At 32.9% G+C, this 68,163-nt stretch overlaps 2 protein-coding genes across 3 annotated transcripts; both read left to right on the top strand.

The window, feature by feature from the left end:
- Positions 1-15,254: 15,254 nt before the first annotated feature.
- On the top strand, positions 15,255-22,393 carry LOC148621563 (organic cation transporter-like protein). The gene is made up of 10 exons (XM_088576070.1): positions 15,255-15,390; positions 16,482-16,699; positions 17,340-17,570; positions 18,436-18,638; positions 19,030-19,461; positions 19,799-19,933; positions 20,298-20,383; positions 21,025-21,145; positions 21,770-21,842; positions 22,115-22,393. The coding sequence occupies exons 1-10, from the start codon at positions 15,255-15,257 to the stop codon at positions 22,268-22,270; spliced, it is 1,791 nt and encodes a 596-aa protein (XP_088432196.1). The 3' UTR covers positions 22,271-22,393.
- Positions 22,394-37,303: 14,910 nt separating this feature from the next.
- LOC148621562 (solute carrier family 22 member 6-A-like) lies at positions 37,304-44,770 on the top strand. 2 transcript variants are annotated; one of them, XM_088576065.1, is made up of 10 exons: positions 37,304-37,439; positions 38,842-39,059; positions 39,660-39,890; positions 40,787-40,989; positions 41,382-41,813; positions 42,151-42,285; positions 42,661-42,746; positions 43,400-43,520; positions 44,146-44,218; positions 44,491-44,770. In XM_088576065.1, exons 1-10 carry the CDS (start codon positions 37,304-37,306, stop codon positions 44,644-44,646), a joined length of 1,791 nt encoding a protein of 596 aa, XP_088432191.1. In that variant the 3' UTR covers positions 44,647-44,770. The 2 variants fall into 2 exon arrangements, with proteins under 2 accessions (XP_088432191.1, XP_088432192.1); XM_088576066.1 differs by lacking the exons at positions 37,304-37,439; positions 38,842-39,059 and adding an exon at positions 39,205-39,336.
- Positions 44,771-68,163: the final 23,393 nt, after the last annotated feature.

Here is a 68,163-nt window from a genome sequence, read left to right as displayed (position 1 = left end):
ACAACCACGGCGAAACGTTGAGAAATATTTTGTAATGTAGAGATTGCAAATGTGATTTATTTACTTCGCTGTTCCGTCTGTGAATTCCAATATGTTGTCGAATCCAGACAACCTGTTCACAAATGTTTAAATCAAAATATTAGGTTACCAAACCAAAAGATTTCAACGGAGTGCAAATCCTAATCGTATAACATAATACGATCTGGAGCGATCCACAGAGGTTGAAGCGGGAAGGTTTTGGAAAAACCCCCGTGCCGTAGTTCTACACGGAATGAAAAAGAAACATTAAGTTATTTAATGCATGTATAGTTCATTTTCTTTACAGTGTTTGCTTATGTCTCTAGTCGAATTTGTTTACAAAGTTCAAGATCATCTCAAATTTGGATTTCAATGTTTCGACAATAATTTCAATCCGTCACAGGTATTCACTTGGTAATGAAGTGAGTTGTGTTCAGGTTATTTACCTCCCTATACACTCAATTTATGCTTATTACTGAAGAAGGATATAAGTTTACACATATCGTAAGTGCACCTAGGTCATAAGTGGAAAAAAATATTTGCAATTACAATGTTAGACATGAATTGTTCAACGTGTTATAGTTTCATTTCCTTTTTCGTCTATCCCAGGCTTGACTTTTTATGAGCAACTCTGCGGGTGTTTCTAGAAAAGCAGAGGAGGCTAACCCTACCGGTGCACCTGGTCCATGCTACCAGTTTTTAGCTGAGTCCGAGTCCGAGCTAATTTGCTTTTTTTACTTTTAATGTATGATTTTAGTTACTTTGTGTTCTTTGTTGTGTTTGTCTGTTTTCCATATCTGGTCTTTGTCCCTGGATTACATTCGTTTGTTTACCGGTATAATCTTGGTTCCTTTGATTACTCTCTAAGCAAAACCAGTTGCAACATTGTAAGTATGTTTATGAGTTTATTTCCGACCAAAACCTTTATATCGGTTATGGAATCGTCATATAAGATAAATAAGAACTCGATCTAGAACATGAGCTATGAACTTGTGCTGTGAAAACATGTACACTACGACAGGTTTTGAGATGGTTAAATGTATTTTATGGTAATACTCTATTATAGCTTTATGAATATTAAATCTCTAAATTCAATTTATCTACAGATATCTGGAGCTGGAAAAACTACCCCCTATTCATATATTTGACTGCAAGAAAATAAGTCTTATTCATACATTTTCTCAGCGCGAAATACATACCATTCATATATTATACTAACTAACATCTTTTTGAATTATGAGAATCTAAATAAAAACAAAGGTCTGCAGGAGGTTGCAGAAAGGGAACATAATTGTTAAATCTTTATATCAAATCCCATACATCTGAAATTTATCAATTCGTCACCTTTTCAACAAAGCTTTTGCCCATGGCAATTAAGTACATAATACACTAATTGAAGATTGACTGGTGATTAATGGAAAGTTTTTTAGTAAGAAAATATACATTGAAAAGTATAGCTCAGAATTGACAGCCCAATGACTCTGTGACCAAATCATATATTTCAACTATAGAAAAGAGAGACCTATTCCAGCGGCACGTGTATGTACTGGTAGATAGAAACTGACCTTTTCCAGCGGCACGTCTATGTACTGGTATATAGAAACTGACCTATTCCAGAGGCACGTCTATGTACTGGTAGATAGAAATTGACCAACCCCGGTGGAAAAATGTTTTCATCTTATTTCTATTGTTTATATTGGTAAATATTTTATAGGAATGTATTATGATATGGCTTTAATGTTTGCTTTGCGACTTGTGAATTGGAATGTAGCTTATTTACTTTTTACTACGCTTTTTCGCAAACCTTTGTCTGAAAAAAGGACAAACATAAGAAAGACATTTTGTAATGGAATTCGTGATCATATTGATTTACTTTCAATTCACTGTAATTGTAGCCTCCACTCCCTTCCCTAATACTGTTGATGATGCTAGCAGAAGAAATTTATTTTAAAAAAAATAGTATATCTCTTTTATAGGATCAGACCCATACAGATGTAGGTATGTATTTTCATTATTTCATACTTTAAACGTTTAGGCATCAGTTGCGATGTGAAACAAAAAGAAACAAACCTTGACCATCACACATCTTATGACTATAGAACGAGATTGCTTTATATCAAATAGCTTCAAAGTTTATATAAGTTCTTTTGGTTTCTGAATTTTAGCATTGTCAGTCACAAATTAAATCTTTTACTTACTGTTATAGACCTCATTACCATTGTTTGTCATTCGGTCGTAATAAAATGATATTGATTGTGTATAAAATTTTGACTTTGCAAGTTTAAATAAAAGACTATGGACTCAAACGTACTAACAAATTAAACCAATTTAGACTATCAAAACAGAATTGAAATAGGTATTGTAAGCAAACATACAACAAATTTACAAATCAGATGGACTTTCACGCATGACAAAACTATTCTGTCGAGTTAAAGGATAGCCCAAACGATAGCCATACGCAAGGTATATAAAATAAATTGATGTTGGTCAACTTGAAAAATTAAGCACAAACCCTTTTTTAAAAAAAAAAAAAAAATTAAAATATGAAACAGGTGTGAAAGTAGGAGGACGAAGTCAATATATTGATATCTTTATGTTTTTTTTACATTTTCAATTTAACTAAGCTGTTTTTTTTCTTTATAATGTAATTGAATTTAATGCAAAAACTATTTTTTTGTTCAAGGTTCAATGTTTATAAAGATCCATACTCGACATAACAAGTTAATTTCCTGTCAGACTAAAATTGGGCTCTTAGTGCTTTTAAGGTCACAGGTCAAATACGTATTGATTACCGCGATGAGGACACCATGTCTCTTATACATTTTAAGAGTAGTGGCCAAAAATGTAAAAACTTTAAGTATTTCATTTTAAATTATATAACTACAGTAAAAACATATCTACAATATTCTATACCACAATGGTCAGACCTGGATTGATTTAAGGAGATACAACATGAACATTTTTGAAATTAAGCATTTTTCTGATGTCCAGACAATAACTTGGCTATAACATGTAAAGAATTGTTCTTTTTGAATGGTAATATTGCCATATCACCAAAGGAAAATTGGAATTGATTTTAGGGGTTACGACGTGAACATTTTAGGAATTAAGGGGATCAAAAACTGTCCAGAAACGCACATTATTTTCTTGTGTCCAGATACTTAACTTGATTATAAGTTATTGGATTAATTTTTGGAGTTATGAATTGAAATCCGAAAGCAAAATAAAACAACACAAGAAACATACAAAAATAAAATCATACAAATCCTAAAATCAATAAATATATAAAATATCACTCAATGATCCATTTACTTAAAAACATGACCATGTTCTACATTTACATTGGTTTGTAGAAATTGTAACATATAGAAGTTTTATAAACCATTTAGAACAGAAATAAAAAAAAGGTTTGGATAAAGAATGAAACGTTTTAAATTTTTACATTGTATGAACATATCTAGTTGTTTCCTTAATAGATTTTTTGCTCTTAAACACGTAAATGATAACATAAAAAGGAAAAGATTGCTTTTTAAATTAAAAGAGAGAAATTTATATTTCTGCATACGGGTATGCAAACAATAGCAACGCCTTTCAAAACAACAATTAAATGATTCCAAACATTTGTCTCCTTTCAGTGGAACCTTATTTGTAGTGGAGCAGAGCGATCGGAATTCGCACAAACATTGATTGTGCTCGGACAAGCGGTCGGGGCACTTATGTTAGGTTTTTAAATGGAACATTCCAAGGAGTAAGTTTAAATAATATTTGACAAAATCTTATAAAATACTGTCCATGTAAAACCAGCAATGTTCCATGATATTGGCGGCACAGAGTAAATTTTAATCAACTTTTATTTTGTCCCGATGCTACGTTTCACTCATTATGATGTCAGAGATATTAGAAATTTTTCTGTATCAATGACGATTCAGACTATATGTTTTACATAACAGACCACCTAAATATCAAAGAATTATTGCACATTAGATTTAAATTTCTATAGCTAGCAATTTCTATGTAATTCATTTGTATCAATAAAGAAAAGAACAAAATCATCTTTAAAAAAAAACATGAGTTTATTTAATTTTTAATCAAACCTGTAACAAGATAAGCAAAACTGTAATGAAAATAGATATCGGCAAAAATAATCAATACTGTGGGGAACTTATGAAATTTTGATCACACATCATATTTGAAAGGTGGATGTTCTTGCATGCTAAAAAAGAGCTTGTGAAATTTGTACAAACATTTCATAGATATTATAATGCGAAAACTAGAACCCGTTTAAATTGAAGACTCGGTCTTCTGATTAAAAATGATTCCTACTAAATTTAACTTTTTCAGATACAATGTACCAAGGAATACAAATCTGCAATAAGCCCTAGACATTCTTATTATAAACCATATGTCACGAATAACTCTATTCCAGGGCAGTGTACTGACAAATGCAATTCTGTATGTTGAACTCGTTCCTAAAGAATTACGTCATAAATGCGAAGCTTTCATTGGTTGTGCATGGAAAGCAGGCCTCATATTTGTTTCCCTGATTGGATACCTTTCCAAGGAATTAGCATGGCGCCTCATGCAGCTTATTCTTGCTCTATTAACCATTCATACACTATTTGATTGGCTGTAAGTATATGAAAGTTGTACCTAATGGAATTCATATATCATTGAGGTAACCATTTCTACAAAAAAACTTTAAATCAAGACAATAATGAAACAGAGTTTTAGAATATGAAAATAAAGATAATTTTTTTGTATAAACGAAATAAAGCGAATAATCTCACAAAATTATAACAGGTAGGGAACCCTTCATCACACTGTCTAACAAGGAATTGAACTGAAACAGATCGAAAGTATAAGTCAAATTCTACAGCTTGGTCCTGAATGATGGATATTAAGGATCGAGAACCACTAATTAGAAAGTTTTTTAGCTCATATTTTCTTTTTTGATAACAATTACAGCAAACCTGCAACTTTTACAAACAAAGCATGGGTATCTGTAAAAATGTTCACCATTTATAAAGGTCATGAAGTAATGTTTCATTGATTTTAATTAACAGTCAGTCAGAAAATGTAAAAGGCAACACTTCACCCTATGCATTTTATCATGCAAGTGAACACAATGTCCTCAATTCTCAGGCAATTAGATGTAAAAATGTATACATTTTATTGAGGAAATAACATTTAAGATGTTGAATCTAACGTATTTTAATGTTTTTATTTTGATGAACTGTATACAAATTACCGAATTATACCAACAATGATCGTAATGGAACTGGAGCTAGGCGGTTGAGATTTTTTAAAATCGTGAACCTTACAACTCGGCGGGTGTTTATAGAAAAGCAGAGGACGCTTACCCTACCGGTGTACCTGGTCCATGCTCCCAGTTTTTAGTGGAGTCCAATTTGCTCATTTCCTTTTGTTACTTTGTACGTATGATTTTAGTTACTTCATGTTCTTTGTTGTGTATGTCTGTTTTCCATATCTGGTCTTTGTCCCTGGATTACATACTTTTGATTACCGCTATAACCTTTGTTCCCTTGATTACTCTTACAATATTACATTGAGTGTGCAACTGCAAAATGTACAAAAGATGCATTAGCTTCTGTCTAATTCAGTTTTTTCAACACAACAGTGGCAGACAATAAGACCTAAAACTCTTTCTTGACTACATAACGTAAATTACGTTACAACATATTATCATAAACATGTGTAAACTTAACAGGTTTATGTTAATGCAAAATTAGTACTTCTTGTGTTGGACAGAGATATTTTCCAGACATACCTACTACCACAGGAGCTCTATAAAATCAGTTTCTACGGCTCCTTGATTCAAAACATAGTTGGTTATTTTTTTCAATTTTCGTCTGGTGGCCATCTTGGGATGAGGCCCATTTTTTGAAAACTTTTGTTGTAGGGCCAATGAGGAGCTCTTATATTGACCTATTTTAAACCAACTATCAAATATTACAAATTTCTTCTATTGTCATGAATATTTGTTCGTATTTAAGCGGCGGTGGCCATCCTGTAGTTCTTAATATGACGCCTGACAATGGTAGATAGTACCAGATTTTTTGCCAAATTCAGTTTCATTCCATTCAATCGTTTCTGAGGTCCTTCGCGAAGAAGGAAAACAATAAAATGTAAAAGAAGACGAAGAAGCTGGCTATGTTCCCCACCTCGTTATGGGACAATAATCATGTAAAATGTTAAGTGAACATATTTATAATAATATTTTGTAATATAATTTACGGTAATATGTGTAGGCCAGAAGAAATTTTATATTTTATTACTTGTGCTTGATCTTAATGCCCAGTTGCGTCGACAATCAGTTATATTTAAACTGGATTAACTTCCATAATAAAACGCATAGGACGAAGCGTTGCCTTTTTCCGACTAACTGTTTTTCAAAGTCAATGAAACATTACTTCAAAGCCTCCGTTAATGGTGATTAATTTGACAAACACCCTTGCTTTGTTTGTAAAAGTTAAAGGTTTGCTGTAATTGTTGAAAAAGCAGAAAATATGAATTATATAGCTCCTTATTAGTGATTTCAATATCCTTCATTCAGGATCAAGCTGAAGAACTTGACTTATACTTTCAATCTGTTCACGTTCAATTCTCACAACAAAACTAAACAACATTCAAGAAGATTAGTAATATTGTCCCTTTTTCCCCTTGCAAATTTTTAGAGGAGTCGCTTAGGTGGCTAATTGCAAACGGAAAGAAACAAAGAGCAAAAAATTGTTAAAAAAGCCTGTAAAATGAACAAAGTGCTCTACCAATTGATAGTGTGACACTTGCCTTTGAAATACCAATTAAAGATGAGCTTAATTCAGAAAACAATTGAGAGAGCAATTTACAAAAAAAAAACATCAATACAGAAGAGTATAAATCCCCTGCTGATGAAATGAAGGTCGTTATAAAGACGAATCTGAAGGAACGATAAAAACTAATGTCCATGGTCAAACAGATGAAGACAGGGATAACACAAAAGACCAAGTAGAAATGAGAATAGAAAAATACTCAATTATAACTTTGTTGTAGCATAGAAATATTTTGTTATCTTCGGCTGTTTTATGGTTCTCTTGTTAAGCCTTTATTTATAAGTTCAACTATTGTATGAAAACAAAAATCTTCTTAAAAACAAATCAAATCTTTAATTATAACCAGGGGAACGAAAACACCAGGATCCATTTACAAGAAAGGATATCGAATTAAACGACAACTAAAAAAATGGGTATGATTCGGTTAATGATATTTAATGCTACGAACCTGTTTTTATCAAACAAAACTACAAGAGTGGGTTAACTACCAGTTCAAACTACAAAAGAGACTGAAAAGACTTAATGCATGTCGACTTGAATATTCCTCTGAGGTGTATTTTATGTGAATTTAATCTGCATATGAAAAACACATGATTTAATTATTCCTTCAAAGATCACCGAAGTTTTTACTGTATATAGATAATTTTGAATTCTCTGAATGAACTTGAGAAACGAGTGGTTGGGCAACTTAACTCATTAATGACATTTGGTAAATTTTCTATCTTTTCAGGATAACTGTAACACTTACGTACTACGGGTTAATGTTAACTGCTTCAAAGTTGTCTGGTGACCGATTCCTTAATAATGTTTTATCAAGTCTAGCAGAGCTTCCGGCTATACTCACTCAAGTGTTTTTGATTAATCGGTAATAACAAAATGAGACATATTGATAGTACTTTGAAAACTAAAATAGAACGAAAACTCTAACACAATACAAGTATAATATATCACAGTAAGTGCATTACAATGTAGATATATATAATTTGTAAATTTAATGTTGAAATTAAAAAGAATAATAGAACTCCTTCTAAAGATTTTTGCATTTACAAGGTGAAGAAAAACACACTTTATTTTCTTTTCCAAAGCATCTTTCCTTAAGATATTAACATTTTTAAAGTAAAAAATGTTTTGCATTTGTTTTCTTCCATAAGACGAACATCTGTCTAATTATTTAAATGATAAATGGACGAGCATTACCAAGTATAAAAAAGCATTTGTTTTAAATGCTAACATCTTTTTGAACGTATATTAAGTGCATAAATTGTGATTTTCCTCTTTTCATGGTATGGTCTGACAATGAATTTCGCGAACACTTTATCTTCTAATAAATACTGTTATTTAAGAATAGGTAGAAAACGAATGTTGACAATGTTTCATGCCATAGCTAGTGTTACTTTGGTACTTGCAACTGTAAGTACGACATATAAAAGTAAGTAAAAACGTAAACTTGTGCATTTAAAATTTCAAGAATGGTCAATTTTCAGTCTTTTTTTTATTCAATTTGAAATTCTTAAGGAGGTAGACCTAGGGTAAGGGACATAACCCTTGCAAATTATTGGAACATTTGTTTTCAGTATTTTACAATAATTGCATGTAAGCATCAATGTAACTTGGATTGATTTCATTCTGTTTCAAATTAAAGCTTGATAGGTTTTGCTGAAATTGAATATGATACATATATATCATTAATCCCTACATTTATGTCCCTTACCCTAGGTCTACCTCCTTAAGTCCACAACTAATTTCTGATATAACCAGACAAAAAAGATGAAATTTTACCTGAATGTTACCCGTCTTATCAATGCTCCGTGCATTAAAATTCCCAGTAAATGTAACTCGATTTTAAAAACATGTTTCAACGATAAAAAGGTTCGTATTTATTTATTTCGTCTGCTTTATGCCACAGACGATTGCATTCCTTAAAAAAGTAACTATTTTCATTACTCTCGGTTTTGTTTTGCTGTTTTTGTTTTCTCTATTACCTTTGATGAAAAATATATCAATTTAAAAGTGCTGTAAACATAATAAAGTTCATGTGCAAAGATGTGCAGATCATAACTAGAAGGCCTAAAAGAGAAAAAAAAGTAAATATGAGATATTCAATTTATATCATGTTTCTATTTATAATGAAAAACTTAGCATCCTTACCTACTTTGATTGTTTTTTCCCATAAGTTATCAGCAAGTTTAATGGTTTAAATTAAATATTATCTTCAATTAAAGACGAGTATTCATGGTTGCCCATACTTGCCAACATACGGTCCTTTGTCGGACAATTTGCTATTTCTTGGGCCTTTGGAACTGTCTTCCTTTATACGCCTGAACTTTATCCCACTAATATGAGGTCAGTGATGTGTAATATATCATGTAGATAAGTAGATTATTTTCTTACAAATTTGATTTTTTCCTCAATTAAAAATCAGAAAAATATAATGACTTTAAGGAAGGAAAATGTAACAATATTAAGATCAATTTCATGCAAATTTGTTGTTGTTAAGAATGACTAATGAATAAGAACAATTCTCACTAATCTAATGTTTAACAACACGCAAAAATAATGAAACCATTTTAAAGACTGTGGTAGTCATTATTTTAATGGACTTCATATGTCATTGCAGTATACATGAAAGAAATGTGAAATATGGACTGTTCAATCAATGCATCCGTATTGTATCAGGTCTTGGGAAAGAATTGAAACGAATTTAATGATTAATATATTTTTTATATAAACGCAGGTCTGGGCATGGCGTCAATGATAGGCAGAATAGGTTCAATGATGTCCCCTTTTGCAGTTACACTTGTAAGTTTTGTATTGAGATACCCAGCTTTACAGCTAGGTTTCAGATAGATTTAACATTCTGTTTAGATTAAGTTTGGTATGTTCCAGAAACATTCAACATTTGGAAGAAAAGTATAAAATATAACATCAAACTCATTAACTTTTCTAGCTAATTACACCCCTAAGCACAGTAAATTCATCTAAAATGCCTAAAACATGACACTTCTTGACCGTCCGTGTTCAACATCATTGGCTTCGAACTTTTTACCACAGATGGTAATAATAAAATATTTTTCGTAAATTTCATTTGAATCATTAAATTGAACTCGTACTATAGGATGTACAATGTAAAGTAATTCACACTTAACATTTGTAGTTTTTAAATATGCAGACCTTTCAAATGATTATACATTTTCCTTGCCAGTCCTACTGAAATTTAAGTACTTATCTTTGTGTAGCTAGACATTTGAAGTTACATGTTTCCCGAAAAATTGTATATGAATGTAATGAAAAAAAAAACCCAAAACTTTGTAATAAAGGTATGACCCTTACACTACGAACGTTGATACGTGTTTTTTTTTCGGCTGAGGAAATGCGTGCAGGGCGTACAACCACTAAAATGAGGTCTTTTTGTGAAATCTTTATTTTTCACTGCCCCCCCCCCAAAAAAAAAAAACAAAAAAAAAAAAAAACATGTTTGCCACGCTCCGCTTCGTTCAGATTATTTAAACAAATATTTACTTCAACGACACCTTAATTCCTGGGTCAACTACTACATCGTTTTCATTAATCAACACAAAAATCATTAATGAAAAGATATGAAGTATTATTTTGTCCACTTTGATTATCAATACTAAATGCATAGTACTGAAGAAACTTTGGATACCTTGTACATGTTCTGATTCCAACCCTGAATTAATTTCAATGAAAAATTCAAAACACGTTCAGCAAACAATTATTCCGCATAAATTCAAATATTGCATAATTTACGAAATATTTATTCCTTTTGTGAAAACGAACATATTACCGACTATCTTCCCTTTAATTTGTCTACAAAAGAATTTATAAATTTGTTATAGGCGAGGTAACATCAAAACATTTAGTTATGTAATTCATACAGGTGAAATGGATTAACTTCACTGTTTATATTGCTGGGGTAATTGACAATCACCAATCTAAGATGGCGATTCAGTATCTAAGCTATTGTAGAATGTATTTTCTATATCCTTTTTTACGTAGATGTATTGTGCCAAGTTCAGTACTACAATACTATTTCAGCATAATCGGTTTGCATATCTGATTTATCAGAAAATGTCAACATGTGGCATACATATAGAATGAACAAGGTGTTTTAACACTGGACCAATTAACCATGATGGTTGTGTGACTGACCAGTGACCCTTTTACGCTTGATCTGAAACATTTTTTGCATGGTGTTTTTGTAAAATGATTATTTTTTCCCTAGGAAAAGCAGACTGTTTATACTCTTAAGACTTGAGAAATCACTTTCATTTATAGAATTTTATTTGATAAGAATTAATTTGTTGAACTGATTAATGTTCTAGTCCCTTAAGACATTTGCATGAAATCGATGGTAGCTGAAATACTTTGACACTTTCCACAATCAATATTAACTAATATTCTTTTAGTTGTAAATAATATTGTGAATGTAAATATTATTGTAAATGTAAGTAATACTGTAAATAATGACTGGCATTACTATTGAAAATACAAAATAGAAACATGTAGTCATTGAGTGTTTTTATTTTTTCTCTCTGCGTATGTTACTCTATTATGATTATCATAAGGACACGGGAAGCAATCAAATATGATTGTGAGTAAAGAGTCAGACATGACTATATTCTCTGTAAATTACATGAAGAGAGAACATTTTTATGTTGCTATACTGTATGAAACAGTTAGTTGTTATGTAACACGAAAAGTTAGACAAATGCTTTAAATTCTTTAAATAAGTAACAGTCCATATAGATCCATATATAAATCAGACACTGCCTATGGTATGGGTGATTCACGGAGTAGAAAACACCTAAGAAAACAAACAATGCGGTTTTGGTCTAAATATGCCATATTTTAAGTAACAATAGCCCCTTCTGTATTTAGGTCTGTATTTTTGAGAAAACCATACATTGAAGAATCGCATACACAATCTATACAATATTTATCTCCAAAGTTCAACAACCGAGTGACAAACTAAGACTGGTTATGTGGTCTGTAACCAATTTCGAATAAGAAATAAAACAAATAAATCGGTGGGTTTTTGCATGAATCACCTCCTGTCAGATTTTCATAAAGACCGCTTTTTGATTACTCAGTCATAAACTACTTCATTACAAAAATAATGATATTCGGCAATTGGACCGAAAACAGGTCATTATATCTCTAAAGTTAGATGATTTGAAAGAGTAATCAAGGAAACCAAGGTTATAGCGGTAATCAAAAGAATGTAATCCAGGAACACAGAACAGACATGGAAAACAAACATACACAACAAAGAACATAAAGTAATTAAAATCATATCTACAAAGTAAAAAAAGTATAGTAGCAACTCGGACTCGGACTCCATTAAAAACTTGAAGCAGGGACCATGTGCACCGGTAGGGTAAGTGTCCTCTGCTTTTCTAGAAACACCGGCCGAGTTGCTCATAAAAAGTCAAGTCCGGGGTAGACAAACGAGGAAAGGAAAACTATGACACGTTGTACAAATCAGTTTTCATATCGCAGATGGATACACCACAACGATCCACGAGTTCATGATGACGACCATAAAACTTTTGTAGTGAAACAAACATTACGCGAATACATGTATAAACATTTAATTTAGCAACACACACCAAAAATAAACAACCGTTAGCAAATCATCAACAAAAGAACGATGGAATCAGAATTACCATGGGACACGAGAAAACAATACCGTGCCAATGTTGTTGAAAACCCATGGTACCTAAAACAGCGGAAACACCACTGAATCAGTTTGGCCGTATGCTGTAATTATGTTAGTAAGTTAATGTACTGACACATAATCTGGCCCTTAATTGTAGACAGAACATTCATATTGTATATGTTTGAAAGCATGCAAGTTTTGCTTATCAATATTTCCGGGAATTATGATACTACATACTTTTAGTTCATTATGACCAAAGGTTAGGTTCATGCGAGCCATTATCATTGCTTTGATTCCGTTGTCGTCGTTAACATCTCTTAAAAATCTGCTTCCATGAAACCACTGAGCGAATTGTAACCAAATACTGTAAATGGTATCTGTAGTATTTGCCATAGAAAATTTATGGTCATCCTTTTTATAAGATATGGGTATATAATGTACTAACCGTTTTTAACTTTATCACCAAAACTAAATAGGGATAAAAAAAAACAAAAAAAAAAAACAAAAAACAAAAAACAAAAAACAAAAACCCACCAATTTTATATTGGGTAAACCCTGTTGAACACCTTATAGATGGTGATGCTATTGACAGGTCAAAGTAATTGATGATCTGTGCTCTTTGTTATCTCCTTTGAAACTGTGAAAGATATAAAGATGAATTAATCCTTACGATAAGGACTAAATGAAGTCTATGACAATGAGCCGAAATCCGAAATTGTGCAGTCTTCCTATAATGGTATTTTGGTATATTTGCTTCTATCATTGTGAAAAATAATCTTTCAAAAAAGTGTTTAAATTGATTCTTATGATAAGCCATATGACAGGAGATCAATTCCTCTCCTTATTTATGGAATAATCAACTAGGCAAGGACAAAATTTGAAATAGAAAGGCAGGATTGAAAGTTTTGAGAAATTCAAAGACAGGAAAGCCAATAAATAAATAAATAAATAAATAAAAAAGGGTAGGATAGAAAGTTTGATCATAGCCACTTAAAAATCAAATGGTTACAACCTTATGATATACTTTATATTACAAGTGCCTATCACTGAATAATAAATTAGGAATGCAATGAAATTGCCAATGATTGACATGAATATTGAACATTACATAATAATGAATACTGTCTCCATGATCGTATGTGACAAAAAAGATGCCGATATTATAAGTATACCGTGTTAAATCATGACTTGGCATATTCATATCACTTTGTAGTAGTTTCTACCATAGAGAGATTTTTATCTGATCTCTACAGGGTATATATACAATGTTTAAATTATTTAAAACAACAGAGCCGTTTGATCGTTTGGCTAAACATTTTAAGGCTATGTCTATAATCATTTATCTAATGGATTACATTTCAAAAGCAGATATACGAGCTAATAATTGACAAATAAATCGCCTTTTAAAAAGTTAATGTTGCATCGCGCTTTTTCATATTTGGCATTTCAAGTCAAAATTGTTTGTGTGTTTAAAGCTTGCTGTGTACATGCATATATGTATTCCCAACTTCCGGACGAACATTTTGTCAACATTTATCTGGAGCAGGTGCCTATTCGGAACACGTAAGGTTTTCCATCCGATATCGACGATACTTTAGAAAATCTCGAAAGTCAAAATGAAATTTCCCGTTCTACTGACCCTGCCATAAATTTTCTTTATCCGGGATACAAATGAAAATCATCCCTATAAAACCTACCAACAAAATGAAACATCCTGTAAATTTTAGAAACACCGTTGTGTTTGTCAACTGGGGATTCCATTTTCATTCGAGTTACCTCTTTTTTCTGCACTCGATCCGAACATCATTTAGACAGACTTCGAAATTACACCTGCTATAACGGGAGGTAACTCTGCAAAAAAGGCTAAAATATGGCTGCATCCCGGGCTCCGCAAGTAGGGAATAAGTACAATATCTGAATAATCTTACATCTTATTGGTTCTGATAACGTAAAGCCAATAGCATCAACGTTACTTGCAACGTTATTGATAGACTGTTGTAGATAGATTGATTGATTGTTTTCATCACTGAAAGACATTCATTGTTAATTCACCATCAGGGATTAGGGATTAATGTAGAGAATCTATTAATTGACCTTATTGTTGATAATTGTAGAAAAATAGCGACATTTACACTATTAAACTGAACAAAAAGAGTGGTATGAGGTCATGACATTGTTCTCACACACACACACAAAAAAATTCTCATTCAGCAGTGCAATAAAGGGAGGATAAAACTAGATAAAAACCAAAGCTTATTACTGTTTAACGTGGTAAATATGACAACAGGAAGGCTGATATTAGAAACTGCAAAATAAAAGTGCATACACGTGCGTGTTATGGATTTATACTACCGGAAGTGCACGGAACATCGCTTGCAACAAGTGTGCCTTGAAATGATGACTTATTTTTTTCTTTTTAACACAAAACTAAGAGTGCGACAATGTATAAACTGAGAAAGTCTGAAAAGAACCAGAACAAATCGAAGGTAGGTTATACATATAGATGGTTTTTGAGTTGCTGTATTGTCTTCCATAATACCCTCCCTTTTTGATACTACCGGGTAGCAGTCGAGTCACATGGCGCAGATTTTTTCCTTTAAAAGAAAAGAATACTAAAGGTAATAATATGCATTTGTTATTGTGATGTTAAATTTAGACTTTTGAATATTAAAGCACACAATTCATGTACGTGTATCTGGAAATGTTATCAACTTACTGAATATATCATGGATCCTAAAGTTGATGTGGACAATATTTTGTACTCTTTAGGACGTTTAGGAAAATATCAGAAACTACAATTAGTACTTCTTGCATTCTTTACTTTTGAAAATAGTTTTCATCTGATTTCTATCGTTTACATAGGTGAGTACTGTCTGATGTTCGTTTTTTTTACATTTTTATAAATACGACGAGAAAGTACATAATGTATTACATAATTAATTTAACAAAGCGAAAAAAAAAACTGGTGATTTGTAAGGATTTTGAGTGGATTATTAATGGTTCTTGTGTCTATAGTAGTTTGTCTTATATTCGCACATGTAAGATTTGTCCACTAAGTAACTATTATATGGTTAAACAAGCAAAGATTTGAGAAGAATGGTTTAATACCACTCCTTAAAACACCACAAAGAGTTATCATTCATATTAATTCTCTCCTGCTTGCACAAAGGTGCTTAACGATGACCATACAAACAAAAAAGATACCGAGACATAAAAGCAAAATAGGTAAACAAAAAAGGACTCTTTTTCTCTTGTTTTGGTTTTTTCGAGTATACATGCGTGTTAAAAGAATACATACATGTAACCAATTCTGGTGATAGATGGCTGTTCTCTGGTAGAGAGTAATCAAGGGAACCAAGGTCATAGCGGTAATCACAAGAATGTAATCTAGGGACAAAGACCAGACATGGAAAACAGACATACACAACAAAGAACATAAAGTAACTAAAATCATACATACAAAGTAACAAAAGTAAATGAGCAACTCGGACTCCACTAAAAACTGGGAGCATGGACCAGGTGCACCGGTAGGGTAAGCGTCCTCTGCTTTTGTAGAAACACCCGCCGAGTTGCTCATAAAAAGTCAAGTCCGGGGTAGACAAACGAGGAAGACACACCATTCTGGATAATGGTTTATCATTGATAACAGGGAGCATGTCCATGACACATGTATATAAAACTTTTACTCTCCCTGTTATTTTACATTTTTTTAATATGTTTTATTTTTTCTCCTTTCGTTCTTTGATAAGTGGCGTTTGTTTGGACATATGTTGTATTCTTTATTCTTCAAATCTCAGTAACAAGCCGACTGGGTGAAATGGTTGATAGATAAGTTTTCAGGGTCAATAGCAAATTGACTAACTCACAGTATGTTTTCTTAACTGAGAAAATGGAAAATGCCTTTATAAAAGGATTTAATGTACTTCATAGAATAAACCTGGACACTTTTATAGGATATAGACCGCCATATCGATGTGCAGACATAAACATTACGTCATACTTACATCACCATCAACATTACTTGACAAACAATTCAGATATAGACATTCAGTATGGAAAATGTGACATAAACATACTCGTAAATGAGAGTATTGGAGTACAGAAGTACAAAGAGAAATGCATTAATGGATATAAATTTGGCATACCAGCAGTCAGATCAACTGTCACAGACGTAGGTATTCTTTTACATATACCAGTTTGTCATACTTTAAGTATACATGAGGTATGCATCTATTTGCAACCATTGGTACGATAACAAGTAGAAAAGGTAATCATAACATAGGTATGTTTGCACTCACAGACTTAGGTTTTGTATGCGGCTATCAGAACCAACGTCGAGGATCGAGGAACTAGTAATCACTAAGGGGATGTCTAGATCGAGGAACTAGTAATCACTAACGGAGACTAGAATTGTAATCAGTACCAGTATACCAAATTTGGAAATATAACTTAAAACAACAAAGCGTTAGTTTGATCTTCAAAGACAAAAGCTATCACTGTGTGACATTAATATTTGACCAGTTCCAAGCAATACAATAAACGATAACTCCGTCCGTGTTGTCGATAGATCCATTAAGCGAATTGTATAAATTTGTGGTATTAATGGTGTAGTTTTGATATTCCATATGTCAGTGGACAACGTATGAGCATCTCAGTTGATATTAAAAAAAGAATTAATTCTTCAAGGAAGGCATTTATCAATATATAAATGACAGCAAAATATTCTAAATACCTAAGCGACTGATAAAACTTAAAATGCATATGAATCCAATTATGGAGATCTGGTTTGAAATATATGTGCTATGTTTCAGTGGGACCTTGTTTGCAGTGGAGCAGAGCGATCAGAATTTGCACAGACATTGATTATGCTTGGACAAGCGGTTGGGGCACTGATATTTGCTCCTTTGGCTGACAAGTTGGGTCGTAAACCATGTAATGTTACAGCAAGAATACTATACTTTCTCACAGCACTGGCAACAGCTTTTACACCTAATATTGACGCCTTTTTAATCTTCAGATTTCTTCAAGGAACATTCCAAGGGGTAAGTTAAAGTTTTACCATTATAGTGAAAGTTCTTTTACATCCAGGCAAATATATCTATTTTGAAAAAAAATAAGTATATACCGAAATCCATTGATTATATTTATGATTTGTGAAACGCTGTTTTCTATTTGATTACCTGAAATCAAATCTTACAGGATTGAAAACCCACTGAAACTTTTTGATGCTTACCGAATTTTATTTAGTTGCCGATGTCGGAGCATGACATGGTATTACTTTTTTCTTTCAAAGTACATGATGCCACTCCCTGTTTTAATGTGGTACCCAAGTTCCAAAGCTCCAATTACTGGTCTGAAACCATCGAACGGAATTCGATGAAACTTTCACATTTTTTATTCCTTTTTTTTCATCTCGTATTTTCTATTTCCACCTGAATGGCTTGAAGGATTGTTTCTTGATGCAAACAATAGACTGTCATTAGTCGACCAACAAAAGATGTCACTGTACACCTATAATTTTGTTTTCCATATGAATGACTTATGTCTCTTATATAGTTTCCGGAGAGAGGGGATTAGGGGGTATCATCAAATGAGCTTTTTTTTTCTGTGCTGTCTTCCCCGTTCTTCAGGTTTTATATGAAATTATCTGTTGTCATCATTATGTATGTATACTGTATTTTGTCTATTTTCTGTTTTTTAAATGTTTTGGCCATGTACTTGTATGTAATGTCTATAAATTCTTTCTGTGTTTATGTTTCGTTGTTGTTTTTGTCGATATCTCAAACAGAAATTGGCGACATTATTTAAGACAGCGAAGAATACCACAAAAGTACTCGATGGAAGTATTCTGCAATAAACTATAAGCACAATTCATATAGAAAGAAATATGACACAATTTTCTTTCAGGGAAGTGCGATGACGAATGCAATTCTGTATGTTGAAATCGTCCCAAAAGAACTACGTCACAAAATTGTAGCTTTTATTTATTGCGCATGGACATCTGGCCTCGTATTCGTCTCATTGGTTGGATACCTATGTAGAGATATATCATGGCGCTACATGCAGCTCATTCTTGCATTAATTACCGTTCATACACTGTTTGATTGGCTGTAGGTAACATATAATGACACAAAATTTAATCAAGAGAATAGGAAGTAATAATCATGTACAAATGTATTTAATGAAAATCTTAGTTGATTATTACATTTGAAATATTATGTACATATTGTAAAAACTCATTAAATGACAAAAATAAATATTCTACAAGCAAAACACACTCCTTAAATATAAAAAAATATGTATAAAAGAGAGGTTCCTAATATACAGCTGATTAGAAAATCTACTAAGGGAAAGTAAATGCGAAAAGAAACAAAGAAAGGGAACGACAGAAAGGGCCACCAACGCCTTGTAAGAAGTCAAAATAACCTTTCAATAACGAGAAAAGTAATTTTGATGCCCGATGAAATGTAGAAGATGAAAACTTGTCTTTTGCTATTTCAGATTTTTAAAAGAGTCACTAAGATGGCTGACAGCAAATGGAAAGAAAGAGAGAGCAGAAAAACTTTTGAAAAAAGCCTGTAGAATGAACCATATGCATTACCAGCAAGTAATTGATAATGTAACACCTGCCATTGAAATGACAATTAAGGTTGAATGTAACTCAGATGGAACAGAAAAAATTGAATCAGAAGAAGAAGACAATTTCGAACAAAAAATTATCACTGATGCTCAAAATACAACTCTGGAACAGGGTGGTCGAATTGTAGATGAATCTGAAGCAACCGATACCGACCAAGTTCAGGTTTTAGCAAAACCAAATAAAGATAAGAGATTGCAAGTACAAGAGACAGATAAAGTAGAGAAATATTCAATTTTAACAATGTTGAAGCATAGACAAATTCTGTTATCATCCGCTGTTTTATGGTTATCATGGTAAGTTTTATCAAAGTGTTGTTATTACAGTAGCCCCATGAACAAACAAGCAAACAACCACTCAATAAAAGAAATACAAAAAGCCGATAAAAATGTACTGGAATGAATCAGATTACTTATTTGGCAATGCTTGTAAAGAACCAATCTCCGAAACAGAGGTCCTTGTATCTCCTACGTCAAACAAACACAGGGACGAAGGAGCTACCAACCACTGTTTCGGAGATTGGTAAAGAACATACACTTACTTAAGTGGTATCAATAAACACTTAATGTTCATAGATGACTTATTAGCTTTATAAACCATATTAGAAATAAAATGATTTTCTATTCTTTACAGGATCACTATCACTTTAACATACTATGGATTGATGTTAACTGCCTCTAAGTTGTCTGGTGACAGATTCCTTAATAATATTTTATCAAGTCTTGCCGAGATTCCAGCTATGGTTTTTCAAGTATCATTAGTAAACAGGTACCAGCAAATCAAAACAAATTAGTTACAATTACTAAGTATTAATGTAAACAAGTACAAAAAAAGTTTTTTCTCCAACGAAAATATAAAAGTTACATAATATGGACATATTCAAAGTTAAGGTACATCATAATTTTTTCTTCTTTTTTGCATTATCCCATTTCTTTTCTTCACACTACACGTTTACCGTTTACACCTTCGATATACACTATTTTGTCTCTTACAAACTTTAAGAGAAAGTTGCTGAAAAGGCAAATTGAATAAATAAATTATCCTACTTCTTTTTTAGGATGACATCAGTCGTATGAAATTTATGAATTTACACAATTTCTGTAAGAATAACACAAGATTAAAATGTTTTCAGAATAGGTAGGAAATGGATGCTGACAACATTTCATGCTATAGCAGGTGTTTCTTTAGTGCTTGCAACTGTTAGTACCACATACAAAAGTAAGAAGGGAAGTACAATTATTATAGAGATTTCAAATGTGACATTTTTAGAGTTTATCAAGATTCGTAGAGTTCATATTGCATACTAAACATTTTACCACCTTATACCATTAATTTTGATACGATTCTAGACTTCGAAAAAAAGTAGGAATTGGAAGAGAAAACTTATTCGTTTTGATAGAATTAGGTGCCTTTGGGAAGCTTCATTTAGGAATGTTTTAATGACATTATTCATAATTTAACAACAGATTTGAGACATTTGGTTATGTCGCTTAGATCTGACTGTAAAGTTGTAAAATTGGCAAATTTTAAATGATTGTGTCTTCCCAATGATGTTTTATTCACTCGTTCATTGTTTTTAAACCAAAAGATAAGTCGTAAGTGCAAAAAAAAATATTGGTAATAATACCACACGGCCCTTTTTTATATTGACGCCGTAACTTACGACTTATTTTGTGAAATCAACTCCAGATTGTAACCCTATGAACGTCTGACATGCGTAATGATAGCCTTCGGTTTGTCTCATTGTTTGGATTCATGATAGGGTTTTAAAGATGAACGAATTTGATAGGCTTCTATGAAAAAATTCAAAAATTTAAAAAGAAAAACTGTTGACTGATTAATTGTTTTATCAATAAAAGATGAGTATTCCTGGCTGCCCATACTTGCCAACGTGTTTTCCTTTGTCGGACGATTTGCCATTTCTGGGGCCTTTAGTACTGTCTACCTTTACACGCCAGAGCTGTATCCTACCAATATGAGGTAAAACATGTATGTTATGAAGGGTAATAATAAAATTAACGAACTGAAAAGATGTAGGCAATAGTCAAAAAGAAAGTCCGTACAACATATGGCAATACCAGGGTAAAAAATCCGGAAAGTTGGAAACAACCCCAATGTTCATGACGTAGTAAAAGTATTCATGAAACGAAAGATGGGTAAAGCTAGGTTCAGCGTTATTAAATGTATCATGACGACAAACTAAATAGCAAGTTTGTTCTAATTTTGTTTTGGTATCTGTTGAACAATTACCCAAAACTGAATTTAACCGATAGCATTCCTTAATTATCTACATGATACATATTTCTCCTTTTATATCAAAGGAAAGTTTCACCATATTGTAATGTGTGATATCTTATATTACATTTACTTTTACATAACAAATATACTCATAACAGCTGCCAAGAAAAAATGAATGAATGTGCCAACGACTAAAAAAAATTTGCATACATGTATATTACAGTTATGCACATTTAGAAAACGGCAACCATTATCTTAGAAAATTACATGTAGTACTTTTAATTACTTTAAGTGAGATAATAAAAACTAATATGAAGTAGTATTGAACTTAGATTAAGTATTTGTATATGTAATTATTCTTTCAAGGAACGCAGGTTTAGGCATGGCGTCAATGATATCCAGGATAGGTTCTATGATGTCGCCTTTTGCAATTACACTGGTAAGTTTGTAAGCTGTCATATATGCCTTTTTTATATAACATCAACAAATCATATGTGACCTTAATCAATTATATTGGGCATTTTCGTGAGTTGTAAACATGTATACATTTTAAAAGGTTTCATGGTATGACGAATTCGTAAATCAAGTTTATATATACTAATACTAATACAGTATAAATAATCCATAATCATGATACAAAAGAACTAATACTTCAGTTTAAAGGTTTATTAATTTCACAACAAATGTAATGAACTAAAAAGTAAATTGCAGGCTGAACACGTGACATGGGGTCCAGCTGCTGTTTTTGCTGTCATGAATGTTATCGTGACAATTGCCCTGTTTCCGTTACCGGAGACTATGGGCCGAGAGCTTCCTACCACTCTTGCGGAGTTAAAAGCCTGGCATAAGAAGAAAAACTCAGCATGAATCTAAGCAGCATTACCGAAGATACTGCAGTGGTTGCTGTAACTATAAACTATAGAAAAATGCATGTTTTTTGTATACTTGTATTTTGAAATCTATATTTGATATTTTTCGATAAATATTACTCTCTCACCTTTATGTGTGCTATTTTACTTTTTAACACTCAATATGTAAGACAACCTCTACGCGACATTTACTTATAGCCATGCAATCAACCAGTCTGATTGGAAATGGATAAAACAAACCTCCTGCATATGTGCAGGAATCTTATAATCCGCCGGATTATTCTAGTCACACAAGAATCTAAAATCATTTAAGACTACACCGGTCACCATGTACCATCAACTCATTAGATAGATCAACGGAGTCCTGTTACCAAGATACTACATGATTCGACCGGTTCTGGGATTATGTTTCAAGTTTATGGCATTTTGCAATATACAAGCTTGGAAAGCGGACATTATGATGTGGATGTAAAACAACAACTTACCGTTTTATTATAATGAGCAATAGTTCTTAATATGGTTATTCTGGCTCATGATTCCGTGCTCCTACAGGTTACACCGCCCAATACTAGACTGAATAGATGTTTATGTAAGTGTCCAGTAAGTTGTGCTCGTTTTTATATTAAATTATACAAAAACGTGTCCATCTCCGACGTAGGTTCTGGTTATTAATAGATTGAAATTGACTTGAATTTGTTTTAGAATACATTTTATTTTTCTCAAAAGAATACGACTATTAAAAAGAACATGATACTTTTTTTCTCAACATAGTCTCCTTTAAATAACAAAGACACGGAAAAAATGGTGATAGGAAGACAATGGTAAATAAATTATGTCGTGATATAAAATCAAAGAAGATACCAAAAACGATACAAACCTTGGAGAAAATGTTTTAATATATCGTAGCACTGTTTGCACTGTTCAGGTCCATTATAAGAGAGTAATCAAGGGAGCCACAATGATAGCAGAAATGAAGAGAATGTTATCCAGGGGTAAACATCAAACAGAGAAAACAGACACAAACAAAAAAGAACATGAAACAAGTAAATCAAATTAACACGAACAAAGAAGCAGAACAGTAAACGGGCAACTCTGACTCCATTCAATATTTGGAGAATGGACCAAATGCAACAGTAGGGTAAGCGTCCACTGACTTTTTAGAAACACCTGCCAGTTTGCGCATGAAAAGTAAAGTCCATTCACAGAAGCCTAATTATAAGAAGTCTAGCGCGGCAAAACAAGTTACAGCAAATTCTGGCATAACGTTTGAGTTGTGATATGAAAACTCCATACGCAGGTGCTGAAGGGATGTTGCCACAGATAAAAGGAAAGTTGACAATACGAAATGAAAAGTCATTGTGTTTCTCGTATGGTTTGGTCAATAGTTTTCATTCTTCATCGCTTTCGAGTGTAGACTAACATCACAGGTTTTCTCTGGGTGCAAGTCAATCCTGTGGTGACAAAATGTGTTAATGCTGCAAACAGATGTGCTTATCGTCAACACAAATAGCACAACCACGGTGAAACGTTGAGAAATATTTTGTAATGTAAATTTTTCAAATGTGATTTATTTACTTCGCTGTTCCGTCTGTGAATTCCAATATATTGTCGAATCCAGACAACCTGTTCACAAATGTTTAAATCAAAATATTAGGTTACCAAATCAAAAGATTTCAACGGAGTGCAAATCCTAATCGTATAACATAATACGATCTGCAGCGATCCACAGAGGTTGAAGTGGGAAGGTTTTGAAAAAAAAATCTGTGCCGTAGTTCTACACGGAATGAAAAAGAAACATTAAGTTATTCAATGCATGTATAGTTCATTTTCTTTACAGTGTTTGCTTATGTCTCTAGTCGAATTTGTTTACAAAGTTCAAAATCATCTCAAATTTGGATTTCAATGTTTCGACATTAATTTCAATACGTCACAGGTATTCACTTGGTAATGAAGTGAGTTGTGTTCAGGTTATTTACCTCCCTATACACTCAATTTATGTTTATTACTGAATAAGGATATAAAATGACACATATCGTAAGTGCACCTAGGTCATAAGTGGAAAAAACATTTGCAATTACAATGTTAAAGATGAATGGTTCAAAGTGTCATAGTTTTCATTTCCTCTTTCGTCTACCCCAGGCTTGACTTTTTATGAGCAACTCTGCGGGAATTTCTAGAAAAGCAGAGGAGGCTAACCCTACCGGTGCACCTGGTCCATGCTACCAGTTTTTAGCTGAGTCCGAGTTGCTAATTTGCTTTTTTTACTTTTAATGTATGATTTTAGTTACTTTGTGTTCTTTGTTGTGTTTGTCTGTTTTCCATGTCTGGTCTTTGTCCCTGGATTACATTATTTTGGTTACCGCTATAACCTTGGTTCCTTTGATTACTCTTTAAGCAAAACCAGTTGCAACATTGTAAGTATGTTTATGAGTTTATTTCCGACCAAAACCTTTATATCGGTTATGGAATCCTCATATAAGATAAATTAGAACTCGATCTAGAACATGAGCTATGAACTTGTGCTGTGAAAACATGTACACTACGACAGGTTTTGAGATGGTTAAATGTATTTTATGGTAATACTTTATTATAGCTTTATGAATATATCTCGAAATTCAATTTATCTACAGATATCTGGAGCTGGAAAAACTACCCCCTATTCATTATTCATATATTTGACTGCAAGAAAATAAGTCCTATTCATACGTTCTCTCAGCGCGAAATACATACCCATTCATATATTATACTAACTAACATCTTTTTGAATTATGAGAATCTAAATAAAAACAAAGGTCTGCAGGAGGTTGCAGAAAGGGAACATAATTGTTAAATCTTTATATCAAATCCCATACATCTGAAATTTATCAATTCGTCACCTTTTCAACAAAGCTTTTGCCCATGGCAATTAAGTACATAATACACTAATTGAAGATTGACTGGTGATTAATGGAAAGTTTTTTAGTAAGAAAATATACATTGAAAAGTATAGCTCAGAATTGACAGCCCAATGACTCTGTGACCAAATCATATATTTCAACTATAGAAAAAAGAGACCTATTCCAGCGGCACGTCTATGTACTGGTAGATAGAAACTGACCTATTCCAGCGGCACGTCCGTGTACTGGTAGATAGAAACTGACCTTTTCCAGCGGCACGTCTATGTACTGGTATATAAAAACTGACCTATTCCAGCGGCACGTCTATGTATTGGTAGATAGAAACTGACCAACCCCGGTGGAAAAATGTTTTCATCTTATTTCTATTGTTTATATTGGTAAATATTTTATAGGAATGTATTATGATATGGTTTTATGTTTGCTTTGCGACTTGTGAATTGGAATGCAGCTTATTTACTTTTTACTACGCTTTTTCGCAAACCTTTGTCTAAAAAAAGGACAAACATAAGAAAGACATTTTGTAATGGAATTCGTGATCATATTGATTTACTTTCAATTCACTGTAATTATAGCCTCCACTTCCTTCCCTAATACTGTTGATGATGCTACCAGAAGAAATCTATTTTAAAAAATAGTATATCTCTTTTATAGGATCAGACCCATACAGATGTAGGTATGTATTTTCATTATTTCATACTTTAAACTTTTAGGCATCAGTTGCGATGTGAAACAAAAAGAAACAAACCTTGACCATCACACATCTTATGACTACAGAACGAGATTGCTTTATATCAAATAGCTTGAAAGTTTATATAAGTTCTTTTGGTTTCTGAATTTTAGATTTCAGCATTGTCAGTCACAAATGAAATCTTTTACTTACTGTTATAGACCTCATTACCATTGTTTGTCATTCGGTCGTAATAAAATGATATTGATTGTGTATAAAATTTTGACTTTGCAAGTTTAAATAATAGACTATGGACTCAAACGTACTAACAAATTAAACCAATTTAGACTATCAAAACAGCATTGAAATAGGTATTGTAAGCAAACATACAACAAATTTACAAATCAGATGGACTTTCACGCATGACAAAACTATTCTGTCGAGTTAAAGGATAGCCCAAACGATAGCCATACGCAAGGTGTATAAAATAAATTGATGTTGGTCAACTTGGAAAATTAAGCACAAACCTTTTTTTTTTTTAAAAAAAAAATTAAAATATGAAACAGGTGTGAAAGTAGGAGGACGAAATCAATATATTGATATCTTTATGTTTTTTTACAGTTTCAATTTAACTAAGCTGTTTTTTTCTTTATAATGTAATTGAATTTAAGGCAAAAACTATTTTTTTTGTTCAAGGTTCAATGTTTATAAAGATCCATACTCGACATAACAAGTTAATTTCCTGTCAGACTAAAATTGGGCTCTTAGTACTTTTAAGGTCACAGGTCAAATATGTATTGATTACCGCGATGAGGGCGCCATGTCTCTTATACATTTTAAGAGTAGTGGCCAAATGTAAAAACTGTAAGTATTTCATTTTAAATTATATAACTACAGTAAAAACATATCTACAATATTCTATACCACAATGGTCAGACCTGGATTGATTTAAGGAGATACGACATAAACATTTTTGAAATTAAGCATTTTTCTGATGTCCAGACAATAACTTGGCTATAACATGTAAAGAATTGATCTTTTTGAATGGTCATATTGCCATATCACCAAAGGAAAATTGGAATTGATTTTAGGGGTTACGACGTGAACATTTTAGGAATTAAGGGGATCAAAAACTGTCCAGAAACGCACATTATTTTCTTGTGTCCAGATACTTAACTTGATTATAAGTTATTGGATTAATTTTTGGAGTTATGAATTGAAATCCGAAAGCAAAACAAAACAACACAAGAAACATACGAAAATAAAATCATACAAATCCTAAAATCAATAAATATATAAAATATCACTCAATGATCCAAGATGCATTTACTTAAAAACATGACCATGTTCTACTAAATTTAACTTTTTCAGATACAATGTACCAAGGAATACAAATCTGCAATAAGCCCTAGACATTCATATAAACCATATGTCACGAATAACTCTATTCCAGGGCAGTGTATTGACAAATGCAATTCTGTATGTTGAACTCGTTCCTAAAGAATTACGTCATAAATGCGAAGCTTTCATTGGTTGTGCATGGACAGCAGGCCTCATATTTGTTTCCCTGATTGGATACCTTTCCAAAGAATTAGCATGGCGCCACATGCAGCTTATTCTTGCTCTATTAACCATTCATACACTATTTGATTGGCTGTAAGTATATGAAAGTTGTACCTAATGGAATTCATTTGTCATTGAGGTAACCAATTTCTACAAAAAACTTTAAATCAAGACAATAATTAAACAAAGTTTTAGAATATGAAAAAGGAGATAATTTTTTTTGTATAAACGAAATAAAGCGATTAATCTCACAAAATTATAACAGGTAGGGAACCCCTCATCACACAGTCTAACAAGGAATTGAACTGAAACAGATCGAAAGTATAAGTCAAGATCTACAGCCTGGTCCTAAATGATGGATATTAAGGATCGAGAACCACAAATTAGAAAGTTTTTTTTAGCTCATATTTTCTTTTTTGATAACAATTACAGCAAACCTGCAACTTTTACAAACAAAGCATGGGTATCTGTAAAAATGTTCACCATTTATAAAGGTCCTGAAGAAATGTTTCATTGATTTTAATTAACAGTCAGTCAGAAAATGTAAAAGGCAACTCTTCACCCTATGCATTATATCATGCAAATGAACACAATGTCCTCAATTCTCAGGCAATTAGATGTAAAAATGTATACATTTTATTGAGGAAATAACATTTAAGATGTTGAATCTAATGTATTTTAATGTTTTTATTTTGATGAACTGTATACAAATTACCGAATTATACCAACAATGATCGTAATGGAGCTGGAGCTAGGCGGTTGAGATTTTTTAAAATTGTGAACCTTACAACTCGGCGGGTGTTTCTAGAAAAGCAGAGGACGCTTACCCTACCGGTGGACCTGGTCCATGCTCCCACTTTTTAGTGGAGTCCGAGTTACTCATTTCCTTTTGTTACTTTGTATGTATAATTTTAGTTACTTTATGTTCTTTGTTGTGTATGTCTGTTTTCCATATCTGGTCTTTGTCCCTGGATTACATTCTTTTGATTACTGCTATAACCTTGGTTCCCTTGATTACTCTTACAATATTACATTTAGTGTGCAACTGCAAAATGTACAAAAGATGCATTAGCTTCTGTGTAATTCAATTTGTCAACACAACAGTGGCAGACAATAAGACCTAAAACTCTTTCTTGACTACATAACGTAAATTACGTTACAACATATTATCATAAACATGTGTAAACTTAACAGGTTCATGTTAATGCAAAATTAGTACTTCTTGTGTTGGACAGAGATTAGATATTTTCCAGACATACCTACTACCACAGGAGCTCTATAAAATCAGTTTCTACGGCTCCTTGATTCAAAACATAGTTGGTTATATTTTCAATTTTCGTCTGATGGCCATCTTGGGATGAGGACCATTGTTTGAAAACTTTTGTTGTAGGGCCAATGAGGAGCTCTTATATTGACCTATTTTAAACCAACTATCAAATATTACAAATTTCTTCTATTTTCATGAATATTTGTTCGTATTTAAGCGGCGGTGGCCATCCTGGAATTCTTAATATGACGCCTCACAATGGTAGATAGTGCCAGATTTTTTGCCAAATTCAGTTTCATTCCATTCAATCGTTTCTGATGTCCTTGGCGAAGAAGGAAAACAATAAAATGTAAAAGAAGACGAAGAAGCTGGCTATGTTCCCCACCTCGTTATGGAACAATAATCATGTAAAATGTTAAGTGAACATGTTTATAATAATATTTTGTAGTATAATTTACGGTAATATGTATAGGCCAGAAGAAATTTTATATTTTATTACTTGTGCTTGATCTTAATGGCCAGTTGTATTGACAATCAGTTATATTTAAACTTGATTAACTTCCATAATAAAAAGCATAGGACGAAGCGTTGCCCTTTTCCGACTAACTGTTTTTCAAAGTCAATGAAACATTACTTCAAAGCCTCCGTTAATGGTGATTAATTTGACAAACACCCTTGCTTTGTTTGTAAAAGTTAAAGGTTTGCTGTAATTGTTGAAAAAGCAGAAAATATGAATTATATAGCTTATATAGCAGAAAATTGTTAAAAAAGCCTGTAAAATGAACAAAATGCTCTACCAATTGATAGTGTGACACCTGATTTGAAATACCGATTAAAGATGAGATTAATTCAGAAAACAATGGAGAGAGCAATTTACAAAAAAAAAAAACATCAATACAGAAGAGTATAAATCCCCTGCTGGTGAAATGAAGGTCGTTATAAAGACGAATCTGAAGGAACGATAAAAACTAATGTCCATGGTCAAACAGACGAAGACAGATATAACACAAAAGACAAAGTAGAAATGAGAATAGAAAAATACTCAATTATAACTTTGTTCAAGCATAGAAACATTTTGTTATCGTCGGCTGTTTTATGGTTCTCTTGGTAAGCCTTTATTTATAAGTTCAACTATTGTATGAAAACAAAAATCTTCTTAATAACAAATCAAATCTTTAATCATAACCAGGGGAACGAAAACATCAGGATCCATTTACAAGAAAGGATATCGAATTAAACGACAACTAAAAAAATGGGTATGATTCGGTTAATGATATTTAATGCTACAAACCTGTTTTTATCAAACAAAACTACAAGAATGGGTTAACTACCAGTTCAAACTACAAAAGAGACTGAAAAGACTTAATGCATTTCGACTTGAATATTCCTCTGAGGTGTATTTTATGTGAATTTAATCTGCATATGAAAAACATATGATTTAATTATTCCTTCAAAGATCACCGAAGTTTTTACTGTATATAGATAATTTTGAATTCTCTGAATGAACTTGAGAAACGAGTGGTTGGGCAACTTAACTCATTAATGACATTTGGTAAATTTTCTATCTTTTCAGGATAACTGTAACACTTACGTACTACGGGTTAATGTTAACTGCTTCAAAGTTGTCTGGTGACCGATTCCTTAATAATGTTTTATGAAGTCTAGCAGAGCTTCCGGCTATACTCACTCAAGTGTTTTTGATTAATCGGTAATAACAAAATGAGACATATTGATAGTACTTTGAAAACTAAAATAGAACGAAAACTCTAACACAATACAAGTATAATATATCACAGTAAGTGCATTACAAGTGCATTAACCAGAAAAAAAATGAAATTTTGCCTGAATGTTACCCTGTCTTATCAATGCTCCGTGCATTCAAATTCCCAATAAATATAACTCGATTTTAAAAACATTTTCAACGATAAAAAGGTTCGTATTTATTTATTTTGTCTGCTTTATGCCACAGACGATTGCATTCCTTAAAAATAGTGAGGACTCTTAGGCAAACAGTAACTATTTTCATTACTCTCGGTTTTGTTTTGCTGTTTTTGTTTTCTCTATTACCTTTGATGAAAAATATATCAATTTAAAAGTGCTGTAAACATAGTAAAGTTCATGTGCAAAGATGTGCAGATCATAACTAGAAAGCCTAAAAGAGAAAACAAAGTAAATATGAGATATACAATTTATATCATGTTTCTATTTATAATGAAAAACTTAGCATCCTTACCTACTTTGATTGTCTTTTCCCATAAGTTATCAGCAAGTTTAATGGTTTAAATTAAATATTATCTTCAATTAAAGACGAGTATTCATGGTTGCCCATACTTGCCAACATACGGTCCTTTGTCGGACAATTTGCTATTTCTGGGGGCTTTGGAACTGTCTTCCTTTATACGTCTGAACTTTATCCCACTAATATAAGGTCAGTGATGTGTAGATAAGTAGATTATTTTCTTACAAATTTGATTTTTTTCTTAATTAAAAATCAGAAAAATATAATGACTTTAAGGAAGGAAAATGTAACAATATTAAGATCAATTACATGCAAATTTGTTGTTGTTAAGAATGACTAATGAATAAGAACAATTCTCACTAATCTTATGTTTAACAACACGCAAAAATAATGAAACCATTTTAAAGACTGTGGTAGTCATTATTTTAATGGACTTCATATGTCATTGCAGTATACTTGAAAGAAATGTGAAATATGGACTGTTCAATCAATGCATCCGTATTGTATCAGGTCTTGGGAAAGAATTGAAATGAATTTAATGATTAATATATTTTTTTTTATAAACGCACGTCTGGGCATGGCGTCAATGATAGGCAGAATAGGTTCAATGATGTCTCCTTTTGCAATTACACTTGTAAGTTTTGTATTGAGATACCCAGTTTTACAGCTAGGTTTCAGATAGATTTAACATTCTGTTTAGATTAAGTTTGGTATGTTTCAGAAACATTCAACATTTGGAAGGAAAGTATAAAATATAACATGGAACTCATTACATTTTCTAGCTAATTACACCCCTAAGCACAGTAAATTCCTCTAAAATGCCTAAAACATGACACTTCTTGACTGTCCTTGTTCAACATCATTGGCTTCGAACTTTTTACCACAGATGGTAATAATAAAATATTTTTCATAAATTTCATTTGAATCATGAAATTGAACTCGTACTATAGGATATACAATGTAATGTAATTCACACTTAACATTTGTAGTTTTTAAATATGCAGACCTTTCAAATGATTATACATTTTCCTTCATTTACCAGTCCTACTGAAATTTAAGTACTTATCTTTGTGTAGCTAGACATTTGAAGTTACATGTTTCCCGAAAAATTGTATATGAACGTAATGAAAAAAAACCCACCAAAACTTTGTAATAAAGGTATGACCCTTACACCACGAACGTTGATACGTGTTTTCGTTTCGGCTGAGGAAATGCGTGCAGGGCGTACAACCACTAAAATGAGGTCTTTTTGTGAAATCTTTATTTTTCACTGCCCCCCCCCCCCCAAAAAAAAAAAAAACAACATGTTTGCCACGCTCCGCTTCGTTCAGATTATTTAAACAAATATTTACTTCAACGACACCTTAATTCCTGGGTCAATTACTACATCGTTTTCATTAATCAACACAAAAATCATTAATGAAAAGATATGAAGTATTATTTTGTCCACTTTGATTATCAATACTAAATGTATAGTACTGAAGAAACTTTGGATACCTTGTACATGTTCTGATTCCAACCCTGAATTAATTTCAATGAAAAATTCAAAACACGTTCTGCAAACAATTATTTCCGCATAAATTCAAATATTGCATAATTTACGAAATATTAATTCATTTTGTGAAAACGAACATATTACCGACTATCTTCCCTTTAATTTGTCTACAAAAGAATTTATAAATTTGTTATAGGCGAGGTAACATCAAAACATTTAGTTATGTAATTCATACAGGTGAAATGGATTAACTTCACTGTTCATATTGCTGGGGTAATTGACAATCACCAATCTAAGATGGCGATTCAGTATCTAAGCTATTGTAGAATGTATTTTCTATATTCTTTTTTACATACATGTATTGTGCCAAATTCAGTACTACAATTCTATTTCAGCATAATCGGTTTGCATATCTGATTTATCAGAAAATGTCAACATGTGGCATACATATAGAATGAACAAGGTGTTTTAACACTGGACCAATTAACCATGATAGTTGTGTGACTGACCAGTGACCCTTTTACGCTTGATCTGAAACATTTTGTGGATGGTGTTTTTGTAAAATGATTATTTTTTCCCTAGGAAAAGCAGACTGTTTATACTCTTAAGACTTGAGAAATCACTTTTATTTATAGAATCTTATTTGATAAGAATTAATTTGTTGAACTAATTAATAACCAATTATTAATATGACGGGTTCTAGTGGTCCCTTAAGACATTTGCATGAAATCGATGGTAGCTGAAATACTTTGACACTTTCCACAATCAATATTAACTAATATTCTTTTAGTTGTAAATAATGTTGTGAATGTAAATATTATTGTACATGTAAGTAAAATTGTAAATAATGACTGGCATTACTATTGAAAATACAAAATAGAAACATGTAGTCATTGAGTGTTTTTATTTTTTCTCTCTGCGTATGTTACTGTATTATGATTATCATAAGGACACAGGAAGCAATCAAATATGATTGTGAGTAAAGAGTCAGACATGACTAAATTACATGAAGAGAGAACATATTTATGTTGCTATACTGTATGAAACAGTTAGTTGTTATGTAACACGAAAAGTTAGACAAATGATTTTAATTTTTTAAATAAGTACCAGTCCATAAAGATCCATATATAAATCAGACACTGCCTATGGTATAGGTGATTCACGGAGTAGAAAACACATAAGAAAACAAACAATGCGGTTTTGGTCTACATATGCCATATTTTAAGTAACAATAGCCCCTTCTGTATTTAGGTCTGTATTTTTGAGAAAACCATACATTGAAGAATCGCATACACAATCTATACAATATTTATCTCCAAAGTTCAACAACCGAGTGACAAACTAAGACTGGTTATGTGGTCTGTAACCAATTTCGAATAAGAAATAAAACAAATAAATCGGTGGGTTTTTGCATGAATCACCTCCTGTCAGATTTTCATAAAGACCGCTTTTTGATTACTAAATCATAAACTACTTCATTACAAAAATAATGATATTCGGTAATTGGACCGAAAACAGGTCATTATATCTCTATAGTTAGATAATTTGAAAGAGTAATCAAGGGAACCAAGGTTATAGCGGTAATCAAAAGAATGTAATCCTGGGACAAAGAGTAATCAAGGGAACCAAGGTTATAGCGGTAATCAAAAGAATGTAATCCAGGGACAAAGAGTAATCAAGGGAACCAAGGTTATAGCGGTAATCAAAAGAAGAATGTAATCCAGGGACAAAGAGTAATCAAGGGAACCAAGGTTATAGCGGTAATCAAAAGAATGTAATCCAGGGACAAAGAGTAATCAAGGGAACCAAGATTATAGCGGTAATCAAAAGAATGTAATCCAGGGACAAAGACCAGACATGGAAAACAGACATTAACAACAAAGAAAATAAAGTAATTAAAATCATATCTACAAAGAAACAAAAGTATACGAGCAACTCGGACTCGGACTCCATTAAAAACTGGAAGCATGGACCAGGTGCACCGGTAGGGTAAGCGTCCTTTGCTTTTCTAGAAACACCCGCCGAGTTGCTCATAAAAAGTCAAGTCCGGGGTAGACAAACGAGGAAAGGAAAACTATGACACGTTGTACAAATCAGTTTTCATATCGCAGATGGATACACCATAACGATCCACGAGTTCATGATGACGACTATAAAACCTTTGTAGTGAAACAAACATTTACGCGAATACATGTATAAAAATTTAATTTAGCAACACACACCAAAAATAAACAACCGTTAGCAAATCATCAAACAAAAGAACGATGGAATCAGAATTACCATGGGGCACGAGAAAACAATACCGTGCCAATTTAGTTGAAAACCCCTGGTACCTAAAACAGCGGAAACACCACTGAATCAGTTTGGCCGTATGCTGTAATTATGTAAGTAAGTTAAATTTTGCTTATCAATATTTCCGGGAATTATGATACTACATACTTTTAGTTCATTGTGACCAAAGGTTAGGTTCATGTGAGCCATTATCATTGCTTTGAATCCGTTGTCGTCGTTAACATCTCTTAAAAATCTGCTTCCATGAAACCACTGAGAGGATTGTAACCAAATACTGTAAATGGTATCTGTAGTATCTGCTATAGAAAATTTATGGTCATCCTTTTTTATAAGATATGGGTATACAATGTACTAACCGTTTTTAACTTTATCACCAAAACTAAAAAGGGATTAAAAAAAAAACAAATGCCCACCAATTTTATATTGGGGAAACCCTGTTGAACACATTCTTATAGATGGTAATGCTATTGACAGGTCAAAGTAATTGATGATCTGTGCTCTTTGTTTACTCCTTTGAAGCTATGAAAGATATAAAGATGAATTAATCCTTACGATAAGGACTAAATGAAGTCTATGACAATGAGCCGAAATCCGAAATTGTACAGTCTTCCTATAATGGTATTTTTTGGTATATTTGCTTCTATCATTGTGAAAAACAATCTTTCAAAAAAGTGTTTAAATTGATTCTTATGATAAGCCATATGACAGGAGATCAAACCCTCTCCTTATTTATGGAATAATCAACTAGGCAAGGACAAAATTTGAAATAGAAAGGCAGGATTGAAAGTTTTGAGAAATTCAAAGACAGGAAAGCCAATAAATAAATAAATAAATAAATAAATAAATAAATAAATAAATAAATAAAAAAGGGTAGGATAGAAAGTTTGATCATAGCCACTTAAAAATCAAATGGTTACAACCTTATGATATACTTTATATTACAAGTGCTTATTACTGAATAATAAATTAGGAATGCAATGAAATGGCCAATGATTGACATGTATATTGAACATTACATAATATTGAATACTGTCTCCATGATCGTATGTGACAAAAAAGATGCCGATATTATAAGTATACCGTGTTAAATCATGACTTGGCATATTCATATCACTTTGTAGTAGTTTCTATCATAGACAGATTTTTATCTGATCTCTATAGGGTATATATACAATGTTTAAATTATTTAAAACAACAGAGGCGTTCGATCGTTTGGCTAAACATTTAAAGGCTATGTCTATAATCATTTATCTAATGGATTACATTTCAAAAGCAGATATACGAGCTAATAATTGACAAATAAATCGCCTTTTAAAAAGTTAATGTTGCATCGCACTTTTTCATATTTGGCATTTCAAGTCAAAATTGTTTGTGTGTTTAAAGCTTGCTGTGTACATGCATATATGTATTCCCGACTTGCGGACCAACATTTGGTCAACATTTATCTCCCTTTGGAGCAGGTGCCTATTCGGAACACGTATGGTTTTCCATCCGATATCGACGATACTTTAGAAAATCTCAAAAGTCAAAAGGAAATTGCCCGTTCTACTGACTCTGACATAAATTTTCTTTATCCGGGATACAAATGAAAATCATCCCTATGTAACCTACCAACAAAATGAAACACCCTGTAAATTTTAGAAACACCGTTGTGTTTGTCAACTGGGGATTCCATTTTCATTCGAGTTACCTCTTTTTTCTGCACTCGATCCGAACATCATTTAGACAGACTTCGAAATTACACCTGCTCTTACGGGAGGTAACTCTGCAAAAACAGGTTGAAATATGGCTGCATCCCGGGCTCCGCAAGTAGGGAATAAGTACAATATCTGAATAATCTTGCATCTTATTGGTTCTGATAACGTAAAGCCAATATCATCAACGTTACTTGCAACGTTATTGATAGACTGAAATTGTTTTCATCACTGAAAGACATTCATTGTTAATTCAGCATCAGAGATTAGGGATTGATGTAGAGAATCTATTAATCGACCTTATTGTTGATAATTGTAGAAAAATAGCGACATTTACACTATTAAACTGAAAAAAAAAGAGTTGTATAAGGTCCTGACATTGTCCTCACAAAAAAAATCCTCATTCAGCAGTGCAATAAAGGGGGGATAAAACTAGATAAAAACCAAAGCTTATTACTGTTTAATGTGGTAAATATGACAACAGCAAGGCTGATATTAGAAACTGCAAAATAAAAGTGCATACACGTGCGTGTTATGGATTTATACTACCGGAAGTGCACGGAACATCGTTTGCAACAAGTGTGCCTTGAAATAATGACTTATTTTTTTCTTTTGAACACAAAACTAAGGGTGCGACAATATATAAACTGTGAAAGTCTGAAAAGAACCGGAACAAATCGAAGGTAGGTTATAGATGGTTTTTGAGTTGCTGTATTGTCTTCCATAATACCTTCCCTTTTTGATACTACCGAGTATCAGTCGAGTCACATGGCGCAGAGTTTTTCCTTAAAAAGAAAAGAATACTAAAGGTAATAATATGCATTTGTTATTGTGATGTTAAATTTAGACTTCTGAATATTAAAGCTCACGATTCATGTACGTGTATCTGGAAATTGTATCAACTTGCTGAATTTATCATGGATCCTAAAGTTGATGTGGACAATATTTTGTACTCTTTAGGACGTTTAGGAAAATATCAGAAACTCCAATTAGTACTTCTTGCATTCTTTACTTTTGAAAATAGTTTTCATCTGATTTCTATCGTTTACATAGGTGAGTACTGTCTAATGTTCGTTTTTTTTTTTACATTTTTTATAAATACGACGAGAAAGTACATAATGTATTACATAATTAATTTAACAAAGCCAAAAAAAAAAATAACTGGTGATTTGAGGATTTTGAGTGGATTATTAATGGTTCTTGTGTCTATAGTAGTTTGTCTTATATTCGCACATGTAAGATTTGTCCACTAAGTAACTATGGTTTAATACTACTCCTTAAAACACCACAAAGAGTTATCATTCATATTAGTTCTCTCCTGCTTGCACAAAGGTGCTTAACGATGACCATACAAACAAAAAAGATACCGAGACATAGAAGCAAAATAGGTAAACAAAAAAGAACTCTTTTTCTCTTGTTTTGGTTTTTTCGAGTATACATGCGTGTTAAAAGAATACATACATGTAACCAATTCTGTTGCAAATAAAATAATTGATGTTATCGGCTGCAACACTGTCAAGGGCAGGTACTGTCATCCAATCTGTCATTAATTCATGCTTTGGACATGCTGAGCGTGATTAAAAGTACTATTATGTGAATGATAAAGATAAAATTAATTTTCTTTTTAAATAACCATATTTTGTCAATTGCCCTTCAACCAGTCAACATTTAGAAGGCACAATTAGTTAATACAAATTCTATGAAAAAATCACGCTACCTGCAGCTCTGCATCAATTTGACCCACCTATACCCCCTACACATATCCATCAAGATATGTTTCTACTATTATCATATACAAGTGTGAATGCAATCTGGTGATTGATGGCTGTTCTCTGGTAGAGAGTAATCAAGGGAACCAAGGTTATAGCGGTAATCAAAAGAATGTAATCCAAGGACAAAGACCAGACATGGAAAACAGACATACACAACAAAGAACATAAAGTAATTAAAATCATACATACAAAGTAACAAAAGTAAATGAGCAATTCGGACTCCACTAAAAACTGGGAGCATGGACAAGGTGCACCGGTAGGGTAAGCGTCCTCTGCTTTTCTAGAAACACCCGCCGAGTTGCTCATAAAAAGTCAAGTCCGGGGTAGACAAACGAGGAAGACAAACCATTCTGGATAACGGTTTATCATTGATAACAGGGAGCATGTCTATGACACATGTATATAAAACTTTTACTCTCCCTGTTATTTTACATTTTTTTTAATATGTTTTATTTTTTCTCCTTTCGTTCTTTGATAAGTGGCGTTTGTTTGGACATATGTTGTATTCTTTATTCTTCAAATCTCAGTAACAAGCCGACTGGGTGAAATGGTTGATAGATAAGTTTTAAGGGTCAATAGCAAATCGACTAACCCACAGTATGTTTTCTTAACTGAGAAAATGGAAAATGCCTTTATAAAAGGATTTAATGTACTTCATAGAATAAACCTGGACACTTTTATAGGATATAGACCGCCATATCGATGTGCAGACATAAACATTACGTCATACTTACATCACCATCAACATTACTTGACAAACAATTCAGATATAGACATTCAGTATGGAAAATGTGACATAAACATACTCGTAAATGAGAGTACTGGAGTACAGAAGTACAAAGAGAAATGCATTAATGGATATAAATTTGGCATACCAGCAGACAGATCAACTGTCACAGACGTAAGTATTCTTTTACAGATACCAGTTTGTCATACTTTAAGTATACATGAGGTATGCATCCATTTGCAACCATTGGTACGATAACAAGTAGAGAAGGTAATTATAAAATAGGTATGTTTGCACTCACATACTTAGGTTTTGTATGCGGCTATCAGAACCAACGTCTAGATCGAGGAACTAGTAATCACTAACGGGGATGTCTAGATCGAGGAACTAGTAATCACTAACGGGGATGTCTAGATCGAGGAACTAGTAATCACTAACGGAGACTAGAATGGTAATCAGTACCAGTATACCAAATTTGGAAATATTATAACTTAAAACAACAAAACTCCGTCCGTGTTATCGATAGATCCATTATCTATGCGAATTGTATAAATTTGTGGTATTAATTGTGTAGTTTTGATATTCGATATGTCAGTGGACTACGTATGAGCATCTCAGTAGATATTAAAAAAATAATTAATTCTTCAAGGAAGGCATTAATCAATATATAAATGACAGCAAAATATTCTAAATACCTAAGCGACTGATAAAACTTAAAATGCATTTGAATCCAATTATGGAAATCTGGTTTGAAATATATGTGCTATGTTTCAGTGGGACCTTGTTTGCAGTGGAGCAGAGCGATCAGAATTTGCACAGACATTGATTATGCTTGGACAAGCGGTTGGGGCACTGATATTTGCTCCTTTGGCTGACAAGTTGGGTCGTAAACCATGTAATGTTACAGCAAGAATACTATACTTTCTCACAGCACTGGCAACAGTTTTTACACCTAATATTGACGCCTTTTTAATCTTCAGATTTCTTCAAGGAACATTCCAAGGGGTAAGTTAAAGTTTTACCAGTATAGTGAAAGTTCTTTTACATCCAGGCAAATATATCTATTTTGAAAAAAAATAAGTATATACCGAAATCCATTGATTATATTTATGATTTGTGAAACGCTGTTTTCTATTTGATTACCTGAAATCAAATCTTACAGGATTGAAAACCCACTGAAACTTTTTGATGCTTACCGAATTTTATTTAGTTGCTGATGTCGGAGCAGGACATGGTATTACTTTTTTCTTTCAAAGTACATGATGCCACTCCCTGTTTGAATGTGGTACCCAAGTTCCAAAGCCCCAATTACTCGTCTAAAACCATCGAACGGAATTCGATGAAACTTTCACATTTTTATTCCTTTTTTTCATCTCGTATTTTCTATTTCCACCTCAATGGCTTGAAGGATTGTTTCTTGATGCAAACAATAGACTGCCATTAGTCGACCAACAAATGATGTCACTGTACACCTATAATTTTGTTTTCCATCTGAATGACATGTCTCTTATATGGTTTTCGGAGAGAGGGGATTAGGGGGTATCATCAAATGAGCTTTTGTTTCTTACTTTGTGGGATTTCAAATTGGAAGATTTTCTTGTGTGCTGTCTTCCCCGTTCTTCAGATTTTATATGAAATTATCTGTTGTCATCATTATGTATGTATATTGTATATTGTCTATTTTCTGTTTTTTAAATGTTTTGGCCATGTACTTGTATGTAATGTCTATAAATTCTTTCTATGTTTATGTTTCGTTGTTGTTTTTGTCGATATCTCAAACTGAAATCGGCGACATTATTTAAAACAGCAAAGAATACCACAAAAGTACTCGATGGAAGTATTCTGCAATAAACTATAAGCACAATTCATATAGAAAGAAATATGACACGAATATTTTTCAGGGAAGTGTGATGACGAATGCAATTTTGTATGTTGAAATCGTCCCAAAAGAACTACGTCACAAAATTGAAGCTTTTATTTATTGCGCATGGACATCTGGCCTCGTATTCGTCTCATTGGTTGGATACTTTTGTAGGGATTTATCATGGCGCTACATGCAGCTCATTCTTGCATTAATTACCGTTCATACACTGTTTGATTGGCTGTAGGTAACATATAATAACACAAAATTTAATCAAGAGAATAGGAATTAATAGTAATGTACAAATGTATGTAATGAAAATCTTAGTTGATGATTATGTTTGAAATATTATGTACATCTTGTAAAAACTCATTAAATGACAAAAATAAATATTCTACAAGCAAAACACACTCCTTAAATATAAAAAAAATGTATAAAAGAGAGGCTCCTAATATACAGCTGATTCAAAAATCTACTAAGGTAAACTAAATGCGAAAAGAAACAAAGAAAGGGAACGACAGAAAGGGCCACCAACGCCTTGTAAGAAGTCAAAATATAATCTTTCAATAACGAGAAAAGTAATTTTTATGCCCGATGAAATGTAGAAGATGAAAACTTGTCTTTTGCTATTTCAGATTTTTAGAAGAGTCACTAAGATGGCTGATAGCAAATGGAAAGAAAGAGAGAGCAGACAAACTTTTGAAAAAAGCCTGTAGAATGAACCATATGCATTACCAGCAAGTAATTGATAATGTAACACCTGCCATTGAATTGACAATTAAGGTTGAATGTAACTCAGATGGAACAGAAGAAATTGAATCAGAAGAAGAAGACAATTTCGAACAAAAAATTATCACTGATGCTCATAATACAACTCTGGAACAGGGTGGTCGAATTGTAGATGAATCTGAAGCAACCGATACCGACCAAGTTCAGGTTTTAGCAAAACCAAATAAAGATAAGAGATTGCAAGTACAAGAGACAGATAAAGTAGAGAAATATTCAATTTTAACAATGTTGAAGCATAGACAAATTCTGTTATCATCCGCTGTTTTATGGTTATCATGGTAAGTTTTATCAAAGTGTTGTTATTTCAGTAGCCCCATAAACAAACAAGCAAACAACCACTCAATAAAAGAAATACAAAAAGCCGATAAAAGTGTACTGGAATGAATCAGATTACTTATTTGGCAATGCTTGTAAAGAACCAATCTCCGAAACAGAGGTCCTTGTATCTCCTACGTCAAACAAACACAGGGACGAAGGCACTACCAACCTCTGTTGCGGAGATTGGTAAAGAACATACACTTACTTAAGTGGTATCAATAAACACTTAATGTTCATAGATGACTTATTAGCTTTATAAACCATATTAGAAATAAAATGATTTTCTCTTCTTTACAGGATCACTATCACTTTAACATACTATGGATTGATGTTAACTGCCTCTAAGTTGTCTGGTGACAGATTTCTCAATAATATTTTATCAAGTCTTGCCGAGATTCCAGCTATGGTTTTTCAACTATCATTAGTAAACAGGTACCAGCAAATCAAAACAAATTAGTTACAATTACTAAGTATTAGTGTAAACAAATACAAAAAGAGTTTTTCTCCAACGAAAATATAAAAGTTACATAATATGGACATATTCAAAGTTAAGGTACATCATAATTTTTTCTTCTTTTTTGCATTATCCCATTTCTTTTCTTCACACTACACTAAAACGTAAAGATTTACCGTTTACACCTTCGATAAACACTATTGTGTCTCTTACAAACTTTAAGAGAAAGTTGCTGAAAAGGCAAATTGAATAAATAAATTATCCTACTTCTTTTTTAGGATGACATCAGTCGTATGAAATTTATGAATTTACACAATTTCTGTGAGAATAACACAAGATTAAAATGTTTTCAGAATTGGTAGGAAATGGATGCTGACAACATTTCATGCTATAGCAGGTGTTTCTTTAGTGCTTGCAACTGTTAGTACCACATACAAAAGTAAGAAGGGAAGTACAATTACTACAGAGATTTCAAATGTGACATTTTTAGAGTTTATCAAGATTCGTAGAGTTCATATTGCATACTAAACATTCTACCACCTTATACCATTAATTTCGATACGATTCTAGACTTCGAAAAAAAATATCAATTGGAAGAGAAAACTTATTCGTTTTGATAGAATTAGGTGCCTTTGGGAAGCTTCATCTAGGAATGTTTTAATGACATTATTCATCATTTAACAAAAGATTTGAGACATTTGGTTATGTCGCTTAGTTCTGATTGTAAAGTTGTAAAATTGGCAATTTTTAAATGATTGTGTCTTCCCAATGATGTTTTATTCACTCGTTCATTGTTTTATAAATCAACAGATAAGTAGTAAGAGCAAAATAAAATATTGGTAATAATACCACACGGCCCTTTTTTATAATGACGCCGTAACTTACGATGTATTTTACACTTACGACTTATTTTGTGAAATCAACTCCAGATTGTAACCCTATGAACGTCTGACATGCGTAATGATAGCCTTTGGTTTGTCTCATTGTTTGGATTCATGATAGGGTTTTAAAGATGACCGAATTCGATAGGCTTCTATGAAAAAATTCCTTAAATTAAAAAAAACTGTTGACTGATTGTTTTATCAATAAAAGATGAGTATTCCTGGCTGCCCATACTTGCCAGCATATTTTCCTTTGTCGGACGATTTGCCATTTCTGGGGCCTTTAGTACTGTCTTCCTTTACACGCCAGAGCTGTATCCTACTAACATGAGGTAAAACATGTATGTTATGAAGGGTAATAATAAAATTAACGAACTGAAAAGATGTAGACAATAGTCAAAAAGAAAGTCCGTACACCATATGGCAATACCAAGGTAAAAAAACGGGAAAGTTGGAAACAACCCCAATGTTCATGACCTAGTAAAGGTATTCATGAAACGTAAGATGGGTAAAGCTAGGTTCAGCGTTATTGAATGTATCATGAAGACAAACTAAATAGCAAGTTTGTTCTAATTTTGTTTTGGTATCTGTTGAACTATTACCCAAAATTGAATTTAACCGATAGCATTCCTTAATTATCTACATGATACATATTTCTCTTTTTATATCAAAGGAAAGTTTCACCATATTGTAATGTGTGATATCTTATATTACATTTACTTTTACGTAACAAATATACTCATAACAGCGGCCAAGAAAAAATGAATGAATGTTGGCAACGACTAAAAAGATTTTGCATACATGTATATTACAGTTATGCACATTTAGAAAACGGCAACCATTATCTTAGAATAATACATGTAGTACTTTTAATTACTTTAAGTGAGATAATAAAAACTGATATGAAGTAGTATTGAACTTAGATTAAGTATTTGTATAAGTAATCATTCTTTCAAGGAACGCAGGTTTAGGCATGGCGTCAATGATATCCAGGATAGGTTCTATGATGTCGCCTTTTGCAATTACACTGGTAAGTTTGTAAGCTGTCATATATGCCTTTTTTATATAACATCAACAAATCATATGTGACCTTAATCAATTATATTGGGCATTTTCGTGAGTTGTAAACATGTATACATTTTAAAAGTTTTCATGGTATGACGAATTCGTAAATCAAGTTTATATATACTAATACTAATACAGTATAAATAATCCATAATCATGATACAAAAGAACTAATACTTCAGTTCAAAGGTTTATTAATTTCACAACAAATGTAATGAAGTAAAAAGTAAATTGCAGGCTGAACACGTGAACTGGGGTCCAGCTGCTGTTTTTGCTGTCATGAATGTTATCGTGACAATTGCCCTGTTTCCGTTACCCGAGACTATGGGCCGAGAGCTTCCTACCACTCTTGCGGAGTTAAAAGCCTGGCATAAGAATAAAAACTCAGCATGAATCTAAGCAGCATTACCAAAGATACTACAGTGGTTGCTGTAACTATAAACTATAGAAATATGCATGTTTTTTGTATACTTGTATTTTTGAAATCTATACTTGATATTTTTTGATAAATATTACTCTCTCACCTTTATGTGTGCTATTTTATTTTTTAACACTCAATATGTAAGACAACCTCTACGCGACATTTATTTATAGCCATGAAATCAATCAGTCTGATTGGAAATGGATAAAACAAATCTCCTGCATATGTGCAGGAATTTTATAATCCACCTGATTATTCTAGTCACACAGGAATCTAAAAACATTTAAGACTACACCGGTCACCATGTACCATCAACTCATTAGATAGATCAACGGAGTCCTGTTAGCAAGATACTACACGATTCGACCAGTTTTGGAATTATGTTTCAAGTTTATGGCATTTTGCAATATACAAGCTTAGAAAGCGGACATTATGATGTGGATGTAAAACAACAACTTACCGTTTTATTATAATGTGCCATAGTTCTTAATAGGGTTATTCTGGCTCATGATTCCGTGCTCCTACAGGTTACACCGCCCAATACTAGACTGAATAGACATGTTTATGTAAGTGTCCAGTAAGTTGTGCTCGTTTTTATATTAAATTATACAAAAACGTGTCCATCTCCGACGTAGGTTCTGGTTATTAATAGATTGAAATTGACTTGAATTTGTTTTAGAATACATTTTATTTTTCTCAAAAGAATACGACTATTAAAAAGAACATGATACTTTTTTTCTCAACATAGTCTCCTTTAAATAACGAAGACACAGAAAAAATGGTGATAGGAAGACAATGGTAAATAAACCATGTGGTGATATAAAATCAAAGAAGATACCAAAAAATGGGGAAAATGTTTTAATATATCCTAGCACTGTTTGCACTGCTCAGGTCCATTATAAGAGAGGAATCAAGGGAGCTAAGATGATAGCAGAAATCAAGAGATTGTTATCCAGGGGTAAACATTAAACAGAGAAAACACACACACACAAGAAAGAACATGAAACAAGTAAATCAAATTGACACGAACAAAGAAGCAGAACAGTAAACGGGCAACTCGGACTCCATTCAATATTTGGAGAATGGACCAAATGCAACAGTAGGGTAAGCGTCCACTGACTTTTTAGAAACACCTGCCAGGTTGCTCATGAAAGAATAAAGTCCATTCACAGAAGCCTAATTATAAGAAGTCTAGCGCGGCACAATAAGTTACAGCAAATTCTGGCATAACCTATGAGTTGTGGTATGAAAACTCCATACGCAGGTGCTGAAGGGATGTTGCCACAGATAAAAGGAAAGTTGACTATACGAAATGAAAAGTCATTGTGTTTCTCGGATGGTTTGGTCAATAGTTCTCATTCTTCGTCGCTTTCGAGTGTAGACTAACATTACAGCCTAGGTTTTCTCTGGGTGCATGTCAATCATGTGGTGACAAAATGTGTAAAAGTTATTCACTTGGTTATGCAGTGAGTTGTGTTCAGGTTCTTTACCTCCCTATACACTCAATTTATTCTTATTACTGTAGAAGGATATAAGTTGACACAATTCGTAAATGCACCTAGGTCAAAAGTGAAAAAAAAAACATTTGCTATTACAATGTAAAACATGAATTGTTCAACGTGTTATAGTTTTCATTTCCTCTTTCGTCTACCCAAGGCTTGACTTTTTATGAGCAACTCGGCGGGTGTTTTTAGAAAAGCAGAGGACGCTTACCCTACCGGTGCACCTGGTCCCTGCTTCCTGTTTTTAATGGAGTCCGAGTCCGAGTTGCTCGTATACTTTCGGGTGTTTCTAGGAAAGCAGAGGAGGGTAACCCTATGGTGCACCTGGTCCATGCTACTCGTTTTTAGGGGAGTCCGAATTGCTAATTTTCTTTTTTTACTTTTAATGTATGATTTTAGTTACTTTGTGTTCTTTGTTGTGTTTGTCTGTTTTCCATGTCAGGTCTTTGTCCCTGGATTACATTCTTTTGTTTACCGGTATAATCTTGGTTTCTTTGATTACTTTTTAAGCAAAACCAGTTAATAGAATACTGCAACATAGTTTAATTTCATTACTACGACGAAAAAAAGTTGCAACATTGTAAGTTTGTTTATGAGTTTATTTCCGACCAAAACCTTTAGATCGGTTACCGAATCGTCATATAAGATAAATTAGAATTCAATCTAGAACATGAGCAATGAACTTTATGTGCAAACATGTACACTAAGACAGATTTTGAGACGGTTAAATGTATTTTATGGTAATACTCTATGATAGCTTTTTGAATATTAAATCTCTAAATTCAATTTATCTACAGATATTGTCTACTTTGTTTTTTGGATGGATACATGTAAGTGTGATGTTGATAATATTTTGTGATATTTTGGACGTTTAAAGGACTATCATCAGACATACAGCTTATGTTTTTCGCACTAGTTACTTTTGAAAAATGTTAGGACTTGGTATGGGAATGCAGCTGGAGCTGGAAAAACTACCCCCTATTCATATATTTGACTGCAAGAAAATAAGTCTTATTCATACATTTTCTCAGCGCAAAATACATACCCATTCATATATTATACTACCTAACATCTTTTTGAATTATTAGAATCTAAATAAAAACAAAGGTTTGCAGGAGGTTGCAGAAAGTGATTAATGGAAAGTTTTTTTTGAATAAAATATACATTGAAAAGTATAGCTTAGATTTGACAGCCCAATGACTCTGTGACCAAATCATATATTTCAACTATAGAAAAAAAAGAGACCTTTTCCAGCGGCACGTCTATGTACTGTTATATAGAAACTGACCTATTCCAGCGGCACGTGTATGTACTGGTATATAGAAACTGACCTATTCCAGCGGCACGTCTATGTACTGGTATATAGAAACTGACCTATTCCAGCGGCACGTCTATGTACTGGTATATAGAAACTGACCAACCCCGGTGGCAAAAATGTTTTCATCTTATTTCTATTGTTTATATTGGTAAATATTTTATAGGAATGTATTATGATATGGCTTTAATGTTTGCTTTGCGACTTGTGAATTGGAATGTAGCTTTCTTAGTTTGTAGTATACTTTATCGCAAACCTTACCTGAAAAAAGGACAAACATAAGAAAGACATTTTGTAATGGAATTGTATTGATTTACTTTTAATTCACTGTAATTATAGCCTCCACTCTCTTCCCTAATACTGTTTATGATGCTAGCAGAAGAAATCTTTTTTAAAAAAAATAGTATATCTCTTTATAGGATCAGACACATACAGATGTAGGTGTGTAGTTTCACTATTTCATACTTTAAATCTTTAGGCATCAGTTGCGATGTGAAACAAGAAGAAACAAACCTTGACCATCACACATCTTATGACTATAGAACGAGATCGCTTTATATTAAATAGGTTATTTCGAAATGTGTAATAGTTTGAAAGTTTATATAAGTTCTTTTGGTTTCTGAATTTTAGATTTCTGCATTTTCAGTCACAAACTAAATCATTTACTTACTGTTATAGACCTCATTGCCATTGTTTGTCATTCGGTCGTAACAATATGATATTGATTGTGTATAAAAGTTTGACTTTGCAAGTTTAAAAAAAGATTATGGACTCAAACGTACTAACAAATTAAACCGATTTAGACTATCGAAACAGCATTGAAATAGCAATTGTAAGCAAGCATAAAACAAATTTACAAGTCAGATGGACTTTCACGCATGACAAAACTATACAAAACAAAAATAAATTGATGTTGGTCAACTTTAAAAAAGAAATAAATTAAAATATGAAACAGGTGTGAAAGTAGGAGGACGAAGTCAATATATTGATATCTTTATGTTTTTTTACAGTTTCAAATTAACTAAGCTGTTTTTGCTTTATAATGTAATTGAATTTAAAGCAAGAACTTTTTTTTTGTTCAAGGTTCAAAGTTTATAAAGATCCATACTCGGCAAGTTAATTTCTTGTCAGACTAAAATTGGGCTCTTAGTGCTTTTAAGGTCACAGGTCAAATATGTATTCATTACCGCAATGAGGACGCCATGGCTCTTATACATTTCAAAAAATGTAAAAACTTCATTTCAGTATTTCATTTTAAATTATATAACTCCAGTAAAAGCATATCTACAATATTCTATACCACAATGGTCAGACCTGGATTGATTTAAGGAGATACGACATGAACATTTTTGAAATTAAGCATTTTTCTGATGTCCAGACAATAACTTGGCTATTACATGTAAAGAATTGATCTTTTTGAATTGTCATATGAGGTGACATACCACCAAAGGAAAATTGGAATTGATTTTGGGGGTTAAGACGTGAATATTTTAGGAATTAAGGGAATCAAAAAGTGTCCAGAAACGCACATTATTTTCTTGTGTCCAGATACTTAATTTGATTATAAGTTATTGGATTAACTTTTGGAGTTATGAATTGAGCCAAGGAAGAATATAGGGTATCGAAAAAGCCAGAGACAAGCTGATAATAACTTGAGTTAAAGTAAACGGATTCCTTTGACATTGTACCAAAATTTACCATACCCCAAAAGAAGGTTGAGATTGGAAGATATATTGTGTAATATTGTGTAAATAATTACATAATAAAACATAACATTCAATTGCGGTCTTATTAATATTGATGTTCAAGATTGGTTTTTGTCAACAGACGATTTGCGAATATATCTAGAATTATAATGGATCTTAAAGTTGATGAGCATAATATTTTGTACCCTTTAGGGCGTTGAGGAAACTACCAAAAACTACAGCTTATACTTATTGCATTATTTACATTCGAAATTGCTTTCATCTTATATCTATTGTTTATATTGGTAAGTGGTTTGAACTACAATTTCTGCCTGGGTCTTTTTTTTAATCTTCTAGAAACATTCTTACTTCTTTCTTTTCATAAAGGTGAGTTTTTTTGTAGGTTTTTGTTTTGACGAAAAGTTTGATATGAATTATTTGACTTGAAATGAAGGTAGCTTCTCAACTACTTTCAATGTTTTTTTCCCAGACTCTAGTTATTTTCGCTTTTTTACGGTTTAAAGGATTTTTGTACACTTTGAATCGAGTTTTTTAAATCGCAGAAATGAGAACCCGAAATATATGCATGTTTTGCACTTGACAGAATCCATGAAAACTGATGTATTCAACGGGTTATAGTTTTCCTTTCCTCGTTTGTCTACCCCGGACTTGACTTTTTATGAGCACCTCGGCGGATGTTTCTAGAAAAGCAGAGAATGCTTACCCTACCGGTGCACCTGGTCCATGCTCCCAGTTTTTAATGGAGTCCGAGTTGCTCAAATACTTTTGTTACTTTGTATGTATGATTTTAGTTACTTTATGTTCTTTGTTGTTAATGTCTGTTTTCCATGTCTGGTCTTTGTCCGTGGATTACATTCTTTTGATTAGCGCTATAACTTTAGTTCCCTTGATTACTCTTATGAAACCTGTAAGAAGATAAGCAAGACTGTAATGAAAATACGAAGTAGATATCGACAAAAACAATCAATACTGTGGGGAACTTATGAAAGTTTGATCACACATCATTTTTGAAAGGTGGAGGTCCTTGCATGCTAAAAAAAGAGCTTGTGAAATTTGTACAAATATTTCATAGATATTATAATGCGAAAACTAGAACCCGTTTAAATTTAAGACTCGGTCTTCTGATTAAAAATGATTCCTACTAAATTTAACGCTTTCAGATACAATGTACCAAGAAATACAAATCTGCAATACGCCCTAGATATTCTTATTATAAACCATATGTCACGAATAACTGTATTCCAGGGCAGTGTAATGAACTCGTTCCTAAAGAATTACGTCATAAATGCAAAGCTTTCATCTGTTGTGCATGGACAGCAGGCCTCATATTTGTTTCTCTGATTGGATACCTTTGCAAGGAATTAGCATGGCGCCACATCCAGCTTATTCTTGCTCTATTAACCATTCATACACTATTTGATTGGCTGTAAGTATATGAAAGTTGTACCTAATGCAATTCATATGTCATTGAGGTAACCATTTCTACAAAAAACTTTAAATCAAGATAATAATTAAACAGAGTTTTAGAATATGAAAAAATAATGAAATTTTTTTTTTAAAAGGAGATGAAAAAACTATGATAGATATGTTAACTACATCCCTGTATATTAAGCGAATAATCTCACAACATTATAACAGGTAGCGAACCCCTCATCACACTTTCTAACAAGGAATTGAACTAAATTGAACTTGAGGTCGAAAGTATAAGTCAAGTTCTACAGCTTGGTCCTGAATGATGGATATTAAGGATCGAGAACCACTAATTAGAAATTTTTTCGGGTCATGTTTTCTTTCTTGATAACAATTACAGCAAACCTGCAACTTTTACAAAAAGCATGGGTATCTGTTAAAATGTTCATCATTTATAAATGTAAGTAATGTTTTATTGATTTTAATTGTCAGTCAGTCAGAAAATGTAAAAGGCAACACTTCGCCCTATGCATTATATCTATATCATGCAAGTGAATACAATGTCCTCAATTTTCAGGCAATTAGATGTAAAAACGTATACTTTTTATTGAGGAAATAACATTTAAGAAGTTGAATCTAATGTATTTTATTTTTTTCATGTTGATGAACTGTATACAAATTACTGAATTATACCAGCAATGATCGTAATGGAGCTGGAGCTAGGCGGTTGAGATTTTTAAAAATCGTGAACCGTATAATATTACATTGAGTGTGCAACTACAAAATGTACAAAAGATGCATTAGCTTCTATCTAATTCAGTTTTGTCAACACAACAGTGGCAGACAATAAGAACTAAAACTCTTTCTTGACTACATAACGTAAATTACATTAAAACATATTATCATAAACATGTGTAAACTTAACAGGTTTGTGACACACGTCAAGTTGAAAAACACCGACTTTTTTTCGCATGACATCAACATCAGTATGATTTCGTCTTTTGCTTAAAATAAAATCTGAAACAAACCTTTGTCTAAATGAAAACCTTTTAATTTTGTCAAAAGCAAATTTGACTTCTTCTAATTTGATTTTTTGTTCACTCCTACTATCTTGCCTTTTTTAGACGATGGCTTATGAAATTTGCAATTGTCTTCCGAGGCATATTTTTTCTTGCAAACATAAGATAGTTATGGGTACCGGCAACGTAATCTTCTTCCTAGGTATGTGTTGTTCCTATTCCAAAATTGAGATGAGACATATAAAACTGTATTTCTTTGTCATTAATAATTTCTATTTCTTCAGCATTTATCAAATGTAAAAGTATTTTTGCATGACTTACAAATAACATGTTTATACTAGCTGCAAACTCTGTTCTTGCTTCTGTATCAATTTCTGGCAGAACTATTTCAGTAGAAACATCAAAATATCACTTCGTTCACGAGTGTTTTTTTTTTTCAAGGAATTTTTCAACGCTTTCATCGTTACCCTGTAAAAAGATAGATTTATGCCTGCAGATTCTTCCGGATCGCAATTTACTGTTTCCAAATCTTTCTTCGTGACTTCAGGATTGTCTTAGACCGGTGTGTGTAGCTATGCAAAGGGAAACTTGACAGAACTTGAACTAATTGGTTTGTTTGTTCTTTCTTGATTTGCCATGTACACTTCCTTCGGTGAAAATATATCGCCTCAAGAACTGTTGAAGAAACTGAATCAAATATAAAGAATGAACGACATTCTATAACTTCTTCATTCAGAATTGTCAACTTTCCTTTCATTTGTGGCAACATTCCTTCAGCACCTGCGTATGGAATGTTCATATCACTACTCATACGTTAAGCCAGAGCTTGCCGAAACGACGCAGACTTTTTGTACCGCGTTAGAATTCTAACAAATAGGCTTCTGGAGCAGGGTTATGTTGCTACAATATTGAAGTCATCACTACAGAAGTTTTATGGCTGTCATCATGACCTCGTGGATCGTTACAGTGTATCCATCTGCGCCATGAAAACTGATTTTTATTTATTTCGGCATAAAAGTATATGCCAAAACTTTAAAATTACAGAGTTCTCTTTCTTATGTAGTAATATACCAGATTTCCCTAGTTTTGTGTTTTTATTCCTTAGTTATCATAATAGGCCATAGCTTGAAATCAGTTTTCTGGCTTTTCACTTAGCAATCATTGCCTGGGAGACAAGCTTTTGGGTCAAGGGTGTAATACAATGCATATAATCGGCTGTCTATAAATGTTTCATTTCCTTTGTCCAAATCATAATGAGGATTTTGTTTTGTTTCTAACAGATATATAGGTGAAAGATTTTCATTCTATGTAACAAATTTATTTTTTGTATTGTTTACTTGTACCGTATAATTATCTTGAACTTGACCCGTCTTCCAACAAAATACAAGACTTTTTCTGTTTTTATCTTCTTTGTATTTTGATTGTTTTAGTTCGTTTTGTTTTCACTTATTTATTTTTCATATATTCTGTACTTTTGTAGACTACTTACCTATTTTAATTTTGAGCGGTGGACATTTTACCCACCGATTCCATCAAAAAGTCTCGCGCCAAATCAGGACCATTGTGGTGGTTTCGACATACGCCTTGCAAATTACTTGTTCTTTTAATAATCATTGAAAGGATCCCAATTTGTGGTACAAACACAAAGATTGCATTGATTAGTCAACAACGAAATGACATAAGATATTCAGCGCAACTGATAATGTCTTACATAAGGATAACAACAGATTAACCGAACACTGATCTGACTCATTATCAAGTCGAGTCCAAAATAAACAAGCAAAATAGATATTACACCACCGGCGCAGCCTGATCTACAACGGTCCTGACTTGTTACAGGTATTTAAAATCAAATGGTGGGTTAAATTTAGGTTTTACAGCGTGCTAACCCCCCTCTTCCATTGCGACATGAATATACCAGTGTTGATTAAATATCATTTGCATAATATTGCGTCATGATCGGTACACCAGCGGTAAAATCAGCATAAAGAACATTTTACAAAAAACAATTATCATCAATATTTTATACAAAACTAATAATGTTTACAACCAAGGACTGACATCTAAAAAAAAATTGATAAGATACCTTTTAAGACGCTTTTCCTCATACCTCTTATTCAGGAGTCTGTTACTGAGATATTTATGGCGTTCAATAAAATCAGAGTATAATATTTGTTCTAACGTGGAGAATCAATTGTGAAATATAAACACCATATGCAGGATATGAAGGTATATAGCTGCAAAGGTAAGGAAAATTTATGATATTAAAGTCGTGTTTTAAATAATAAACTTAGTGCTTAGATTACCCCTGTTGTGAAATTGGAGATGTATTTCCAAATAAGTTCAGAACAAGCAAGCTGTGTCTGTAGTCTTCTTTATGGCGGATATATTGAAAGCAACCTTTTTAACAAAAAACGGGTTTTTGATGGACAATGCAGCATCAATATATTTGTATGACACAACATGACTGTGTACATTAAAAATATCTGAAGAACCGATGATTTGGATATAGCTTTCAAAGGAATGACATGTCATATGAGATAACATGTACCTTAACTATTACAATCTGAGTTAATTTCTGCATTTGAATCGAAATCTGGAACCTCACTTACTATTGATGCGGAATAAATTGTAATTAACAATTAACAATTTTTTCGCATCACTTTCCATATGTAGAACACTTGGAACACTAGCAATGCTTTCCTTTACCCTTAGATAAGAATTTCTTGCGGAGGCTAATTTGTCTGGGGAATGAGCATCTTCTCTTTCATCATACCCAGCTTCATACTCATCCACGACATAGCTTTCGAGATCAGAAACGATGTTGTTTAAAGGTAAAACTTGAAATATGACTACGATTGTAGAACCAAGACGTAATCAAACATGAAAAACTGGGTTCATTTCTGAAAGAAAAAATGAGTAAAATGTTAGTTATATATTCCTACTAAGGTGAACCAGGTCTTTGCTATATTTGTACCAGTATCTTTGAAGGCATCGACCATTTATATATTGAGGGCGACAGGAATACCACAATTGAAACAAATATATATTTTATTCTGATTTTCATCAAAAAATTAGGTAGAAAACAAAATAAAATATAATAAAGGAGAGAAAGAGTAATCAAGGAACCAAGGTTATAGCGGTAATCAAAAGAATGTAATCCAGGGACAAAGACCAGACATGGAAAACAGACTTACACAACAAAGAACATAAAGTAACTAAAATCATACATACAAAGTAACAAAAGTAAATGAGCAACTCGTACTCCACTAAAAACTGGGAGCATGAAACAGGTGCACCGGTGAGTAAGCATCCTCTGCTTTTCTAGAAACACCCGCCGAGGTGCTCATAAAAAGGAGGGAAGGAAAACAATGACCCGTTGAATATTTGTTTTCATGGTGCTGATGGATACACCATAACGATCCACGAGTTCATGATAACGGCCATAAAACTTCTGTAGTGATGACTTCAATCTTGAAGCAACATAACCTTGTTCCAGAAGCCTATTTGTTAGAGTTCTAGCGCGATACAAAAATTCTGCGTAGATTCGGCAAGCTCTGGCATAGCGTATGAGTTGTGATATGAACACTCCATACGCAGGAGCCGAAAGGATGTTGCCACAGATGAAAGGAAAGTTGACAATTCTGAATGAAAAGTCATCACGTTTGTCGTAAAGTTTTGGGTAGATGCGATGTATCAAATCCCCGAAATTAGGATTGTACGTCATCTATATAGCGGAAACTGAGATTGAAGGATCTAGCCAAACGATATATTTTCTTTCTGATCAGATCAGCTATAAGGTCAGCCTCATAAGAGTGAAGGAATAGGTCAGGAAGTAAAGGAGCACAATTTGTTCCCATTTGTTATAAAACAAGTCCACCACACTGGACAAATATGTTGTCAATTAAAAATTCCAGCATTTTGTAAACATCTTCCTCTGTATATTTGGAAGATGATTTGCAATTATTTCTTACAAAGTATGAGGAATCTCTACTAAGAACTATATATTTGTATCTAGGTGTACCATCGTTTTTGGAAAAAAAACAACGATGTATAATGTTTTTAAGTCGGGATTTTAACTGGGTAATAGAAGTATAGTGTTGAAAAATCATAGGCTTTAATGATATTATATTCAGGTAATAGTCTTGAACTGATTGTCTCCAAAAGATCTTTTGAAGTTTTCAGGATCCACATTGAATTTATACCACTACGGGAGTAACAAGTGTTGTGGTAGGACTGTAGACCCTCTTTGACAGTTGTGAGTATAGAAGTTAGAAGTTTTGAAAAGAGGTTTGGAGGTACATTTTGTAGATCCAGCAATGAAACGTTGTTTGTCTGGATTCTTGTGAAGTTTAGGAATCCAGTACATAGACGGTAAATTACAATCATCGTCCTTGGTAGAGAGACCAAAAGGGGATAGCACAGATTTATGGTTTTCTACAATCTCTTCTTTGGAGAGAGTGGTAGCAGTGTAGATCTTATCACTGCTTTGTCTTGGTCTTTGAAAACTGATGTAGCATTGGTACTCATTGACCTACTTAAAACTTTCAATCGTTTCAAATTTAAAGACCTCACGGCCTTTAATCACTCTGACAGAGAATCAATGTCTTCTTGTTCTCGTTTTATCCATTTTCTTGCATAGTCCTCGACGGCATCCATAAGAACTTTAAAGTTATAATTCCAATTTATGGAGCAAGGTTCACGGTACTTGGGACCTTTAGAAAGGATATTACGCAGAGATTCGTTTTCGATAATGGTTAAATCTCCGGTAACGACGTGACCAGAAGGACCATATTTGAATGGAGAGGTTTTGCAAGAACAGTCAGGTGGTTTAGCCTTGAAGTCCTCAATCTCGAGGTTCTGCAATAGCCTTTTATAATTGAAAATTTTGGATGCGATGGGTGAAGTATAGGAATATGAAATAATTGGTATGGATGTGTCTTTAAAATATGGGGGAATTTTGTTGGTAACGTTTTTGTGATGGAGTATGTTAGCCACATTAAATGCATCTATACCCTTGTTGACAAACGGTAGTGGAAGAAATGATCGTTTTTCTTCATCTTGACTTTTCACACAAACTGGTTTAAAGAGTCTTTGGAAACCAATATGCAGAATGATGGCAACAAGTCTGCATAATGATGAGGTTGGGTCAGAAACGGGAGTGTCAAGACTTGTTTTGTAAAGGGAGTGTAGTAGAGTGAGAGGTATAGAATAAAGTTTGGTTCTAATGTAATGAAGTCCAAGAGATTTTTGTATGAAAGGAAGGGGACCATTTATGAAGACATCATGTAACTTAGATGACGTATAGTGGCGATGGCCATGACTCCTTTCCCGTCTTGGATTTTTGTCAAATAAATTTATCACATTTATGTTATTGTTATATTGGCTTGAAAGGTTTCCTATACTTTTGATGTTGTCATTGCATCCGTAAGGTATTGCAGTACCTAGTCTGCGTATCCAGTACTCCTCTCTTTCCCTACGATAGTTTTTACTTAGAACGGGACTGTTCGTAGGATGGTAATTTTTTTCTAAAATACGAACTTTCATGGAGAGGATTGAATGATCTTGTTGATTAAAGGGTTTGTAAATTGTCGGGAATTTGGTGGTGTTAATTCCGAACGATGACCGCACATTCTTTTATTTAATCGTTCTTGCGTTTCTCCGACATATATTAAACCACATAAGTTGCATTCTAATCCATATATTAAGTTTGTTGATTTGCAACTTAAGTCATCGTGACTTCTTGTATGGAAGGTTTTGTTTGTAAGGGAACTGGAGAAGTAAGGGTCGGTTATAAGAATGTTGCATGTGTTGTAATTTTTAGTACCATTTTTTGATATGGTACAATGTGGTTCGTCATCGTTGTAGTCAAATATATCGTTTAAAGTGATGGAACATGGTTTTATAATTTTAAAATAGTCCGAATTTGTGTACTGGAATAGATTGTCTGCAGACTGAACGTGTGATTGGGTACTTTTAGTTGAATTGGTCGGGGCACTTTCCATACCAGGTGTGAGTGTGCTAAGATTCACATCTGGGGACATCACATACTTACGAGACAACAGAGTGTCCGATCTGCTGTCAGGTTTGGACCTTTATATCCTTGGCGACATCCGAGCCAGTTTTTCTTTCATTTCTCTTGTTAAAATCATTAATTTTAAAAATCGTATTACTGGGTTGATGATACCCTCGGGGACAAAATTCACCAGCAGAGGTATCGACCCAGTGGTGTGAAAGAGTAATCAAGGGAACCAAGGTTATAGGATAGGAATGACGTGTTCATAAAGTGAATATATTGTAAACTGTTATTCAACATGTTAAATTATGTTCAAAGTCGTATGTCTTTAATATTAACATTTTCAGTTTATAGTCGCAAAATTCATAATGTTATAATGAGTGCCTAAATGGATATCAAGATACAGAGACTTTTGATTTATGTTAATCCAGTATTTTAAACAAACTATTTGAATGATGCTCAGATTTAACTACCATTAGACAAAGATCAGAATAAGGAAAAAAAGACGGAAGTATTTTACAGAAAAAGTTTAAACAGGGGTTTATAAAAACAAATATGGCAGACTGTATTTCTAGCAAAAACACACCAACGCCCACTAAACATTATAACCAATTTAGATTTTGTCTCCAACAGAGAAGAGATAAGAATACCAGGGCATCCGTTTATTTCTCAATTTGGTTCGCCAAAGAAATACTTGGGTAGACTATCGTCTGCCACTTATAATTAAACGCCCAAAAAACTTCTGTAAGGGACAGCTCAGAACTTTTACTTTCTGAATGACTACAAATTTTTTATGTACTTATGATATAACAAGCATGTACACAAACATGTTAAGTCATGAAGTGAAAAAAAGAAGACAATAATATTCCACTTCCGAGCAAAGATTACTTACTTCTAATACAATAATTAATTCTTAATACCATTTAATTCAAACTTCCTTACTTCTATTTCATCTAGCGTATAGGATGTGCAATGGGGACAGTCTCTAGCCCTACAATAAGCGACAAATGAGCGTTTTAACTTATCAACTTCATTGTTGAAAAGTTCCTAGACAAGCACAACATAATTTCGCATCGAAAGTTCCGAGATGATGGCTTTATTGATTTAATGGGTCTTATGATCAGCTTCAAATGCTATTTTTTAACATTGCTAATAAAGAACATGAACTACTAAAAAACTTAAACGTTCCTTACGTCCATCTAAAATTAACAACTTAGAAAGGCAAAAGGTTTGATTAATTGATTAATTGACTGATTGATGGATCGATCGATTTGGGTTTACGCCCATGCAAGCAGTTAGATCCCGGCGATGAACATTAATATTAGATGATGACATGAAAAATGGGATTGGACATAAGGACAATAAGGGCGACGAATTTGCCACTGGGAGTAGGGAGAGGAAAGTAAGGTCGGGCAATTTAGCCTCATGTGGCCAAGCGCAAATGTTCCTACTCCTTCCGAATATCACAGCAGGTTTCTTTAATGTGCGTAAACATGACATCTTTCCAAACAGGGCGCACCACTATAGATAACAGTCGGGCTTTCTGTATTATTGCCTGACGATCCAAGCATGGAGCATGCCAGGGGTACCCATTTCGACCACATGGAGCACACAAACCATTTGCTCTGTATGCAGAGTGCCCTAACCCCGGCCAGGATTTAGAGCATTATTTATCGCCTTTTACGACAACCTTAGTGCAGTTTCTGGCCTATTCTTTTGACACCCGGATCACGGGGCCAAAAGGTTTGACGGAACCAACCTACTAGATACAAAATCGTACATGAAGGAAACTGTAAGTTTTAAATACCTTCATAGAAAAAGTACATATCTAAATTGGACCTTTAACGGTCTCATTTATTGCTCCATAGCACTTTTAATCTGTTCAAAGTAAAATCACTACCTGTATATACCGTTCTTTAAAGATGCATCTTTTACACAATACATGTAATAATCATACTAATTTTTACATTCACTTTATACCTGTGGGGCGGCTGATACAAAATCTGTAAAATATTTTTTTTAACTTTAATTTAATCATGAAGTTATTCATAAGTGGTAATGGTTAATATTTACGATAAAGAACAAATATAGGTTCCAAGAATTTTAACTCGATATAATAAACAATGTATTTACCCGTAGATTACTTTCTGCCTAATTGATATATATATTGGGATGTTAAAAGGCCAAAATATACAAGGTGATCAATGTAGATTGACCATGCATAATTAATTATGACGTGGGCCCTGTTTTAGAAAAAGCTAGTGGGTGCAGCTCCTTATCCAATTCCTGGCTACAGACAAATCCATGTCTTGTTTAGGCCAAGTAAATTTAAATGTTAAATTCGCCCATAAACAAATTGGGTTGGTGGGAGGATATTGTATTGCATTTTTTATATTCTTAACCAGATATTTGTTAGCCTAATTTTAGCTATTTCATGTATAGATATGTTTTAAATCCATAGCCACATTAGTTTCAGAGAAGAAACATCATTTAATCAGAAATAAGAGATTTGTGTGTTACACATGTTATAGTACCTCAACACTAGAAATTGTTTAAAAAATCCTGATTTTGAAATTCCCGCTCCAATTAATTTTTTTTTAATTTTTGTCAAATATTTACGGGTGGGAGGGGATGAAAATCTACTAGTTAATTGTTTGGCATTATGAAGAATAAAATATCTGATTAAACTGAAATTTTACTTTCACATGCCGTCTTTTGATATTTATGATATTTTCCATTTATTGTTTATCGCAAAGTTAACTGCCAAAACAAATCTACCATAAGCTTTGAAAAAAATTACATTCATTTGCTATTGAAAAAACAAATAATTTTAAGAGGAACAACATTATTTAGCAACAATCCAGCCCCCTTTCCCCTCTTTCCAGTTCAAAAAATAGTCGGTGCCTAAGCTGGTTTTCCGAACATTTATTTCTTTTTCGTACGATAATTGAAGTGTAATATTTGATAGTTTACATCTACCCCCAAAAAACTTGAGATAAAGGATACTATAGACACTGTGAAGTCAGCCTCTTATCTTGATCTACACGTAGAAATCGATGATAAAGGAAAACTATTGACCAAACTTTACAACAAACGTAATGACTTTTCATTCAATTTTCCTTTCATCTGTGGCAACATCCCTTCAGCACCTGCGTATGAAGTGTTCATAGCACAACTCATACGTTATGTAAGAACTCGCCGAAACTACACAGACTTTTTGTATCGCACTAGAACTCTAACAAATAGGCTTCCGGAACAGGGTTATGTTGCTACACGATTGAAGTCATCACTACAGAATTTTTTATGGTCGCCATCATGAACTCGTGGATCGTTATGGTGTATCCATCTGCCTCATGAAAAAACTGATTTATTCAATGTGTCATAGTTTCCCTTTCTCCTTTCGTCTACCCCGGACTTGACTTTTTATAAGCAACTCGGCGGGTGTTTCTAGAAAAACAGAGGACGCGCGCGTCCCCTACCTGGTCCATGCTCCCAGTTTTAAGTGGAGTCCGAGTTGCTCATTTGCTTTTTTTACTTTGTGTGTATGGTTTTAGTTGCTGCATGTTCTTTGATGTGTAGACCTGTTTTTCCATGTCTGGTCTTTGTCCCTTGATTGCATTCCTATTTTTGATTAACGCTGTAACCTTGGTTCCCTTGATATTCTTATATGTAATCAGCATTTCCAGTTTGTTTCTCTTTTACATGTATTTTGTTTTTGTATTTTCCGTTATAAACCTTTTGCAACCTTAATTTTTGCGCTGTGTCAGTATTTTGTTCGGACCAATTAAAAGGAAATGGTATTTTTATGTTTAAGTTACTACATGTTAAATATGGAAAATAATCGTTATCATACCTTATTATGGTTTTGCTGTGGTTATCATACCTTATTGTGGTTTTGCTGTGGTTATCATACCTTATTGTGGTTTTGCTGTAGTAAATCTATGACAGAAAGATGTTCTTTATATCAGGTCTAGCAAGTCTTATTTAAGAATTGAATGTTTTATTTTGATGTTTCACCAGAGCGTACAATCAATGACCGTATAACATTTTCAACGAAGTGTGTTAGCCGGTCACACATATGGACATGAAGCACTTGCATTGGGTATTATTTTTCAAGATAAGATCTTAATCTGAATAAGACCGGTCCCTTATGAATTGTAAAACAGAACAAAATATACATGTATAACAAACCTAAGACTACAATCTTTGATTTTAAATACCAGGTCATTATATATCTTAAAATTGACTGAATGTAAAATGGCAAAGTTTGTTTAAATTTTAAGTGATACAATACTTTGCATGCTAAATTAGATTTTGTGGCATTTGATATACACAATTCTTGAAAATATAACTGACAATCAATCAGGAAGTTGGTAGAATCTGAAGAACTGACACAGACATTTGCTAAGATGCATTTATTTTGATTTGCTTTACTTTTACATAGCGACATTGATAACATAATTTATCATCGGTTATAATTCGTGAAATAGTAGTAATCGTTTTGTACTGTTTAGTAGACACTTGATGTTTGCTGAATGATTTTATATCTTCTTTCTTTCAAATGATATATGAAGCAAGAAAACGCACATTAAAGCAAACATTCATCTAGATAAAACTTTTTTCTTGAGGAAAAAAATTCTTAAAAGTGGAAAAATACTAAATTAATAATACTAAGTATATAAAGATATTAGATCAATGTAGAAATAAATTGTACACACTAGAAAGGCGTCTGAATACAATTCATAACAAAAAGAACTAGACACTATATATCTGCCTTTCTTCTTTTGTCGATGTACTAACCAATACACATCTAGTCACATGATCACAAGTAAAAGAGTAATAAAACTGTCGACAATGCTTATATTTAATGGTTCTGATATAACGGAATATCTGGGACCAAGTTATTAATAATATTAATAATTTAGACCCCTTTCAATTTAACATTCTGAATCAAAATCTTGCCTCTCTAAATCTGTGCTTTCAAATGACATTATTAGACAAGACAAAACCAAACTCAGACCCAGTGCCTGTACAAGAGGAAACAATATTACACGGTCGTAGCTATGTTTCCGTAAATTTGTTTATTTTCAAATCCGGTAAAAAAATAACATCGTAACGATGTTTACATTGCCAAATCTGTCTCGATTCTGGTGCCATGGCGATGGTCTAGAATAGACTAAAAAATTATCAAACCACCGAACTTAAGTCTGAAAACGTTTTAACTGGTTATTGTTTGTTATCAATTAGTTGTAAATTTTCCAAAGGGAAGTAAGGTATAAAGTCAGCCTCGTAATAGCAAAGAAATAGATCAGCGAGTAGTTGAGCACAATTTGTTCCCAACAATCATAATTCTCATATTTCTCGATAATATCAGTTGTTGAAATAAACAATATCTCAATTTAAAAAAAGTGTCTAACAAAAAATGAATTTATAAATGAAGGAATTTCTTAGATGATAGAAAATTGTTATAAGAGTCTGTTTTTCATGTTGGTCTTCGTCCCTGGATTACATTCTTTTGATTACCACTATAACTTTGGTTTTCTTGATTATTCTTTCACACAACACTATGTAACAAGGAATATTTATATGGGTTGATCAATTATAGACACAGTAATGTCTTCTTTTTGAATTTTCATTTCTAAATGCAATTCGTTTCTCGTCATTTTCGATATAGTTTTATACAGAAAGGTAGCAGTAAACTTTTAACATGTTTATCGACAGTTTTGTATATTAAAGCACAAAAACAGAACTCATTGTTTCAAACCCTTCTCCTGTGTTAAAGCTAATTATCGTATATGCAAATTGTTTTGTATTGGTTTTTTTCTTATATTTTCTTATTCTTTTTTTCTGATAGTCGTCATACACACATGAAAGTTATTTGCCAACAAAAGACTAGTATATGTGAATGATGTAAATTGTAAATAACTTCAGTCAATAACAACTCACTATTCATCTTCTTTGCAAAAACATTTTCCTTGACATTGGTACCCAAAGGTTTTGTTTTTGCATGGCTTGCATGGCTCACCCATAAATGATAACGTTCCATTTGCACATGCTACAAAGAAAACTAAACACTAATACATTTTATACAGATTCATGAAATCTGCAGTATTACAGATACTTAACATAAATGTGACATTAACGAATTGCTGATATAACTAAGTGTTTAATCTTCCTTATTTTTTTCAAAATTTGTTTTATTCTCTTTGTATTGAAATGTGCGTTATGTACATGTGGTAACTGTTTAAAAGGGTAAGAGAAAAAGTACAAATTTTGGTTTATCTGAATGCATTTTTATTCTTATATTTGTCATGCTGAAAAGTTAAATTAAATAGTCATGCATTGTAAATCAATTGAATACAACCAAGTATATGTTTCTTACTTTTGAATCGGTTTTACGAAATAAGCTACTTTACAGTAGTTTACCCTTATTTACCGCGAGTATAATCTGTTCTAATGGACGACAGTCCACATTTAATTAATTGATTCGTTATCAAAATATTGTTTTGTTTAGGGTTATTGGAACCGTAGATTGAGGATCAACCTACTTAAATAAAGTCATGGTAACAAGTATACAAAATAGCAGTGTTTGCTCAAAGAAAACCTACCAAACAGAAAGCTTGCTAACAATCAAGTTATTTTTTTTGTGATTTTTGCTTTTACAAACGTAAAATATCAAGTTATCTCACATGCATAATGCACGGTGTAAGTCCAATCGTCAAATCAAAGATTTTTATTAGATGGCGGGCACAAGTAGGAAGGTTTTGACGAGATACTAAAGTAACTACAATCGAAAACAAAGCGCACAACATGCAAAAATACTATACAATTCACACGAAAAACGAAGTAATTTAAACCTGTATTTGTCGTCCGTTATACGTAAGACAAGTGTGAATCATACGAAAAATGAATAAATCACTGTTCTCACCAAAGCACCGTATTTCCACTTCAAAAGTATTATAGCAGCATCGATTCTTCCATAGTCCAGCTTCCAGCTTAGTTCTGAAAGTAGAAAATAAATTAAAATAATGTTTTACCAATACATTTTATTTTAACTATTTTGATGCGTCTGTTAAAAATACACATAAACTAATTTTCAATAACATTTTATTTAATCAACAATAAATAAAATTGATAGAAAAATAGTGAATAAAAATTCGCTTTGATTGAATCTAGGCATCTTGTTTATCATCATTTAACTACCCTGTTTAGTTCATTCGTTGTATTCTGAACAGTGCCTGTTTATAGAGTTTTATTTGTTTTATACGAATCTGCCCAAGATATATATTTTGCTTCAAACTCGTATTAAAGTTGTGAACGTTTGTTTTATTGTCGTGCTTTCATGACTGACTTAAGATTTCCTACCTGTATATTCTTTCATCAACCTGTTTAGAAGTAGATGTTAATGCTATTCTTGCATTGAATAATAAGACAGATGAACTAAGTAGACGAAAGCAGAAATTATTCATTTTCAGGCCGAATTAAAACATCAAATGAAATTTCGAGTGAGTTAATATATACTTCCTTAAATCCAAGTTTTTTTTTTATATTTTGAATCAAAGAAAATAAGGAAAATGTTTATGAATGAATGTTAAATGCAAACTAAAATGAAAAATAACACTTTTAGTGGATTCAAAATAAGTATATGGTGAATTGTTGAAGCATGAACACAACATTTTTGAGACAATTTTGAATATAAATAAAGTTATGTAGCCATATATCCCTAAACTAGTGAAATTCCTCGACATGTTTGAATGTGATCAATTTTTTTGATAAAAATCCAAGACGGAAAAGGAGTCATGGCCATCGCCACTATATGTCACCTAAGTTACATGATGCCCCCATAGATGGTCTCCTTCCTTTCTTACAAAAGTCTCTTGGACTTCATCACATTAGAACCAAACTTTATTCTATACCTCTCACTTTACAACACTCCCTTTAAAAACAACTCTTGCTACTCCTGCTTCTGACCCAACCTTTAAACCAGTTTGTGTGAAAAGTCAAGATGAAGAAAAACGATCATTTCTTCCAAGACCGTTTGTCAACAAAGGTATAGATGCAAGTAATTTGGCTAACATCCTCCATCACAAAAACGTTACCAACAAAATTCCCCCATATTTCAAAGACAAATCCATACCAATTATTTCATATTCCTATACTTCACCCATTGCATTCAAAATTTTCAATTATAAAAGGCTATTGCAGAACCTCGAGATTGAGGACTTGAAGGCTAATTTACCAGACTGTTCTTGCAAAACCTCTCCATTCAAATATGGTCCTTCTGGTCACGTCGGTACTGGAGATTTAACCATCATCGATAACGAATCTCTGCGTAATATCCTTTCTAAAGGTCCCAAGTACCGTGAACCACGCTCCATCAATTGGAATGAAAACTTTAAAGTTCTTATGGATGCCGTCGAGGACTATGCAAGAAAATTGATCAAACGAGAACAAGAAGACATTGATTCTCTGTCGGAGTGGTTAAAGGCCGTGAGGTCTTTAATTTTGAAACGAATGAAAGTTTTAAGTAGGTCAATGAGTGCCAAGGCTACATCATTTTTCAAAGACCCCGATGTAGCAAAAACATTGTCTACTATACATGACAAATATGTTGTCGTACCAGCAGACAAATCCCAAAACAACATTGCTTTTATCTGCAAAAAGTTTTACATGTTTATTATCAGAGGTAGACATAGAAAATAATAACAGTAATAAGACCTATACTGCTACCGCACTCTCCAAAGAAGAGATTGTGGAAAACCATAAATCTGTGCTATCCTCTTTTGGTCTCTCTACCAAGGACGATGATTGTGATTTACCTTAAATTCCAAAAGAATCCATACAAACAACGTTTCAAAGCTGAATCTGCAAAATGTACCACCAAACCTTTTTCAAAACTTTTAACTTATATACTCACAACTGTAAAAGAGGGTCTACATCCTACCACAACACTTGTTTCTCCTGTAGTGGTATTGATTCAATGTGGATCCTTAAAAATTCGAAAGATCTTGGAGACAATCAGTTCAAGACTATATCTGAATATAATAGCAGTAAAACCTATGGTTTTCAATCCTGTATAATTCTATTCCCCATACTCAGTTAAAATCCCGACTTAAAACATTATACATCGTTGTTTTTCTAAAAAAAAGATGGTACACCTAGATACAAATATATAGTTCTTGGTAGAGATTCCTCATGCTTTGTAAGAAATAATTCCAAATCGTCTTCCAAATATATAGAGGAATATGTTTACAAAATGCTGGAATTTTTAATCGACAACATATTTGTCCAGTGTGGTGGACGTGTTTTTCAAAAAACGGTCTTTATTCCAATGGGAACAAATTGTGCTCCTCTACTTGCTGACCATTTCCGTCACTCTTATGAGGCTGACTTAATAGCTGATCTGATCAGAAAGACAGAATATCGTTTAGCTAGATCCTTGAATCTCAGTTTCCGCTATATAGATGACGTATAATCTTTAACCAATCCTAATTTCGGGAATTTGATACATCGCATCTACCCCAAAAAACTTGCGATAAAGGATACTACAGACACCGTGAAGTCAGCCTCATATCTTGACCTACACTTAGAAATCGATGGTAAAGGAGAACTATTGACCAAACTTCAAAATTTTCAACTTTCCTTTCATATCACAACTCATACGTTATGCCAGAGCTTACCGAAACTACGCAGATTTTCTGTATCGCGCTAGAACTCTAACAAACAGGCTTCTGGAACAGGGTTATGTTTTATTAAAGTCATCACTACAGAAGTTTTATGGCCGTCATCATTAACTCGTGGATCGTTATGGTGTATCCATCTGCACCATGAAAACTGATTTTTTCAACGGGTCATAGTTTTCCTTTCCTCGTTTGTCTACCCCGGACTTGATTTTTTATGAGCAACGGCGGGTGTTTCTAGAAAAGCAGAGGACGCTTACCCTATCGGTGCACCTGGGCCATGCTCCAAGGTTTAGTGGAGTCCGAGTTGCTTATTTGCTTTTGTTACTTTGTATGTTTGATTTTAGTTACGTCATCTTCTTTATCCCTGGATTGCATTCTTTTGATTACCGCTATAAATTTGGTTCCCTTGATTACTCTTTCCACATGTCATAGTTTTCCTTTCCTCGTTTTTTTCCCGGACTTGACTTTTATCAGCAACTCGGCGGGTGTTTTTAGAAAAACACAGGACGCTTATCCTACTGGTGCACCTGGTCAATGATCCCAGTTTTTAGTGGAGTCCGAGGTGTTCATTTGTTGTATATGTCTGTTTTCCGTGTTTGTTTTTTGTCCCTGGATTACATTCTTTTGATTACCGCTTTAACCGTAGTTCCCTTGATTAGTCTTTAATATCTAAATTGAAATAATAATGCCATAGCAATAAGGTTGGGGTTGCGGTCAAATTTTGATGACCTACATTTATTTTCTTCGTACATAATATTCTCTTGGAAGGAAAAGCTGAAACAAGATTGTAATAAGAATAAGTTTGTGTTTCAATTTTAAAATTGAACACGGCCGTTCC

Source organism: Perna viridis, chromosome 3, assembly GCF_037379345.1.
Source record: "Perna viridis isolate PV_CMFRI_1.1 ecotype Kerala chromosome 3, ASM3737934v1, whole genome shotgun sequence".
NCBI lineage: Eukaryota > Metazoa > Mollusca > Bivalvia > Mytilida > Mytilidae > Perna > Perna viridis.
This window is presented reverse-complemented; position numbering and strand designations above follow the sequence as displayed.

Bases quoted from the DNA above. Each gene is read 5' to 3' on its own strand.
- LOC148621563 (XM_088576070.1), top strand. From the start codon at position 15,255: ATGGATCCTAAAGTTGATGTGGACAATATTTTGTACTCTTTAGGACGT. The intron at 20,384-21,024 runs GTAAGAAGGGAA...TATCAATAAAAG, and splicing joins TGTTAGTACCACATACAAAA to ATGAGTATTCCTGGCTGCCC. The intron at 21,146-21,769 runs GTAAAACATGTA...TATTCTTTCAAG, and splicing joins CTGTATCCTACCAATATGAG to GAACGCAGGTTTAGGCATGG.
- LOC148621562 (XM_088576065.1), top strand. From the start codon at position 37,304: ATGGATCCTAAAGTTGATGTGGACAATATTTTGTACTCTTTAGGACGT. The intron at 37,440-38,841 runs GTGAGTACTGTC...ACACTTTTATAG, and splicing joins GATTTCTATCGTTTACATAG to GATATAGACCGCCATATCGA. The intron at 42,286-42,660 runs GTACCAGCAAAT...AAATGTTTTCAG, and splicing joins CAACTATCATTAGTAAACAG to AATTGGTAGGAAATGGATGC.